General features: G+C 41.7%; 2 protein-coding genes across 3 annotated transcripts in view; one reads left to right on the top strand and one right to left on the bottom strand.

The window, feature by feature from the left end:
• Positions 1-2,130, top strand: part of sumf1 (sulfatase modifying factor 1) — a 187,381-nt gene extending 185,251 nt beyond the window's left edge. Inside the window, exon 9 of one of the 2 annotated variants that reach the window (XM_063067863.1) lies at positions 725-2,130. In XM_063067863.1, the coding sequence (XP_062923933.1) occupies positions 725-838 (114 nt within the window). In that variant the 3' untranslated portion in view covers positions 839-2,130. The other variant, XM_063067864.1, reaches the window with a different exon arrangement.
• A 12,036-nt stretch (positions 2,131-14,166) lies between these two features.
• Positions 14,167-45,619, bottom strand: LOC134356759 (histone-lysine N-methyltransferase SETMAR-like). Its single transcript, XM_063067865.1, has 2 exons — positions 45,399-45,619; positions 14,167-16,969 (listed from the first exon to the last, which is right to left on the bottom strand). Exons 1-2 carry the CDS (start codon positions 45,525-45,527, stop codon positions 16,184-16,186), a joined length of 915 nt encoding a protein of 304 aa, XP_062923935.1. The 5' UTR covers positions 45,528-45,619; the 3' UTR covers positions 14,167-16,183.
• Positions 45,620-72,089: the final 26,470 nt, after the last annotated feature.

The following is a 72,089-nucleotide window of genomic DNA, read 5'->3' as shown; positions in this document are numbered from 1 at the left end:
ATTGCAAACTGTTTCTCTCATAATGAATCATAAAATCCTGAACTCCCTCCTGTAAAAACTTCAGGATGTCACTTGGAATTTACATATGTGTGATTAGTGGGCATTATTAGTAAGGAGCTGAAGCAGGTAAAAGGACTAGAAATCCAGACTAGCTGTAATCAGCTTAACTGTAAAGCAACTTGGATTGTCTCCCCCCCCCCCCCCGTTCCTATATTCCTATTAAATAGTGGTTCCAAAATTCCATTTTTCATCTCTCTCTACAATCAGTTTCAACTTCACAATCACAATTTTCAGGGTTATGCATTCTATAAATTCTGCAATTTTAGCAAAGGTGCACAGAGGTACAGGTTCACATCTGCAAAGACAGCACGGTAAGTTGATAAGAGCTTTTAAAATTAAACTGGAAGCATAGAATACATAAAGAGAGAGGTTATGTAAAATCTTTACAAATCAGTGCAAAGACCACAGCTGGAGTTCTATGTCCAATTCTGGGCACAGATCCAAACTAATTGGTAAAAGAACCAGAGTTTTTATTTAAACAAGTGGTGCTGTTATGATCTGGTATGCACAGACTAAAAAGGTGAAGGATCCATTGGTGATTTTTTTGAGGAGCTAGCTAAACAGGAGCTTTATGCCTTGACAAGGTAGGAGTGAATCACAGACATCACTCACAGTGCACAAAATCCATCATTTATCCATCTCTAATGTTCTGATTCCTATTCAGTCCTATTGCTATAGATACCGCTGTGCTGCTCGAAGTCAGAACACACCTGACAGTTCTGCCTCCAATTTGGGTTTCCGCTGTGCTGCCGATGTTTTGCCAGATTACCTTAAATGAAGCAGATTCCTGGAGAATTGTCTGGGACCAGGGACCAAATCGAAGGAATAGTTCTCCCCAAAACGAGAATGCACATGATACATGTTGAATGGACTTGCCTTTAAAGAAGCCAGCAGCCAAAGTGTACTGGGTGACCCATAAACTGATTATACCCTAATCACTGATATTTCTGATTAGATGTTGTAAGCTTAAAGGTAGGATGCAGTAAAGCCAAGAAAGTCTGTTAGCAGTTTCACTGGCACTGCAATACTCTCAAGTAGCATTGTGCCTTTAGTAATATTCCAATAAAATTAATTCTCTTGCTCAGAAAATAGTCAAGCATAGATCACAATTTGGAATAGCACAGTAAATAAATTTTAAACATTTTTTGCCCAAATCTTTAAAATGATGATAGGGCAAAGACTCTTCATATGACCCTGATATCAAATGGTCCAGTGAAGATTTGCTTGTCTTACTGATGGTTTTACAACTGGTAAATCTAAGCCAAACAAGATTAGATCTGATATACTGCCCTTTGCATGCCTAAAGTATCTTCCTGGCCAAAGAGTATTTTTTAAATGTAGTTACTTATAATGCAGGGAAAATAAAAGCCAATTTCTTCACCGAAGAATCACAAAGATTGCAGTGCTTGGTTGAAGAATAACTACAAGCTGAACTTTGCTGCTTCTTATCAGATAAAGTGGTGAAGATTTTTTTTTACATCCTCCAGAGGACACATCAATATGGTCCAAAATATCTAAAAGCTGGCACTAGTAATCCCTGTTGAACCAGTTGGATTATATGCCCAAATCTGGGTGGTAAAACATTTTCTTATTAAGAGGTGAATGTTCTAGGACTTAGTCAGTGATGATGATTGTCAAGGTGCTGTGGAGCAGCATGGTTCACCAACCTCGGGTGACAGAGACAAGAATTATGTTCTCAGTAAGTGTTTAAGACATGGTTTTAAAATTTGACAAAATTGTAACCAATAAAGTGGAAGCAGTTCTTCATGGATAGTTATACAATGAAACAGTAATTATGGTGTATCAGGGATTAAGGTTCAATGATAAATCTAAATTACTATTAACATACAGTGCAGAATCTCCAATGGGCCATCACCTTGGCTGTTGTTCACATTTAATTTCTAGTTAATCTCAAAATTGAGATTATTATCATATGCACAAATACATGTACACAAGTACAATGAAAACCCTACCAAAAGTAAGTCGTAGAAGTTTGTTAAGAGTGTAAAATATCAGATTCATCTATGTACTTTTATCTATTGGGAACTGGATTTTATATCATTAAAGATGAACGCATTCATAATAACATCATGTATGTGTCTTTATTTAGAAGTCATGCTTAAATCTATTGATTCTCAAGACCAATGACAGAGAAACTAATTACAAGAGTATTCTTAGAATGCTTTAAGGGAAGTTAATATTAGAATTCAAAGAGAGGATTTACTGATCAAACTATTCCAACACCAATTTGTTTAAGTTTGGATTTGTGTCATATTTAATTTGAGGTGGAAGATCATACAGAATCTTCACCCGAAAATCATACAACTATTGTAACACAGAAAGTCACTCCTTATCCTTTTCTGTGCCACAGTAAGAAATAAACCACACACAGTAATTATTATAATTATGCTACAACCCTTTGCTATTAAGATGACTACTCAAAAAAATCTACCAAAACTTTATTCAGTGTACTGTACCTCTTCCTAGAGATGCTGCCTGGCCTGCTGCGTTCACCAGCGACTTTGATGTGTGTTACCAAAACTTTATGTTTCCTTCCTGGAACTTAAAAAATAATTTGATATGTTTTTATATATGGGTCCTTATACTAAAATTAATAAATTTATATGAAGCTCCAGCTGATTAGTACTATAGCAAATTCCCACATCAACATTTCTAATTTTCTCAAGTAACACACAAAGCACTGGAGGAACTCAGTGGTTCAGGCAACATCTTTGGAGGGAAATGGACAGCTGATATTTCAGGTCATGACTCTTCCATCTGGGCCAGATTCACTTCGCTCATTTCCTTCCATAGATATTGTCTGACCCACTGTGTTCCTCTCACGCTTCACGTGTTGTTCCATAGTTCAACATCTGCAGTCTTTTGTGTCTCTAATCGTTTTAGGTAGTCCCTTGGGATTGAGGAAGACTTGTTTACACTCTGGGTTTGTTGATTGTCACGGGACTGTTAAGTCTAATGCTTGGAGCGTAGCCTCTTCCGCAAATGGAGCAGAGGTGCCTGATGTAGTGGGACAGGTTGGTATTTGGGAGGAGCAGGTGCATTCTTTATACCATTTAAGCAAGATTTATTTGTGTTTGTGCCGATTGAACTCGAGATTCAGAAGTTATCCCTAAATCCACCTCCACTCTGCATGGCCATAGGCCAGGGATTCCCCGGGGTTCTCTGGGATGCTGCATTTTATCAAGGAGTCTTTGAACACATCCCTGATTTTTTTATTATTATACCTACCTGGTAATCTCTTTCTGTGACAGAGCTCCTGTAATGGGAATCTGTTATTGGCAATACTAATGACATGGCGAGCCTAACACAGCCAACCGAGTGTAACTGAAATCTGGAAGATTAGCTCCACTACCACAGGTAGTCTTGGAATTGGGATTCATTGCAAAACTGAACAAAAAACTGTTAAGCCAGTAACATAGCCTTGTTTACCATCAGTCTTCTCTGTGGTTAGCTCCATTACACATTTGTTGATTAGAATCAAGGCTTACATTCTATCATGAAGCAGATGAATTTCCATGGACAATACTCCACAATCCTTTCAAATTAATGGGGTCAAAAGCTTGAGTGATCTTGAAAAAACTGTCATGCATGGTGCTTTGTGCTGCCCCTTGCATCTCTATTAGAATTATCACATGGTGAAGATCATGTTCAGTGTACTTCTGGATGGGTGGAATCCACACTGCAGTACCGGGGAAACTCCATGTCCATTGGAAGAAGGCAACTGAAGAGGACCCTGGCAATGACCTTCCCTGTGGCAGACAGCAGGGAAACTGTTCATAGTTATCAAGGAAAGATTTTTCTCCTTTCCTGTACATGTCCATCATTACAGCATACCTGATGTCTCCTGCTGTATCCTCCTATTCAGAGGTGGACCTGTACCTGAAATCCTTCACCTCAGAGATCAGCAGCGGCAGGACACTATCTGCTCCTAAGGTCTTGTTCTGCTTTTACTTGGGATTGTTGGACTATACAGTACATTCTTCAGCAAGGCTTGTTAAAATCGACTACAGTGAGATGGAATGAAGGGCACTCACATTAAACACAGTATTGCAGTTGATGAAGTCTTCAGTGTGGTACTTCCAATAGGCCTCGACTGCCTCTCTGTCCTCAATAAATTCACCCCCTTTCCTGGTTCTCAGTGGCATGAGGTCTTTGGTTTCTGGACCATGGGTGGCTTCAACTTTGCTGAAGAAACAAGGTATATGATGGCCATCAACAAGTTGCTGAGTTTCTTGCACACTTTCTATTCACTTTTTTTTAGTTCATGGGTCTTTAATCTGACCTTAGCCTTCAGGGGCCTACAGAACTGTTTCTTTTTCTTTGAGGAACAGTGGAACTTAAGTCATTGAATGCCTAATATTTACAAATAATTCTCTCCTCAATCTCCTAGTCATTCTTTTCAAACCTCCCCCGTGGTTCTTGGTGTAGAAGCCAAGTCTATGTGCAAGTGTGTATTAGGGTAGACTACAGAACAACCCATAAGCTGAGAATCAACAGAATGTTCCCTAGGTGTTAAAGAGGACCTCCCTTTGCAAGGTCTTTGAGAGCTCTGTTACTGATTTTCTTGTAATCTTTTTGTTAACTCTGATATTTTGTTTAAAGAAGGTAACAGAGGTTAGGTAATGATTAATGCAGCAATCAAAGGTGCCTGTCACAACACAGAAGAATGCAGTATCTTTGCCCAGACAGTAGAATAGCAGATGCCAATGCTTGGACTCAGGTGTTAACATGATTTCTTGTGTCTCTCTGAGGAAATAAAGTATTAATTTTGATGAAGTCAAACTTTAGAATACTTATGATAACCAAATTTATTATATCTTAATAAATATATAAATAAATTACCCTCTCCCACTATTAGTAGCAATATAGTGCATCAGTCTGCCTCTGTTATAGACAGGCACCTACATTTAAACTAGATCCTCCAAAGATTCTTGTCCTTACTATTTCACTCAATTGAAAATGAAATTTACATGGTACTCATAGCAAAAACAAAACATTTAACAATGAATCAGAGGTGTAGCAATCAAAATCTGAGGCTGAGCTAAAGCATAAAACAATAGAACTGCTGACCAGAAGTCTGCTTAATGAGGAAACTTTTAAATATCTTAGACACTCTGTGGAGGGAATTTCAGAGCTTAATAATCAATGTTCAAAGTACAAAGGACAGAATGGATGACTTCAAAGCGGTGCCTGGATTATATCGGCACACATTTCTCTTCTGCTTTCCTGCAACTACAATTCTCCTAAAGAATGCAATCCGTTCTATAATGCAAATGCAGTACTTCTTATTTTCCATTGTAGCTTGAACTTGAACTGTTAAATACCTTTGCTAAAACAGGTGCCTGGTGGTGGAAAGTTGTTGTTGGGATGGTCATGGTTGGAGGTAGAGAGTGTTGTTGTGGACCAAGTAGATACAAAGCAACCACATCATGAGAGATAATTCCTACTGTGTGCATTCTTAATTTATGCTTTCATGCGAGTTGGACTGTAACACTCCTCCAACCCACAGAGTTAATGTTCAAACACAAGTATTATAGAGATAATAGAGTATGTCAAAGTTGGGTATTAGCGCAGAATTTAATGTCATCTGATAAATTATCAATGAAGGTGATGGTAGCTCATTAAAATCAACTTTCTGCCCAGGTGACAATGAATCTGAATAACATCTCTGTGTCTGTGGCTCTGCATAGATATAACAATGTATTTGTTTTCATGCCCTTGTCCCACTTTAAGGAAAAGCTGTTTTGCACAAGATGCCAACCTGTGCTGGAATCTATCCAGTTGGTTGTTCCTGGATTTGATACTGTGACTTTGTATCCCAGAGTAGACCCTGCAACCCTGAGAAAGAACAACTTGCACACAATGCCTTGGCAACCTTAAGACAGGCCAAGCTGTTTGGCTTATTTCAGTATTTTGAAAGTCTATGTCACTGCTGTGATGTTGCAACAGAAAATCAGTAAATGATAATATCCCATAAACAGCAAAAATCAATAGATAATTTGTTTAGATATTGCTGAAGGGACAAAACCCTCCAGAAGTCTTGGAAAACTCCCACTTCTCCACCGTCGTGTATCAGGATCTATTACATCCATAAAAAAAGAAAACATGCTAACTGATTTTCCAATATAAAAGGTAGTCCTCCTACTTGTAAGGCATAAAGATACATTACCTGATCTTACAGGATGTCGAGATACTTGGACAGAAAACCTGGACCAACCACAGGCTAATAGAACTAACTTAGACGGAAATCTCAGAAGGCATGGACTTGTTGGGCTGAAGAGCCTATTTCTGTGCTGTATTGCTCTATGACACTGTACAGTGATGCCTACATTAGACAGACATTTCTCTGAGGTGTGGGGTGGAGATTTAAATACACATCTCATGACTCACCGATCCCTGGCTAGCACATCATTTCCAAATAACTAATAAGCCAATACATCAGGTAATGCTTCTGCCTCACAGTTCCAACAGCTCAAGTTCAATCCTGATCTCTCATGCTGTCTGTGTGTAGTTTGCATGCTTTCCTTGTGATGACATGGGTTTCCCTGGGTGCTGCGGTTTGCTCCTGCACCCCAAAGCCAGGGTGGTTGGTTCATTTGCTACTATAACTTACCCCAAGTATAGATAGTAGGATGGGGTTGATGGGTATTGTGAGAGAGAATGGTCATACAGAAATAATTGCTGAAGTGGATTTGATGGAATTGCTCTGAGAGCCAGCGTAGACTGGGTAGGCTGCAAGGCCTCCTATGCCAGGAGAAATATGGAAAGCAAGTATCTTGAAATACTGCATAGTGGATGGAAGCAAAATGTGGAGCAGGGCAGCATTTATAGAACAGACCACTGAACACCCACTACTATTCATTCCAGTATGTTGATAGAATACAACTCCTGTCAAGTGCAGGAAGAAGAACTCCTACTATATTTACAAGCCAAAAATAGAGAAAAAAAAATCAACGTTTTACTTAATTTATTTGTGGTCAGGTTTTATTGTCCACTGCTGTCGGGAGAAGTACAACCTTCCTGAGTTGGTACATTCCAATGATCAATGTGTTACCACTCTGAAAGAAGCTCAAAGTTCAAAGCAAATTTATCATCAAAGCATCTTATTCAAAACCGTCCGTGTAAGAGTACCTTTACAAACGATCCCTGCAATATTGTCACAGTGTGCGCGCTGAGTGATCTGCTGGTCAGTGCAAACTCACTGGACAGGAATAGGTTTGATCCCTGATCGGTGATGTGTGAATGATCAAGCATCGAGTTGTTCATGGCACCCTGAGCTAAACCAAGCAGTATTGGATGGGGCAGGCTATTCTGTTTATCATGCATTGACATCTTCTGGAAAGCAATAATAAAAGAGGGCTGGCTGGCATAACCTACCTCATTCAATAGTTCATTATCAGATACCTGATCTTAACATGGAACGTAAATCTAAATCTAAATCTAAAAACAGTACATCACAGGAGTAGGCCCTTTGGCCCTCAGTGTTGTGCCAATCCAATTAGGTGAGCACTCAAACGGGCAACCTAATCATCTCTGCTTATACAGTGTCCACATCCTTCCATTTTCCTCACATTCATGTACCTATCTGAACATCTGTTAAAAGTCTCCAATGTATCTCCAAGCAGCCACACATTTCATTTGAAATTACCCCCTCTCAGCTTAAATGCATGCCCTCTGATATAAGAAATTCCTGCCCTTTGCTCCAGGAATGACCCTTTGGGTGAAGTGATGAATGGCTGCCAAAAAAGCTACTTCAAGGACAGACAGAGAATTAAAGACTAAAATCGCTGTATTGGGATTGGGGAGAAAACAGAATCCGAACACTGTATTTTCTTTGTTATCGGCACAAAATTTATCATCTTGATAAAAGGGGAGGATGGAGAAGCAGTCAGTTCTATAAATACAAGAATTACCTTGAGATCCACAAACGATCTAATCAGGAATAATGAGTTACTGGACTACTTTTATAAGCCAGGGAACACATTAAGTAACCCTTTGAATGATGTACTGCTCCAATTATTTTAAGAGATTTTAAGCCTTCTTTTTAAAACACATTCTTCCTTGCCACTACTGTTTAGATTTTCCACTGCCAAGACCCTACAAGGCTCCTATTGAGCAGAAAGTGCAGTTGAGAAATGGCTGATTATTTTATGAACAATAACCTAAAACCCACCCAGCCAACAGACAATCTTGATATGAGGATCACTGCAGCAGTTTTGTTTAGCTGGAATCTTCATATGGGTGAGACTTTTCCAAAATTATATCTTGCTTCTTCCTGGAGTATGTTAATAAACATTACTCTCAGTCTCAGACTGCTTTGGATTACAATTTAACAGGCAAACTCATTTCCTTTAGATAAAATTGGAGCCCACAGCTTTCCTGTTAATTCTTCAGCTCTAGGGTTGTTTTTATAATTTTTGTAGCCCAGGACAGTAGAATATGCCAAATCTTTGGTAATAAAACCTTAAAAGTCCCGGACCTGACTTCACATGTAAACTGTAAACTAAATCATATATTACTAGCATTGGGTGCCCATTTTCACAAGAGAGAAGGGATGCTCCATGTACGGAACTATAAAGTTATTACATTAAGCCATTCAACTTATCAGGTCCTCACTAGTTTCTTCTAAGCATTCGATTCAGCCCCATTCCCCTGCTCTTTCTCCATAGGCTTGTGATGCTCCCCCAAGTGCCTTTCCAATTCTCTTCTAAAAGCTTTATTGAATTAGTTTCTGTCATTCTCACAAGCAATGAGCTGCAGAACACAATTTATCTTTGCATAAACAATTTTTACCTCATACTTCTGTGGCTTTTGCCCATAACCTTGAAAGACTAACTCTTGGCTCAAACAATCCACTAAAGGGAACATCTCTATATTTACCCTACCAAGCAGCTGGGTAACTGTCAGGAGAAGGAAAAGGAGCAGGTAAACAGTGCAGAGTACCCCTGTGGCTGTTTTCTCTTACTGTTTTGGATATTGTTGGGGGTGGGGGGAGACCTACCAGGGGATAGCTGCAGCAACCAGGTCTGGCTCTGTGGCTCAGTAGGGAAGTAAACACAGGAGGGGAACAGCAGTGACAGGAGATTCAATAGTTAGGAGGACATATAGGGGTCTGTGGACATGAAAGAGACTTTCAGATGGCATGTTGCCTCTCAGGTACCAGGGTCAAGGACATCTCAGACTGGGTCCACAGTGTTCCTCGGGGGCGGTGGGGGGGGGTGGAATGAGCAACCAGAATTTAATAGGTAGGAAAAGGGATGATTCAAAGTACATTTGTTATCAAAGAAAGTATAAATTATACAACTTTAAAATTTACTTGGTCACAGGTAACCACAAAGATACTCGGAAGAACCCAATTAAAGAAAAAAAAATAAAAGACTAACACCCAATGGGCAAGAGAAAGAAAAAAAAAACACCATTCATGCACTAACTTTTTAACTACCAGGTCTTAGTTAGGATGAGGTCCTAAAGGGGGAATTATAGGGAGCTAGGTAGGAAGCCAAAAAGCAGAACCTCAAAGGTAGTAATCTCTGTGCACCAGTCAGGTTAAGTATAGGACGACTGACAGAAGAACGTTGCTGAAAACTGGTGCATGGGGCAGGGTTTCAGATTTATGGATCATTAGGATCCCTTCTGAGGAATATATGTATACAAAAGGGACAAGTTACAGCTAATCTCAATGGGGATCAATGTCCTTGCTGGCAGGTTTACTGGAGCTCTTGGGGAGTGTTTCAACTAGTTTGGCAGGGGATATGAACTATAGTTATAGGTCAGAGATGGGGCAGTTGGTGTAAAAGTGTATGCAGTGTATTGAAACTAAAAGGTAGGAAAGGCAGTGAATAGGGCATAATTGCAGTCAGTTGAATGGGTTGAAATGTATCTACTTTAATGCAAGTATCAGGAACAAGAATGATGAACTCAGAACATGAGTCAGTTTATGGAACTATGATGTTGAGGCCATTAGAGAGACCTGACTGTCACAAGGACAAAAATGCCTGCCGGATATTCTGCGATTTATATGTTTCAGAAGGGACAGAGAGGGAGGTAGAAGGTGGGGAAGTGGCACTGCTAATCAGGGATAGTATCACCGCCGCAGAAAGGAATGATGTCACGGAGGGATCATATATAGATTGTTGTGGGTGGAGGGCAGAAACAGGAAGGGTGTAATCACACTATTGGGATCACATTATTCTACACACTCCCTAACAGCAACAGAGACATTGAGGAGCAGATCGGGAGGCAGATTTTGAAAGGTGCAAAAATATCCCCAACTCCCAAAGGACTCTCACCAAATTCTTTCTCCCAAAACATACCCCTTCATACATTTCTGCATGAAATTTCATCTGCCTCCTGTTCGCCCAAAATGACAGCCCATTTATATCTTCATGCAGCCTGTTAATCATGCACCTTACTCTTCACATACTTTTAGGAGATCATTTACTTCTAATATCTAGTACTGTCTTATTTTTATTGATTTTATTACTTCAATCTGTAAAAAGTTTGTCTTTCTGCATCGGAGCCTATTGATTTACACTGTAACTGACTTTCCTTCCTTGGACTTGGGTTTTGCAAAGTGATTGATGCATTTACTAGGACAAAAGGTTGGCAATTTGTCACTAAAGGTTCAGCAGACCTTTTCAAGGAGATCTCCACATGAAAATAGATAGCGGCAACAAATCAAAGTTTTCAATGAAGTGACAGCCCTTTAGTTGTCCAAACTAAAAAAGCAAGACACAGAAGATCTCTTTTCAAAGATGCTGCCTGGCCTCCTAAATATTTCCAGTATTTTCTGCTTTTCGTATTTATAGTATATACATTTTTAAAACTTTCATTTACTGATTACAGAAGACAATAAATTAGGTTTATTAGCATATTGCAAAGGGAAGAAAGGCTCCTACTCAATAGGAAAGGTAAGTCGCATCTGGAGTTTCTCCGGTTAGCAGATGATTTCCCTCCACGCCTCTCTGACGTAGTGGGGAACCGCGTACGAGGCAAGTTACAGCAGTGGTTTGCCATTGCCTTCTGCTGGGTGAGTTTCCAAAGAGATCACCAACTCGTAACCCAGCACGGATGGAAAGCGTGCAGGGGAGCCAGCTGGATTTGAACTTGGGACCTTTCGTCCTACTCAAAACCAAATTGAATTTTAATGTTTCTTTTAACTCCTTCTAATTTTACAATGTACTTCTTCTAACTTTTGTGTTTGCCATAATGGTAGATAATTGATTAGAAATGATGATGTTTGTCACCTTAGAAACCAGAAAGCTGACTGCAGGACTTCAGTAGATGCAAATGGTTTAAGGGACTGAGGAACATGTGACAACCATGACCAAACTGTGTAGGAACTCGTGGGGCTGGTTGCTGTTGTTAAGCCTATCACCCCTACTAGAGCGTAGGCCATCGACAACAACTTACTAGAGTCCTCTACCCTGGGCAAGACTTTCAAGTTGTCCCCAGGTGTAGCCCATTTCTCTCCAGTGCTGTACTCTTTGAAGCATTGCTAATTCTGGGTTTTTACGGGATGGGGTTGCTAGCCCCATATCCACCGCTTTTTGCAGTCGGGCTTGGGACCCTTCATGCTGGAGTTCATGGCATTAGAGGATGTTACAATTAATGGCACATTGTTTTCTTTATCTACCATGTGGTAGAATTAATACAAGGTTAAAGAGTTGCAAGATAAACAAGAGCTAGGGGTGCTTAATTGCCACTAAGACATCACCAGTAACGTGCAAATTCAGAAACGTTGAATGCTACCACATCAATAGGGTAGTACAGGGTGCATGTTGTTGGTCAACTGGAGCCCGAGCCTTGTGATGGTCGTGGCTTTTAGCACTCTTCTACAGAAGGAGAGCAGAAGATTCCACAACCCTCGTTTTGCTCCAGTTGCATGAAGTTAGGCACAGGGCTCCTCAATTGTTCAGTTGCAGATGCCTACACTTGGTGTTCCCCTGCTTTTCAATCCCTTTCACTCAAGTCATGTCCTCTACAGGATTCCGAAATCATGCCTTTGTTCTGGCTACCCTCCTCCCAATCATTCCACTTCCCTTTAATTGCTCCCAACCTTTTAATTTTGACCTAGATGCAATGCTCATTTTGTTCTCCAGAAGTGCTATGAATATGTACAGGGGCCGTAACTAATTATTCAAGTAAGCCATTGGACTGAAAAAACGTATTTTTCTAAAGTGCCTTTCATGTCCGCAGCACTTCTCAAAACATGTTTACAGTGAACATAGCACTTCTGAAAACCAATCATTGTTGTAATGTAGGAAGTATGATAACCAATTGCATATAATAACATCACACGAATAGCAATGATCCATGACCCTTTCTTGTGATGCTGGTAAATGAATAAATGCATGCTGCTCAGACTCACAGGGGAAATCCCTTGCTCTTCTTTCAAATATCATGGGATACTTTATGTTCACCACAGACAGTAGACTGGTTCCTTGGTTTAATGTAATCCAAAATGGTTGCCACGGTAGTGTAGTGGTTAGTGCAATGCTATTACAGTTCAGGGTTCAATTCCAGCACCATCTGTACGTTCTCTCAGTGGAATTTGTGGGCTTTCCCCCGGTGCTCCAGTTTCCTCCCACATCTGCACATTTGTGGGAGGAAACCAGAAGCAAAAATAAAAGGGTGGGTTAAACAGTCCCATGATTAGGTTAGGGTTAATCGGGTTTGTCAGCGTGGTTCAAAGGGCCAGAATGGCCTACTCCGCGCCAAACCGCTAAATAAATAAAACTTACCGCTCCAAACTGTGCAGAGCTCCTGCACCACTGGACTGAAATGTCAACAAATATTACAGGATCAAGCTGACAAAATACATCTCAAACTGAATACACCGGAGAATCCCACCATGGATCCGCAGTTGGATTAGATGGCAAAATGCTTCTTGTCATAGAGCACTACAGCACAGAAACTGGCCGTTTGGCCCATCTAGTACATGCCAATTTTTCTATTTAGTCCCATCAACCTGCAGCTGGACCATAGCCCTCCATACCCCTTCTATCCATGTACCTATCCAAACTTCACTTAAATGTTGAAATCAAATCTGCACCCAGTTACACTGGCAGCTCGTTTCACAGTCGCACCACCCTCTGAGTAAAGTAGTTCACCCTCACATTCCCCTTAAACATTTCACCTTTCAACCTTAACACGACATCTAGTTCTAGTCTCACTGAACCTCAGTGGAAAAAGCATGCTTGCATTTACCCTATTTAAACCTCTCATATTTTTGTATACTTCTATTAAATCTCCCCTCATTCTCTTTGGCTCCAGCGTATAAAGGCCTAAACTATTCAACCTTTCACTCAAATTCAGGTCCTGAAGTCCCGGCATCATCCTTGTAAATTTTTTCTGCACTCTTAATGAAATCTTTCTGTTTAGTTTTAGAATTTTCCTACCAATTTCTGCTTATGAGATTGCCAGTTAGGTTTCTATGTTTTATCAAGCTGTGGCTTCTTCTCATGTGTGACTATACAGTCATTTCCACGATGAGAATGTAGGCACTCAAAAAGAGGTTAACAATGCAAATTTCCAGTGGAAACTTGGGATTTTGCTACAACTGAATGATCTACTTTACCTTTACTTGATAGACATACCTGTTTTTGACCTATTTCAGTCTTCTCTCTTGTGGTGCTGAAAGCGGTGCTCGGTGTTATTTTGGGAATATGGGACAGTGTACAACATATGCAGCTAATTAAACAGCCCAGTGCCCTACATTCTTTAAATGGCTCCTCATCACATCTTCCAGAAACAATAAAGAGCTTTAAAGTGCACCGATTTCTATCCTTATAAAAATATACAATAACATTACATGTTAGAAAAACTAATAATATACATATAATTGGCAATGTCCTTAATCCTTTTATCTAAGGACAGGTTACAAGTGAGTGGCTAAAATTGATCAAGAGCTGTAGGTGGTTGGCAACCTATTCAGAGCAGTATACATGTCATGGTCTTGAAGGAAGGGAAGGTCACGCAGAAGGCCGTGTCAATATTTATTGAGTGGCCCTGCTAAGGAACGAGCTCCCCAGAGCTATGGTAAAATGTGAGCATTATTCCTGTCACATGCAAATTAGTCTGACTTCCTTTTTTAAAAACTGCTTAGCCTACAGTAATGAGTCGTTTGAGACATGCTGTGATAAGTGTAGCACACTTGTGTAAAACAAATGTGTGTGGATCAATGATATCCAATGTTCTGCAACACGAAAGCTCTCCTTGCCTCAGGTCCCCGTTGACTACAGAGATAAATTGCTTTGGTTACTTAATATCTCATTATTGTATTATCAAATGATTAGCAAGATGGATGGGTCTTTGTTTTGACATCTACAATTCCAAGGTTCACCTATGGGTCCGCACCAAGATCTAGTTATGATTTTTCAGGGACAGAATCACATAAACATGATCAAAGCCAATTGACCAGCTGCAGACACAGTGATGACAACACTTCTTTAAGCACACGTATTAAATTCGTAGCAAATTCCTTACATACACTGAGGTGGTTTAGTAAAAATATATAAGTATTTGCTTAACAAACATTTAACATTCACTAACCAAAGAAAATGACAACAAAAACCAATCAAAAAACTCATACAGTGCCTTCTGACTTAATCACATCAAGCCTATTGTCATATGCAGAAGTACAGTGAAGTACAGGTGCAGTGAAAAGCTTGCTTGAAGTAGCATCACAGTCGTAAGTTCAGACAACACACAAAACAAAAATTATACATTAACTACACAGTGAAGACAGAAAAACTGCAAAAATAAGATATAATGAAAAAAAATAGAGACAAAATCCATAGCAGTGCAAAAGGTGATCCATAGTGTTCTGTTGTTGTGGTAGGTTACTGATGTGTAGCTTGGTTCAATAACCTGATTGGTGTGGGAAAGAACTTACTCCTGAACCTGGCGGTTGGGACTTCAGGCTTCTGTGCCATCTGCCTGACAATAGCAGACAAAGGAAGGCATGGCCCATGTGGTGTGGATCTATGTTTATCAGCAGTATAGTGCACAAGCATAAAAATCTGATAGTGTAGGGGAAAAAGCTGTTCTGAAATTGTTGAGTACGAGTCTGCAAGCTCCTGTACCTCCTCCCAGATGGTGGTAATGAGAAGAGGGCATGTCCCAGATGGTAAGGGTGCCATCCTCTTGAGGCAACGCCTCTTAAAGTTCTTGTGATGGAGATGGACAAGTCTATAATCCTCTGCAGCCTCTTGAATTTCTATGCTTTGTAGACACCATACCAGTGATGTAATCAGTTAGAATGTTCTCCACCCTAAATCTATGGAAATTTGTAAGAGATTTGGGTGACATATGAAATCTTTTCAAACTCCCAATGAAGTACAGCTGCTACTGTACCTTCTTCATGACTGCATCAATGTATTGGGCCAAAGAAAGACTCTCTGGAGATGTTGATAGCCAGGTACTTAAAGCTGTTCACCCTTTTCAGTGCCAGCCTCTCAATGAGGATTCAATGTGTTCTCTCAAGTTCCCCTTCCTGAAGTCAGCAATCAGTTTCTTGGGCTTGCTGGGATTTGACTGTGAGGTTGCTGAAGTGACACCACTCAACTAGACCACCTAAATCATATTTGTAAGCCTCCTTATCGGCATCTGAGATTTTACAAACAATAGTGGTGTCATTGGTTAATCTGTAGATGGTGCTTGAGCTGTGCTAGCCATAAAATCATTTCAAATGCACGAATGCGATGATTCACTATGAAAGCATTTATAAACTTAACACGGGTAAGAGAGAATTAGTTCTGCCACACAATTTATTCAGATCCTTAACATTAGGAAAAATATTAAGCAAATATTCTCGGATTTGGAAAAATTCCCTAATCAAAGGACCTCTAAACTGAAGGAAAATAGGGAAAATTACCACTAAAATATGCAATTTGAGATAACATTGTTTTTGTTCTTCCTATAAAGTAAATGCAGATAGCTGCATTATAAATAAGTCAAGGCTGTGTTTCCACAAGTGTGTACTATAGAGGAATGTAATTGGCTAACACATTCAACACTGTAACACCGACAAGCATTAACTGCAAAATCTAGCTAAAGGAACCATAAACTAGTTACCAGATAGGCAAAACTAAGTCAGAGTTCACTTATCCTTGAGATTGTAGAGTGAACCATCAAAGTGCAGGTAGCCAGTGCATGTCTGTGCACCACAATAACATGGCTTAAGGGCAAGAGTCAGGCCACCAAATGATTCCTTATCTGAGTCTTCTTTCAAAAGATTATTGAATCTTCCAGAATAATCATAAGACAGTTCCTCCTCAGCTACAATATCACGAGCTGTAAAAAGGGCCAACCTTGGAATCATGGAGTCAACACGAACAGGAACCATGTACAAGTTGGGATCGCAAGAATGGTTGAGGAAACGGCCAACGTTTCCAGTGTGTGTCGGGTCAACAAACGTCTGCAGTACTTCTCCACTACTCAGGTGTTCTCTCACCGCTATGATATAGCTCATATCATCCAAATTTTGGCACTGAATTCGCCTCCTGGCTTCAAGAAAGCTGATGATTTCACCCCCATACTCACATACAAATCTCCCTTTCTTGATTGGTTCCAGTGTCTGAAGACCCCAACCTTTCTTGGAGGTTCTGAACACCTGCAGTTTAAAGACAAGACCTCTTTGGACAAGCCTGTTCTTACAGGCCTCACTGCACTTGCACATAATGTTACACTCAAAAACTGGCCTGGAATATCTTGACTTGTCATTAAGGTCCACAAGGCACATGTTCTCATCGTAAGCTCCTTTGTAGCATTGTAGACAAGTGCACGTGTCCGACTTACAGGAAGAGGTTAAGCAGTCACATCCTGGAAGATTTATTTCAGAGGGATCAAGGTCTTCTCCTGGTCCAGCTACATTTCCAGGTGTGTACTGTAGAATAAACACAAAACAGCCTTAAAGTGATTCCTTCCACATAGCCTTCTGTTATCTGGTTTCTTCAAAGGGTCACTGTATCTGTTAACATACTTCTATCTCACTTCATGTCTCTACTAGTTATGTTAAATCAAGTCATAGTGCCAAAGAAAAATTTGAACAATGTTTAAATACTCCTACTCCTACCTAAAATGTTTATGCTTAAAAGGAAAGCTTAAATACAGGATTCAAATACCTAGTGTGTAGGATGGATAGCATGTACTTTCAATGGAGTGCAGGTCAGTTTATTGCTCCTTTTAGTATGAATCCATCTGCAGAAACTGCTGGGTATGTTAAAAGAAATAGACATTATAACAAAATGAAAATGGGATCCCCATTAATTCAAATAATATCAAGCACAACAAGCTGAGTAGCACGAGTATTATCCCTACATCCTATGATCTACAAATCAATGTTTACCTCTTTACTTACATAAATAGAAAATTACACCAGCATGACCAAAGAACCTTAAATTCCAATTAAGGAAGGCTTTAATACCTATTTCTAAACTGGTACTTCTTGTCTCTAGACAAGATTTTAACAAGCATGTCCTTAATTAAGTTATGTAAATCTGACTGTCAGATAAATGCCCTTGGTATATTACAGCTGGTCCCTATGCTATATCTACGAAATGAAGTACGAAAAGCAGGCCAGGCATATTAACACCAAAAATTGGTGTTCTTTTCTTGAAATAGGAAGTGAGTAGGGGGTTAAAGTACAATCAGGATGTAGTCCAAGTTGCCGATGTTCCTTAAGTATTTACATAATAGATACAGCTAATTCAACAAGTACCGTGCCACAACTCCTACATTACAAAATACTTTAAAAGTTCTTCAGTGACATTAAAGCACATTGGGACAGTGTGAAAGTGTTAAAGATATAATATACATGCAAATTCTTTATTTCATTTCCAAAGATTTCAATACCAACTTCACTCTGTACATTCATGGCTAATTCAGGTCTCGTTGTTCACATTCAGAGCCCCGACACCTTCACTGAAACTTACAAAGAGATGGGTCTTATGATAAGACAAAAGTCCTTTATCAGCCTGTAGTTGCCGCACACTGCTCTCTCATAATAAAGATTCACCATGTAACCTCAGAAAACATGGACACATTATATCTCAGGATCCACCTCTCAGCAAAAACAGGCACTTTTTTCAATGGCCCAGCACACCCTTTGGTCAACTGAAAGAATATGTGAAGATCAAGTCCTCCAACTTGGCACAAGTCTTCTGAGAAATAGTGATTCCTGCCTTCCCATATGCTTCAGAGATTTGGACCTTCTAACACAAACATCTCAAGGCACATGAAATATACTTCTAAGACTGTCTCCACAAAATCCTCCAAATGCAAAGGCAGGATAAACAGACCAATGTCAGTGCCCTCTCCTGGGTAATGTCCCCAGTATTAAGGCCCGAATTGCACTCAGCTGGCTACACTGGGCAGAAGACTCCTGACTCCTGAAATAGCCAGTCTATTTCTAATGCTCTCATTAGAAGAGATTACCAATTGGACAGAGGAACATGTTTACTGACCGGCTTTAAGCCGACTTTAACGAATATAAATTTATCCACTCACTCCTGGGAATCTTTGGTTCTTGACTGCTCAAGAGGACAGTCTTGATAACTTCAAGAACATGCATCAGAAGCATACAGAAAGCCTGCATATGTGGCAGAAGTACACTTTGCCTCACAAACCACCCACCCAGAACCCCTGTTTTCCATTGCCTGGTCCATCTGTGTAACAGCGTGTGGTTCTACAATGGTCACATATACAACACAGAACTATAAACAATCTTGATCTGATGGCACTACCAAGAGAACATAATTGGATACCAAATGAAAAGAATACTTTGTATTTATATTATGCCCCTAATACCTTCACAATGTCCGAATGCACTTCATTATCAATGAGAAATGCTGAAGCATAGTTGTAGTGTTGAAACTGTGGCAAGATGGAGCATGTTGATATTAAGGCAGAGGAGGTGTTGGGAGTTGTTAAAATACATTAGGATGGATAAGTCCCCGGGGCCTGTTGGAATATTCCCCAGGCTGCTCCACGAGGCGAAGGAAGAGATTGCTGAGCCTCTGGCTAAGATCTTTATGTCCTCGTTGTCTACGGGAATGGTACCGGAGGATTGGAGGGAGGCGAATGTTGTCCCCTTGTTCAAAAAAGGTAGTAGGGATAGTCCGGGTAATTATAGACCAGTGAGCCTTACGTCTGTGGTGGGAAAGCTGTTGGAAAAGATTCTTAGGGATAGGATCTATGGGCATTTAGAGAATCACGGTCTGATCAGGGACAGACAGCATGACTTTGTGAAGGGCAGATTGTGTCTAACAAGCCTGAGAGAGTTCTTTGAGGAGGCATATAGATGAGGGTAGTGCAGTGAATGTAATCTATATGGATTTTAGTAAGGCATTTGACAAGGTTCCACATGGTAGGCTTATTCAGAAAGTCAGAAGGCATGGGATCCAGGGAAGTTTGGCCAGGTGGATTCAGAATTGGCTTGCCTGTAGAAAGCAGAGGGTCGTGGTGGAGGGAGTACATTTGGATTGGAGGGTTGTGACTAGTGGTGTCCCACAAGGATCGGTTCTGGGACCTCTACTTTTCATGATGTTTATTAACGACCTGGATGTGGGGGTAGAAGGGTGGGTTGGCAAGTTTGCAGACGACACAAAGGTTAGTGGTGTAGATAGTGTAGAGGATTGCCGAAGATTGCAGAGAGTCATTGATAGGTTGCAGAAGTGGGCTGAGAAGTGGCAGATGGAGTTCAACCCGGAGAAGTGTGAGGTGGTACACTTTGGAAGGACAAACTCCAAGGCAGAGTACAAAGTAAGTGACAGGATACTTGGTAGTGTGGAGGAGCAGAGGGATCTCGGGGTACATGTCCACAGATCCCTGAAAGTTGCCTCAAAGGTAGATAGGGTAGTTAAGAAAGCTTAAGTTAGCTTCCATAAGTCAAGGGATAGAGTTTAAGAGTCGCGAGGTAATGATGCAGCTCTATAAAACTCCGGTTAGGCCACACTTGTGGAGTACTGTGTCCAGTTCTGGTCGCCTCACTATAGGAAGGATGTGGAAGCAATGGAAAGGGTACAGAGGAGATTTACCAGGATGCTGCCTGGTTTAGAGAGTATGGATTATGATCAGAGATTAAGGGAGCTAGGGCTTTACTCTTCGGAGAGAAGGAGGATGAGAGGAGACATGATAGAGGTATATAAGATATTAAGAGGAATAGATAGAATCGATAGCCAGCACCTCTTTCCCAGGGCACCACTGCTCAATACAAGGGGACATGACTTTAAGGTAAGAGGTGAGAAGTTCAAGGGGGATATTAGAGGAAGGTTTTTTACTCAGAGAGTGGTTGGTCTGTGGAATACACTGCCTGAGTCAGCAGTGGAGGCAGATACACTAGTGAAATTTAAAAGACTACTAGACAGGTATATGGAGGAATTTAAGGTGGGGGGTTATATGGGAGACAGGGTTTGAGGGTCAGCACAACAACGTGGGCCAAACTGTGCTGTACTATTCTACGCTCTATGTTCTAAGATCTCACAAGCAGCAAAATAACTGGCCGCAAAGTCTGCTTTCATGACATGCAGCCTGATTGAAAAGTTCAAAAGGGTGTCTGATGCAGCACACGGAAATGTTGCCAGAATTTGATTCAAAGGAGTTAGTTGCACTTTTTTTGCACCAATACATTTCCTTTTTGACTTTTCTAATCAAGCTGTGCATCGTTAAACACAAGAGATTCTGTTGGTGCTGGAAACACACAAAATACTGTAGGAACTCAGCAAGTCAGTTAGTGTCTATGGAAAGGAGTAAACAGTTGATATTTTGGGCCGAGACCCTTCATCAGGACTCGGCCTGAAACGTAGCCTGTTTATTCCCCTCCATAGATGCTGCCTGACCTGCTGAGTTCCTCTAGCATTTTGTGTGTAGTATGTTATTAAATGCATTTATCTGGTTACTTATTATACTACTGTTTCTGAGGTACTGTTCTAGACAAGTAGAGTGGCACCATTTCAGCAGTACAATCACTCTTCAGAAGTCCTTCATTCACAGTAAACTGGGGCTCTGTGAGGGTGTTAAAGGCACAATATAAATGTAAGATCTTTCTTTTGCATGATGTTGAATTACAGACCACTGCTGACTAGAGGTGTCAACACTTATTTCACATTGTACATTCAGAATTGGAGGGAGGTGTTCATTCTACATTCCATCTCTAGTCACTCATTGCACCACAAAATCCAGTAATAATCTTGGTCTTCCACTGGAAGCTCAGGCATGTTCAATACTCTTCTTGGACTGGACCTCACAATGTTGGGATCTCACAATGTAAACACACATTAAGAGGTTTGTACAATCACGAAGACAGTGAACATGGAATCAGACAGCTTTTGAAGTGGCTCTGTGTAATTGACCCCCATCACCTTTACTGAAAATCAATGCCGATCATCGACTTGTTATTTAAGGTTACAGTAGGATAGTGATCAACTGCAGTAAAGAACCAGGAATTCAACCTAAACAAGTGTGAAGTGTTGCAATTTAGTGAGCTAAACCAGGACCGGCCTTCCACAGTAAATGGGTCCTGGAGAATGTTGTAGAACAGAGATATCGAGGAGTACAAGTACATAGACTCCTGAAAGTGATGTCACGGGTAAAGCAGGGTGGTGGAAAAGGTGTTTGGTGCATTTGCCTTTATCAGTCAGTGTATCGAGCACAAGAGTTGGGACGTCATGTTACAACTGTACAACACATTGGTGAGACATAAGAGAGACTGAAGATGTTGGAGATCTGGAGCAACACACACAAAATGCTGGAGGAACTCACTGAGTCAGGCAGCATCTATGGAAGAAAATGAAGAGGTGACGTTTCGGGTCAAGACCCTTCACCATAGCTTGGAAGTATTATGTGCAGTTCTAGTTGCCACTCTCCAGGAAGGATGTCATTAAGCTGGAAGGGCTACAGGAAAGATCCACGAAGATGCTACTGGTACTGGAGGGCTAGAGTTAAAAGGTGGGCTGGATAGACTGGGACTTCTTTCCTTGGAGTGTAGAGAAGGTTGAGAAGTAGATATAGAGGAATAAGGGCCAAACTCAGGTAAGTGGATAGAATGGTAGGTAACCTGATCGGCATGGGCAAATTAGGCCAGAGAGCTAGATTCCATGAAATACAACTCTAAAAGAGAGATAAGATGCAAATTTGGCTTTCAAAAATTTGAAAATGTAAACCCTGTCTTTATGTTATCATTTTCTAAGGGAACAGTTAAGGTTTGTGGGGGTGAGAGAATAAAGGTCATCCTAGAAACTCAGAACAGAAGGTGGCTTCTCTGCCCATCTTAACCAGTGGTGTCTCATTGATGCCAAATTAATCCTGCTCCCCCAACATTTCCCAATAATGTTTTATTATGTATCCAGTGCAATTCAATATCCAGGTTCCTTTTAAATCTGCTTAGGCTGGCATTAATCATACTGCTCATTCCAATGTGCATCAAAAAGCACTGAATTCTGCCCTATGAGACATCCAGACATCATCCAGAAAGGAGAGTAACAGGGCCAGCAAGCTAACAGGGGAATACATGAAGCAAGGATGGTGCATTTGGGCCTGACTCAGAAACCATCATAGAGTAGGAAAATAGTGGGGCTGGGGAATTACCTACAAAGGATTAGGAAAATCAAATTGCCCTGCTAGAAAGGGGCAAATGGTAGAACTTTTCCTTGGGGCTCAAATGCGAAGGAAGTGGCTCAAGCAGACCAAATGGGACATTGGGACAAAACACTGTCCCGTTCTGCAACCCCCCCCCACTCTCTCTCCTATGGCCCATCAGCCCTGAGAGTTTGTCCCAGTCACTGTCTGGTATCTCAGCTGTGGAAGGACAAGAAGTGAGTATCTAAATGAACATTTAAGAACATTATAAGAGGGCTAAGTGTTTTGTTTTAAAATGTAAAGAGTTTAATGTATTTTCCTCATAGACACAAAATAACCCTTTTGCAAATTAATAACAAGTCAGAATTTCTCATCTGCATTTTCATCTTTTTTGTCTGCAGTTTGGCTACAATCACTGACATTTAGCCTAAAATTTAGGTGGGGTATTAGACATACAAACACAAGTCCTTCCTGTGTTTCTGAATTTTATTGCTGTGGGTTTCTATGACACTTGATGTATTTTGAAAGGAAACCAGAGGCAATCAGCTTTCCATTGATGCTCACCTTGGTTAGTACCTAATTTAATTTCTACTGTTGCGTGTCTAGATGCAGAAAGCTATTCTACGTAGTGGGTTGAGGCCAATGCTGCTTTGCAACCAATCTCTATTCAATCTTCTCTAATTTTCCTATCCATATTTCTTTTGTCTCTGCTTATTAGATTGTTGCCATATCATCTTATTCTATTTTAGGGACTGAAGTCTGTTCAAACAGTTAGTTCCCCTGCACTATGGTCTTACAGCCCACATCAGTAGCAGTGCTGCCTCACTCCAGCAGGATGTAGCAAACGGTTGATCTGATAGTTTAGATACCGTACTGGAAACCCAAAGTTCCCACCCATATTTATGTGGTTTGTGATTTTAGAAGTAATTATTGTCCCTTGAATAAACTACATGTTTAGAGCGTTTGGTAAAATGGTCTTCAAATTAGAGCTTAGCCTTCTGATTTAAGTCTAAAGAGACCTAACCAGGCATGTTGGATTCAGCTTCGATCAAGCAGTGCAAGCCTTGCTAGCACTTTATCCAGGCCAGGATCTGTTCTCTGTTCTTCAGTAAAGTTTGGTGTTTTAAACTCTAACTGAGGAAAAGTATACTTAATACTTTCGTATTTACAGTGATGGCATGATAAATATGGAAAAGATTCCAAGTACTTGTGCTCAGTTCAAGTTTTAATTCAATGCCCAAGCAGAGCTCAATTGCAGATTAATCCTAGTATCATAGCACAAGATAATCAGTCCATCAGAACCAGGTATCCTCGTTGAAAGGGCTGAACATTTAGACCCACTCCACCAGCTCTTCCCACTTAGCCTTACCAAATCCAGCTTTACAAGAGGCATGTACACACAACCTATGCAGACAGACTACACAAGTATGCAAAAAATAGCAGGTCTAGATTAACTGGCCTTTCAGGCCTACCAAGGCATTCAATATGAAGTCTACCACAACCATCAGCACCCTTTCTCTGTCAGATCCCATTACTTTCAATTTTCCGAACTTTCAAAATTTTAGCCTCCACGGCTCTATGGAATATAGAGTTCCAGAGATGTGCTGCCTCTGCAAGAAATTTCTATGCACCTGAGTTTTAAATGATCAACTCCTTTTCTTGAAATTATGCTCCTTTAGACTACAAGATATAGGAGCAGAATTAGGCCATTTGGCCCATCAAATCTGCAGATTTATTATCCCTCTTAACCCTATTCTCCTGCCTTCTCTCCATAACCTTTTATGCCCAGACTAATCAAGAGACTAATCACTAATGTACTCAGTAACTTCACCTCCATAACCATCTGTTGCAATAAATTGCACAGATTCGCCCTTCTCTGGCTAATGAAATTCCTTCTCACCTGTGTTCTAAATGGATGTCCTCTATTCCAAAGCTGTCCCCTTTGGTCCAAGACTCACCCACCATACAAAACATCCTTTTCACATCCACTCTTTCTGGGCCACTCAATTTTCGATAGGTTTCAATGAGATCTACACCTCCCCATTCTTTTAAATTCCAGTGATTACAGGCCCAGAGCCACCAAATGCTCCTCATACATTAACCAATTAATTCCATGAATCATTCTCCTAAACCTCCTCTGGTCCCTCTCTAATGCCAGCACATCCTTTCTTAGATAAGGGAGGGAAAACTGCACACAGTACTCCAAGTGTGGTCTGACCAATGCCTTATAAAGTCTCAGCATTACACCCTTGCTCTTATATTCTAGTCCTCTCAAAATGAATACTAACATTATATTTGCCTTCCTTACCACTGACTCAACCTGCAAGTTAACCTGTAGAAAATCCTGTACAAGGGCTCCCAAGTCCCTTTGCAACTCTGATTTTTGAATTTTCTCCCCACTTAGAAAATATTTTACACCTTTACTCCTTCAACACTATCTGCCTCTCCACTTACCTTCATACCATCCTCAAAATTGTCCCAAAGCCATCAATTCCATCATCCAAAGCATTGACATATAACATAAAAGGAAGCAATCCCAATAGCAACCCCTGCCGGAACATCACTCGTCACTGGCAGCCAAGCAGAAAGGATCCCCTTTATTCTCACTCTTTGCATCCTGCCAGTCAACCAATATTCTGTCTATGCTGGTATCTTACTGGTAACGGCCTCATGTGTGGCACCTTGTCAAAGACCTTCTGAAATTCCAAGTGAATAACACTGACTGACTATCCTATGTCTACCCTGCCTGTTATTTCCTCAAAGAATTTCAAAAGATTTGTCAGGCAAGATTTCCCTTAAGGAAATCATGTTGACTTTGGCCTATTTGATAATGTGTCCAAGTGCCCCAAAACCTCATTCTTAACAATGGACCCCAATATCTTCCCAATCACTGAAGTCAAGCTAACTGGCCTTTAATTTCCTTTCTTCTGCCTCCCTCCATTCTTAAAGAGCGAAATGATATTTGCAATTTTCCAGTCCTCTGGAACCATATCAGAATCTAATGATTCTTGAAAGAATATTACTAATTATAAACACAAGGAAGTCTGCAGATGCTGATCCAAACATCGACTATTTATTCATTTTCATTGAAGTTGACTGACCTGTTGAGTTCCTCCAGCACCTTGTGTGAATATTATTAATGCCTCCATAATCACTTCAGCTACTTCTTTCAAAACCCTAGGGTGTAGTCTATCTGGTCTAGATGATCTATCCACCTTCAGAACTTTCAGCTTCCCAAACACCTTCTCCAAAGTAATAACAACTACACTCACTTCTGCCCTCTTACACTCATGAATTTCTGGTGTACTACTGGCATCTTTCCACGGTGGAGACTGATGCAAATTATTTATTAAGTTCCTCCACTATTTCTTTCTTTGCCATTACTACTTCTCCTGCATCATTTTCCCGCAGTCCAATATCCACTTTCGCCTCTCTTTTACTCTTTATTTATCTGAAAAAAAACTTACTGCATCCTATTTTATTTTATTTGCTAGCTTTCCTTCATATTTTTCTCTCCTTATAGCTTTGTTAGACACCTCTTGTTGGTTTTTAAAAGCTTCCCAATCCTCCAACTTCCCACAGATTTTTGCTATATTATATGTCGTCTTTTCCTTTTATTCTGTCTTGGACTTCCCTTGTCTGTATGGTTGCCTCATCCTCACTTTAGAATAGTTCTTCACCTTTCGGATATATCCATCTGGCTTTCTGATTTGCCACCAGAAACTCCAGCCACTGCCATTCTGCTTGCTGGTGTCCCCTTCCAGTCAATTTTGGCTAGCTCCTCACTCCCTTTATGCCATAGTATTAATGATACATCTGACTTTACCTTCTCCCTCTCAGACTGCAGGGTGAATTCTATTAAAGTATGATCACTGCCTCCCAGAAGTTCTTTTACCTTAAGCTGCCTAATCAAATCTAGTTCATTACACAACACCCAATCCCAAATTGCCTTTCCCCTAGTGGACTCAATCAAAACTGCTCTAAGGCCATTTCATAGGCATTCTACAAATTCCCTCTCTTGAGATCCAGCACCAACCTGATTTTCCCAATCAACCAGCATATTGAAATCCCCCACAAATGTCATAACATTGCCCTTTTGACATGTATTTTCTATCTCCCATTGTAATTTATATCCCACATTTTAGATACTTTTCGGAGGCCGGTATACAATTCCCATTAGCATCTTTTACCTTTGCAGTTTCTTAACTCTACCCACCTATTCCCAAGGATTTGACTTCATGTTTTTACCAACAGAGCCACCCCAACCCCTCTCCTGACCAGCCTGTCCTATTGATACAATGTGTATCCTTGAATGTTAAGGTCCCAACTAAGATCTTTCAGCCACGACTCAGTGACGCCCACAATGTCACAATCTCTAGCTGTGCTACAAGATCATCTACTTTTTTCTGCATACTGCACACATTTAAGTGTAACACTTTCAGTCCTTTATTCATTACCCTTTTTGAGTTTGTCCCAATATTACACTTCAATTCATCTCTCTGACTGCAATTTTGACCAATCACCTGCCTGTCCTTCCTCACAGTCCCACAGCATACTGCAACTACCTGTATACCAAATGCCCCATCTTCAGCCTATCACTCTGATTCCTATCTCTCTGCCAAATTAGTTTAAATGGTCCTCAACAGCTCTGGCGAACCTGCCCGCAATGATACTGGTCCTCCTCGGCTTCAGGTACATCCCATCCTTATTGTATAGATCATACCTTCCCCAGAAAAGATCTCAATGCTCCAAGTATCTGCAACATTGCCCCCTGCACCAGATCCTCCGCCACTCATTCATCTGTACTATCGTCCTATTCCTGCCCTGACTAGCATGTGGCACTGCGAGTAATTGGGCAGCACAGTAGTGTAGTGGCTAGCACAATGCTTTACTCAGTGCCAGTGACCCGGGTTCAACTCCCGCTGCTATTTGTAAGGAGATTGCACGTCCTCCCCGTGATGTGGGTTTCCTCCAGGTGCTCCGGTTTCCTTCTCCAATCCAAAGATGTACTGTTTGGTAGGTTAATTAGTCATTGTAAATCGTCCCTTGATTAGGCTAGGATTAGAAATTGGGAGATTGCTGGGCAACGCAGCTTGAAGAGCCGGAAGGGCCTATTCTGTGCTGTATCTCAATAAATAAAATTAAATAAATAACCCAGAGATTACTAGCTTGGAGGTCCTGCCCTTCAGCCTCTTCTCCAAATCCCTACACTCACTGCACAGGAACTCTTCCCTTTTTCTACCCATGTTATTGGTGCCAATGTGCATCAAGACTTCTTGAGAATATTCTGCAGGAACTCTGAGATGTGCTTGACCTTAACACCTGGGAGGTAACACACCATCCTGGTGTGCCACAGGATCTAACTATCGAGTCTCCCATCACTGTCAACTCTGCCTGACTTTACCCTTTGCTGATGAGCCTTAGAGCCAGCCACAGTGCCATTTGTCTAGCTGCTGCTGCCGTGCTCTAATAGGTCATCCCTTCCCGAGCTATATCCAGGGGGTGCTGACAGGAATGGCCCCACGGAACCCTACACTTACTTCTTCTGGTGGTCACCTATCTACTGTCTAAAGCCTACACTTTTAAGTGTAACCACCTCAGAAAAAGTCTCATCTGTGAGGTTTTCAGCTTCCCAGATGTCCCTAAGTACATCCAGCTCCAGTTCTTTGACCTTGTCAACCAGGAGCTGAAGTTGGGTGCATTCACCACAGATGTAATCATCAGGTACACTGCCATCCCAGATCTTATAGAAGCAGCATTCCACTGCCTTAACTACAATCCCGCCTACACTTGTTATACCTTTAGCTCTAACTCCTTAAGCTTCAGTTCTACAATCAACTAAATTATTCCAAATGACTCAGCACCTTTGGACTATGCCTGTTCTTGCCGAAGCCCGTTGAGCCAAAGCCTGACCACTCTAACACTGTCCCGCTCCCACAATGGCTGCTCTGCTTAAACCTTGCTTCTTTTTATTGGTTCAAACAATGACTTATTCCTGAGGATACTCGCTGTTTTCAAAAAAATTATTTAAGACTCTCCCACTAGTGGAAACATTTCAACATTTACCTAGTCATGGTCTTAGGATCTTATATGCTCCAATAAGATCATCCCTCGTTCTCCTAAGCTGAAAGAAGGTTGTATTCGCTTTCCTTTCGGGTAGTGTAGTTCAGGAATTCATGTGTAGTTACCTCTTATTTCACGGTAGATATTGCCTAAAACGCGTGGTGAAATTATTCCCTCCTCCCTACCCCTTATCTATAATTCGCTCTTCATTTCCTGCACTTCTTTAATCAGCTTTAGTCTCCCTCATCTGATTTCTCACAGTTCATTGAGTTGCACTCTTTCCTCCAACTCAAAAGCTGTGGGTTCAAGTCCAATGCTAGATAACCAATCACACATCAGAGACTATGTAATGTTAGCGGTATTATTTTTTTCTGGTGAACTATTAATCTCTCATGGGGTTATAAAAGGTGCCAAATCAAGTAGGCTTGCTGGCGTTTTGTTAAACACTTAACTCCCAACCAACAACATAAAACCAGATTATCTGGCCTTTACCACAATGACGCTAGTGGGGCCATACATGTATAAATGGTAACAAGGGGCCTTACATTAAAACAGTGGCTCCTTTTCAAGTGTTTCAATGTCTGTGAAATATTTTGTAATGTTCTGTGAACATGAAAGACACAATACAAATGTAAGCATTTAAAATTCTCTGTTTTAGGAGTGAAGAAAATTCTGGGGAGACACCAATACAATAATGTCTGAAGCCTACAGTGACATGCAAAAGTTTGGGCACCCCTGGTCAAAATTTCTGTTACTGTGAATAGCTAAGTGAGTAAAAGATGAACTGATTTCCAAAAGGCATAAAGTTAAAGATGACACATTTCTTTAATATTTTAAGCAAGATTACTTTCTTTATTATCATCTTTTACAGTTTCAAAATAACAAGAAAAGGGCCCAAAGCAAAAGTTTGGGCACCCTGCATGGTCAGTACTTAGTAACACCCCCTTTGGCAAATATCACAGCTTGTAAACGCTTTCTGTAGCCAGCTAAGAGTCTTTCAATTCCTGTTTAGGGGATTTTCGCCCATTCTTCCTTGCAAAAGGCTTCTAGTTCTGTGAGATTCTTGGGCCGTCTTGCATGCACTGCTCTTTTGAGGTCTATCCACAGATTTTCGATGATTTTTAGGTCGGGGGACTGTGAGGACCATGGCAAAACCTTCAGCTTGTGCCTCTTCAGGTAGTCCATTGTGGATTTTGAGGTGTGTTTAGGATCATTATCCTGTTGTAGAAGTCATCCTTGTTTCATCTTCAGCTTTTTTACAGATGGTGTGATGTTTGCTTCCAGAATTTGCTGGTATTTAATTAAATTCATTCTTCCCTCTACCAGTGAAATGTTCCCTGTGCCACTGGCTGCAACACAAGCTCAAAGCATGATCGATCCACCTCAGTGCTTAATAGTTGTAGAGGTGTTCTTTTCATGAAATTCTGCATCCTTTTTTCTCCAAACATACCTTTGCTCATTGCGGCCAAAATGTTCTATTTTAACTTCATCAGTCCACAGGACTTGTTTCCAAAATGCATCAGGCTTGTTTAGATGTTCCTTTGCAAAATTTCTGACACTGAATTTTGTGGTGAGGACACAGGAAAGGTTTACCTCTGATGACTCTTCCGTGAAGGTCATATTTGTGCAGGTGTCGCTGCACAGTAGAACAGTGCACTACCACTCCAGAGTCTACTAAATCTTCCTGAAGGTCTTTTGCAGTCAAATAGCGATTTTGATTTGCCTTTCTAGCAATCCTACGAGCAGTTCTCTCAGAAAGTTTTCTTGGTCTTCCAGACCTCAACTTGACCTCCACCATTCCTGTTAACTGCCATTTCTTAATTACATTACGAACTGAGGAAACAGCTACCTGAAAACGTTTTGCTATCTTCTTATAGCCTTCTCCTGCTTTGCGGGCATAATTTATTTTAATTTTCAGAGTGCTAGGCAGCTGCTTAGACGAGTCCATGGCTGCTGATTGTTAGGACAAGGTTTGAGGAGTCAGGGTATCTATAAAGCTTTGAAATTTCCTAATGATGATTGTGAACAAGCCGTAGCCTTAACAAGCTAATTAAGATGTGAGACCTTGGTAAAAGTTATCTGAGAGCTCAAATCTCTTGGGGTGCCCGAACTTTTGCATGGTACTCCTTTCCTTTTTTCACTCTAAAATTGTACAAAACAAAAATAATACACTAATCTTACTTAAAATGTTGAAAAGAATGCTTCATCTTTAACTTTATGACTTTTGAAGATCAGTTCATCTTCTACTTACTTAACTATTCACAGTAACAGAAATTTTGACCGGGGGTGATGATAATATATTTCAAATACTGAAAAATTCAAAGCAGTTCCAGCGTGAGTGGAGTAAGACTCAGCCACAATCAAAAAGATCCAAAGTGACGATAATGAAAATGAATGAGGCAACTGAGATACATTTCGGGGAAAATTAGAGAATTATATGTTTACAGGGTGAGATGCAAAGAGGTAGGAGGGGGTTTGTGTGGAAATACCAAAATAGAAGCATTGTGTTATGCCACTTCTTCAGTAATATAACTTCTAATTTACAAGCTTTGGTCGGTACGTTCGATGGAGGAAATGAAACAGATCAAATCTGTGCAGTGTGAGCTATGTGAAAACAGAAGTTTCCATCTCTCTGCCCCTAAAAAACTGAACCATCAACCTTGGAAGAATGCTTCCTATCACAACGTTATAGCATGTGCCACAATAACTCGAGTCTGAGTGAGGTGACCAATTTACTGCTAAAGTTTCATCCAAGTCATTTGTTTCATATAGCTCCATAAACTTCTCATCCACTTATAACTGGAACAGAAAAACCTGGGTCAAGAAATTGCTTGAAACTATCTTTACGAAACAAATAGAAAGACACCTGGGTAGAAGTTGTTCCTTCAGGCAGACACAGCATGAATTCATGAAGGGAAGGTCCTGTTTAACAAACTTAATGGCGTTCTTTGAATATATAATGAGCACAATAGATAGGAGGAAAAAAGTGGATGTTGTATACTTGGATTTCCAGAAGAGGTTTGATAAGGTGCAGCATAAAAGACTTATCCATTAAGCATGCATGGAGTTAGGGGTAATTAGCATACATAGAGGATTTATTAACCAAGAGTTTCTCTGGTTGGCAGTCAGAGGTGAGCAGACTGCTACAGGGGTTGGTGCTGGGCCTACAACTGTTTGTGATATACATTAACGACCTGGAAGAGAGGATCAAGTGTAGTGTGTTCTACTTCTTATGTTATTAAATAATTGGCAGTTGATGCTGCCTGGAGTAGAGATGATTAGGCTAGCCAAACTCTTTACAGAAAAGACAATGGAATGTATCAGAAAAGTGATGGTTATTCTGACACTTCTGTTACAAGTTTAAAGGCAGGAATATGAAACCAACAAACTGTAGCAAAACTAAAAGTAAACAATTAGAATGTGAAACAGTCAACCAATGTTTCCCCAAACATTACATGTGACTTAAGGCACAGAAACAGATCATTCCACAATCACATGAGATTCTACAGATGCTGGAAATATTAAACAATGCTGGAGAAACTGAGCAGGTCAGACAGCATCTATGGAGGGGAATAAATAGTCAACATGTTGGGCTGAGACCCTTCATCATCCTGTGCTTATGCTGAACAAGAACTTTGTACTCCATATTATATCAACATATTCTTCTACTGCACTCTTCTTTCAATATTCAACCCTCTTCCTCTTAAAGGCATCTCTGCTCCTTCTCATAATATGGTTATCCTTCTTATATGGCAAGACCTCATCTCTGATTTTCAAATTGAATTTGATAGTTACTTAGTGATATTGGCTTGAATTCTTCAGTTTTTAATTTTGGTTGCATTGAGTAATGCTCTTCAAATATTACATTTGGCCAAACTGGGCGTTTCCATCGTTAGAAAAACCTTAAAACAAATACATCAACTGTTGGTTCATATTTAAAAGCAATGCCTCTCAATTGATCACACATAAATAATATCCTCATAATCAAAGACCCCTCACTAAACCAGAGTTACCCAGTTACATCACTCACCAGTTTATTTTATTACATTTCCACAATTACATGACATTTGTCACTTGTTTATGCACAATACCCACGTTTTTAAAGCAAAGTGTATTACTGCCATCATAAAATATACTGCCAACTGTGACACTGAAGTACAGACATAAAAAAAATATATTTTAAATAGGTCTTCAAGCATATTTTAGTCATTGTCAGTAAGACAATCATGCATTGCTTTTATTGATGACCGCCAAGTAGTAATGACCAGTAATTAATATTATACTGGACAGGCTGAGTGAGTGCATGCATTTCTGAATTTATGAGCTCTGCTGACTCTGGCTGAGGTGAACACACACCACCTTGTTTACCTTCTGCTAGTAGCTGCATTAAGCAATGATAATGGAGTTGTTATGTAACCACAGAAATTAATCTCTATCAATCAGACTACAAGAAAAATACCAATGGTGAAAAGCCCTAAGAAAAAAATGTCAAATGTGTCTCAGAGCATGATATACTCAGTACATGTCATCAACCAAAATAACTGCAGATCGTTTCACAAAATATTTTCACATATTTCCATCATCAGCTACTCACTCAATAATACTACCCCCACAAATCTGTCTTTAATTTACCCCCTCACCCAAAACTGTTCAACTAGTTCTAATGCTTGAGACAAACTTCGTGAGTTCAACTATATTGAGTGTCCAATAACAGTAACTGCAACCATGCCATAGCTGAAAAGTCAGGCCTCATTTCTCAGTCACCCTACCATTTAGCATAAGATCTTGAAACTCTCAGAAAACAGATCCCAACTCACGTCAGGTTCCAGTGGTCTTTTTAGAAATAATACAGCTAATTCAACCACATACTTTGTAATTAAGAAAGAAAGTGATTGTGTGGTCAGTTGAAGATTAAAATTACAAAGGTACAGATATACAGATGATGTTTCTGATTGTAGAAATGCAAAACCATGGGACATAAGCTCATAAATCTAGCAAAGAAAAGTTTCTTTACTTGGAGGATGGTTGAAATGTGGAATTCAGTGCCACAGATACATTTAAGGGGAAGATAGATTGACTACATAAAGGAGAACTGAATAAAGGTTACATTGATAGGCTGAGATGAGAGAAAGAGTGGGAGAATGTTCTTGTGCCACATCAACACAAGCCATAGGTAGGCACAAAGCAAAAAGAAATGGGGGAAGACACTGGCTCCTGGAGTTACACTGCCTTTCAACAAGGTCACAAATGATCTATCTCAAAATACAGACCACTGTTTACACACTATGAAATCCAATTTTGTGTTGTAAATTTATGTGTGGGAGCTATGAAACAAAGTTTGACAGCAGATAAGCAATTAAATTTGGGTAACCTGATAAAATGCAAATACTTGATCGGCTTAATCACTTTCATGTCAGTTCATCTCCAACTTGGGTTCTAAACAGTGTTTATATAATGTGGCCCTTTGCTACTATGAGAATGCTACATGTCAGAGTGGGATTACCAACTCTGCTCCAGAAATCAGACTATGTCACATTCAATCACATAAAATGTAATCAGATGACAATTATGTGACATATCGCATGGTGAAATGTCAAATAAAGATCACACTTCAGCAAAAATATGCTGGATTAAAATAACTTCTGACAAAAGTATTAACACAATCTTGTGACATAGTATAAGCAAATGATAAAACAAATAAAAAAGACCCAATCTAATTCATTGAATGCTATTCCAGAAAGCGATCTTCAGCGAGATACCTCTGAAAAAAATTTAAACTTGCCTAACACGAATACAAAGGATAGTGCCCTCAAAAATGAACTGTATAGTTCTGATAACAACACACATCAAAGTTGCTGGTGAACGCAGCAGGCCTGCTGCGTTCACCAGCAACTTTGATGTGTGTTGCTTGAATTTCCAGCATCTGCAGAATTCCTGTTGTATAGTTCTGATGTTTCTTTCAGTATTATACAATTGTAAGTCCTTTGTTCTTCTGGACTGACAAACATTTTGACATTTCCAGGTCAACTCACAGTAATGCAGAAATACCACCAGGCACTTTTTGAAGTAAGTCACTCTTCCTCCCTGGGGTACGCAGACTGCATTATTCCTTTTGTGCCGTTGCAGGAAATCTGGACTACATTGCCCTGATAGCAGACTTAACTGGACACTGATGGACCAACAAGGTCTTCACAGCATGCAATTGAATTGAAACTCCTTTAACTCCGTCTGTTAATTAACTTTCTGGCCTCCCTCCCTCACATTTCACCTACCACAAACTCCTCCCACCACTTCACAAAGTTGTTTACTCAAATCCCAGGGTCAGGCCCAAAATACCACCTAGTGATCCTTCCAACACTTCTATATCTAACTCCCCGAAACCCCTTCAATCCTCCTGATAGGTACATGGTTGGGAAAGGTTTAGACGATATGGGCCAAGTGCCGACAGATGGGACTAACTTAGATAGGAATCTTGGCTGCCTGGACAAGTTGGGCCAAAGGACCTGTTTCTATACAGTGTTACTTTTTTTTATTTTATTGAGATACAGTGCGGAATAGGCACTTTCAGCCTTTTGAACTACAACGCCCAATAATTCTTCAATTTAATCCCAGTCCAATCACAGGACAATTTACATTGACCAATTAACCTACCAATTAGTATGTCTTTGGGCTGTGGGAGGAAACCAGAGCACACAGAGGAAACCTACACAGTCACTGGGAGAACGTACAAATTCCTCACAGGCAGCAGCAAGAATTGAACTCAGGTCACACGTACTGTAAAGCATTGTGCTAACCACTACACGACTGTAACACCCCATGGCATGCCTCTATTGCCTTCCAGCTGCTAGCACACCCTCCTCCACCAATTCCATTGGTTTATTCAAAGTCAAATTAGGGAATGGTGAATTTAATTACAGAATATAATCTATTCTTTAATCATGATAAGAGTACAAATCTGATGACATCAATTACAAAATATTCAACCACATTACAATTAGGTGACATTACTCTTACCATTTTTCTCTGGACTTTCAGCCACAAGCAGTACATTTTCTAAATGCCTGTCCACTTTTTACTCTGCCTTGGGCATCAAGTATAAATGAATTTTGCAGCAGAAACCTAGTTTACAATCGCAGTCCCGATGAAGGGTCTCAGACCAAAACATTGACTGTTTATTCCTCTCCATAGATGCCACCTGACCTGCTGAATACCTCCGTCATTTTGCGTGTTACCCCAGTGTGCAATATGGTCTTGCAACCACCAGCCTACAATAATCATTTGGTACACAAGAATATCTAGGACACTGTGCATTAGTGGTTGACCTGAACACTCTCATTGTGTTTTTCTGGTTTTCCTTTCCCTCCATTAATTTGTTCTCTCTCTGTGCTCTTCCCTGATTCATTTATACTCTCTCCTTCCTTCCATTGCACTACATGAGAGAAAGAATAGAAACTGATTTATATTGTCATACTGTGCAGGCCCTCCAGAGCCCAGCCTATCAGGTTTGATTGTAAGTCCTTAGGGTGAAGGTATAACAGCTGGATGAACTATTCAGAAGGCAAATCTCTCAAGCATCAGAACTACCCACTCCAACAAACTCCTGACGAAAGCAGGAGGACTGGAGGGAAAAAAATAGTGATGATGTTTTTCAATTTTTGTTACACCAGTAATCTATCTGGTCTAATATTCCATCATCAGGTCAATTTTAAAGATCACATTTTGAAAGAGAAACCCCAAGCACTACCAAACTTCCTCCTCCTGTATTCCTCACACAACTCAAGTCAACAACCTAAATGTGCTTAGCCTCTCTGCTGCTTGAATTTATATAGCATCTTTCACAACTCAAAATATCCCAAGAAGTGTTCTACAGCCAATGAAATAAAAAAGAACAGAAAATGTGAGAAATGCTAAGTGGGTCAAGCAACTTCTGTAGAAAGAAGTTTTACAAAAGGTCATCAACCTGAAGGTTTAACACAGTTATTCTCTCCACAGTTGCTGCCTGACCTGCTGAGAATTTCCACTATTTTCTGTTTTTATTTCCCATTTGTAGCTCTACAGCTTTTACTCTTAAAGGTGATACACTAACGCAATGTGGGAAATGTGGCAGCCAATTTGACAAGCTCTTATAAATAGCAATATCATAATGATCAAATAATCAATTTTAGAAATATTCAATAAGGGATTAGTACTGTCCAGGGAACTCCTTTATTCTTCATCAAAAGAGCAGTCATCTTCTTCAGAGCAATTGAAGCCATCTAAAAGACTACAATAGTAAAACATTTATGCAGTTACACAATATGTGATCTAACACCTGCAGTGGGGCTTGAATTCAGATCCATTGATTCAGAGAACAGAATGCCACCAACTGAACTAAAGCAGATTCTTGAATGTAACAGTGACTCCAAATGATCATAACAATATAGAGAAACTCAGCAAGCCAGGCAGTACGCATGAAGAGAAAGAAATGGTCGATGTTTCGAATCCAGATTCTGCATCACAGTAACCTATCCCCTTGTTATATTTTGGGAGATGTGATATAAATACAAATACAAATTCATCCTATTCTTGAAGGCAAACTTTTTTTTAGTACACACTACCAAGTGCAAGTACGTACAGTACAATGAATTACACTGCAATGAGCTCTACATGAGTGAATTTTACCTTTCTCTGGCAATTCAGATGCATTCTATATACTATTAATTTCTCATCACTGCCACAGACTTTTCATTAAACTTTCAGACTCTCTAAATCCACTCCCTCCACCACCACCTCTTTGGGTTAAAGCCCTCCATCTTTGTCTCATCACAGGTCTTAGTCATCAAACCCTAGACACTTCACCATTGCCTTTTGGGACAAGGAATGGTGATTAATGGGATGTCTCACAAAGCCACTCAACAACAGCCCCATTGTTGATCTCAACTGAGAATCATGTATTTTATGAAAAATTGTGACATATCAGAGCACTGGATGGATGGAGAATATTCTTGCATTCTTTAACTATTCAGCATTATTTTTTCCTGGTTAGAGAGGGCACTTCATATAGAAATAGTTTATTATGTATTTACTGTTTTCCTTAATAACATGTTAAGACATAAATACAATTCTAGAAAGTATTTAGTTTGATACTGAAATTATGGTATGTGGCATTTGGTACATGGTACATGGAATGAAAGATGGTGACAAATTGGCACGTAGGAGGGAGACTGAAGATCTGATTGAATGGTGCCACAATATCATCTCACTCAATGTCAACAAAGCCAAAGAGCTGATTATTAACTGCAGGAGGAAGAAACTGCAGGTTCATGAGCCAGTTCTTATTAAGGGATCAGAGATGGAGAGGGTCAGTAACTTTAAATTCCTCAGTGTTATCACTTCAAATAATCTGTCCTGGGACCAGCACGCAAGTGCCATTACAAAGAAGCCATGGCAGCAACTCTTTCTTAGCAGTTTGTGCTGATTCAGCATATCATATAAAACTTCGAAAAGCTTCTATAGATGCACAATGGAGAATATATATATGGTCTGGTATGGAAACACCAATGCCCAAAAACAGAAAAATCTACAAAAAGTAGTGGTTACAGCTCTCCCCACCACTGAGCACATCTACAAGGAGAACTGCCACAAGAAAGCAGCATCCATCATCACGGACCCCCACCATGCAGGCCATATTCTCTTCTTGCTGCTGCCAACAGGCAGAAGGTACAGGAGCCTTTGGTCCACACCAACAAGTTCAGGAACAGTTATTACCTTTCAACCATCAGATTCCTGATCCAGGGAGATAACTTCACTCACTTTAACACTGAGCTGATTCCACAACCTATGGAGTCACTTTCAAGGACTCTACAATTCATGTTCTCAGTATTAATTAATTTATTAATTATTATTGTTTCCAGAATTTGTCTTCTTTGACATATTGGTTGTTTGTCACTATTTGTTTGTGTGCAGTTTTTCATTGATTCTACTGTATTTCTTTATTGTAAATGCCTGCAAGGAAACTAATCTCAGAGTCGTAGTTGGTGACATATACATACTTCAATAATAAATTTACTTTGAACTTTGATTTACCACCCTTTAGTTAAATAAATTCCTCCTCATCTCTATTCTAAAGGGACTCCTTTTCTTCTGAGGCTGTGTACTCTAGTCCTTGATTCCCACACTATTGAAAACATTCTCTCCGTGTCCACTCTATGTCTTAAGAGATAAAAACAATTCCAGTAATGTTTACTTTGGTACTGAAACTATGGTACATGGCACTTAGCCCCATCTTGAGTCTGAGGCTGGCAATGACATATCACTCAGTCTTCAACTTAAGCTAAACTATCTGTCACTATACTACTGATTGGGAAAGAAAACTAATATCTGCCACTCATTATCTTTCTGTTTTAGGCCAATGGAATCAAGTGTAGTACTGGGCTGTAGTGTACTATTGCCTCGAAGCTACAGGTCCAATATTCAGTCCGTTTCCTCCTTACCACACTACCTGAAGCTTGGCTGCTAAGGAATTTAATGCTTCAGTTTGACAGTCCAAATCCTACATCTGGTTTTGCACCAAGACAACATTTGAAGAACTGTTTATCTCTGTTCCTAACTCACTCTCCCCACTGTTGAAATTTTTATTCATGAATTTTCACTTCAATGTTCTGAATTTTCCTTGTTCACCACTTGAACTACAACCCAACAAAGCTCCACAGCCCAGAATCTGACCAATAAAGAGACCTACCCACCTACCTAATTGACTGTTATCAATCTTCAGACTGTCTGCCCTAATAAATCAAGTTCAGGATCTTCATCCTTCTACATCACTGCCCTCCACTTTCAAGGTCAAATCAAAGTAAACTTATTATCAAGGTACATATATGCCACTATATACTACCTTGAAATTCATTTTGATAGGCATTTATACAAAACAATTCTAAAAAAACAGAATTTACGAAAAGCTCTATATAATCAAATATCAACAACCAATGTGCAAAAGACAAACTGTGCAAATAAACAAAACTGAGAGCATGACTTGTAGAGTCCTTGAAAGCGCTCCAGAGTTCTCAGCACACTTGACTAAAGTCCGTTTTGTTGTGTGTATGAAATGAACATATAAATTAGGAGCAGGATTTAACCTTAAAGCTGCATGCCTGTGTAATATCTCTGCCCATGCCCATTCGGAATCTGAATCTGCATTAAAAGTAGTCAAAGACTCTGCTTTGAAGAAGTAAATTCCAGAGACTCACGAGCCATCTTTCCGTTCAACAACTTGTAGCTGAACATTTGATGACCTTGTTGGCACAATGCAGTTCGCCCTTCTTTCTTTAAATCCCATTCACAGAACCCCACCTTCAACTGTTTTTCCAAATCCTCCTCTCACATCCAGCTTGAAAACAATTATCTCCAGTGATTAAGCTGTTTCAAACTAGGCATTACCAAGCATGGTTGTGCGACAATTCTTACTGCTTCAAATCCTTCATCACCTGCTACCCATTTCTAAGATAAGGACTGGTTTAAATACAGCTAACAAAGAAAAGCTTCTCTTTAGCAGTTGGCACACTTCTTAAAACCTTAGGCACAACATTAGATTTCTGTTAATGAGTTATGTTTGTTTACTTTTTTGACATTTAGCAGAGTCAAATAACATTCAACTGATCAAAGCCTGTTACACACTCAGTTAGAGGAATCAAAGGCACTGAATGATGTAAACGTACATTGCACATACAGGAGTTTCACCAAATCATTTCTATTAGCCAAGACTTTGTTACCTTCAAAAACACTACACAGTAATGAATAACATAAAGACAAGAAAATTTGCAGATGCTGGAAATCCAAGCAACATACACAAAATGCTGGAGGAACTCAGCAGGCCAGGCGGCATCTATGGAAAAGAGTAAACAGTCGACGTTTTGGGCCAGCTCTTTTCCATAGAGATAGGGAGGACTTGTTTCCTCTAGGTTAGGGGTTCCCAACCTTTTTTATGACATGAAGCTTTACCGTTTACTGAGAGGTCCATGGACCCCAGGTTCGGAACAGCTGTGGCAGCTTTAAGATAGCTGGCAAATCAATTTTTATTTGCTGTCTTAGTGGCTACAATATCAAGATTACCATCTGAAGGATACCCCAGTAGCATAACAGCGCAGCACTATTACAGCTCGGGGCAATGGAGTTCGCAGTGTAATTCCAGGTGCTCCAGTTTCCTCCCACAGTCCAAAGACATAGTGGTTCATAGGTTAACTAGTCAATGTAAATTGTCCTGTGACGAGGCTAGGGTTAAATTGATGGGTTGCTGGGCGCTATAGCTTGGTGGGCCAGAAGGGCCTGTTCCATGCTGTATCTCTAAACTTCACTGTATTTATTTAGTTTATTTAGAGACGCAGCACAGAACAGGTCCTTATAGATTTCGAGCCACATCGCCCAGCAACCCTCGATTTAATCCTACCCCAATCACAGGACAATTTACAATGACTAATTAACCTATTAACCTGTACATTGGACTGTGGGAGGACACAGGAACACCCAGAAGAAACCCAGGTATTCCACAGGGAGCAGCCCTTAGAGATGATGTCAGGATTGAACTCCAAACTCCGACACCCCCCCCCAAGCTGTAATAGTGCCCCGCTAACTGCTATGCTACTGTAGCACCCAAATAAATAAAATACAAAGTAGAAAATAAAGGCATGAGCAATTTAGAAATAATGAATTACTAAACAGATGAATAGGGACAGTGTTCAGGCCCTGAATAGGCTGCCCCCTATCATGGTCAAGGAACTTTTCTTTGTCTTTCTGTAGCTCCACTCACCCACATTTAACTTTACCTGGAAACCTCCAGTGTCTACTTCCTTTACTAGCTGCTATATACAAAAACCACAGCACAGTTCAACTAACGTGACACACCAGTACTTCAGTCCAAATCACCAGCAATCTACCGCTATGCTCAACACGCCCAGTATCAGTCAAAGAGCACTACAGCACAGAAACAGGCCCTTCAGCCCATATAGTCTATTCTGAACTGTTATTCTGCCTCGTCTCACTGAACTGCACCTGGATGACATTCCTCCATACCCCTTCCAACCAGTACTTATCCAAACTTCTCCTGAATGTTAGAATCGAGAACCCACATACACCACTTCCACTGTCAGCTTGCTCCACTCTTACACCACCCTCTGAGTGAAGAAGTTCATCACCCTCAGGTTCCCCTTAAATATTTCACCTTTCACCCTTAACCTATAACCTCTAGCTCTAGTTTTGTCCAACCTCAGTGGAAATAGCTTCTTTACATTTCCCCTACCTATACCACTCATAATTTTGCACACCTCTATCAAATCTTCCCCCATTCTCCCACACTCCAGGAAATAAAGTCCTAATGTATTCAATCTTTCGCTATAACTCAGGTCCTCAAGTCATGGCAACATCCTTGCAAATTTTGTCTGTACTTTTTCAATCTTACATTTTTCTTGAACAGTACTCCATATTGGCCTCACTAACATCCGAATATCCTTCAACATAACATCCAAGCTCCTATAGTCAATACTTTCATTAATGAAAGTCAATGTGCCAAAAGGTCTCTTTACGATTCTACCTACCTGCCAGGCCATGTTCAAATTACAGATCTGTAGTCCCAGATCCCTTTGTTCTACCGCACACTGTTCACTGCTATTCGCTGTGTAAGACCTACCCTAGTTGGTCCTCCCAAAGTACAACACCTCATACTTGGCTGCATTATATTCCATCTGCCATTTTTCCAGATGGTCCAGATCCCACTGCAAGCTCGATAGCCTTCCTCACTACCCACTTCGCCTCCAATCTTGGTGTAATCAACAAGCTTGCTTGCTGATCCAGTTTACATTATCATCCAGATCAATAATACAGATGGCAAACAACAGACCCAGCACCAATCCCTGTAGCACTCACAGGCCTCCAGTCAAAAACGTGTCTGCTACCACTCACTTCTCCCGCTAAGCCAACACTGAATCCAAGTACTACTTCATCCTGAATGCCAAGCAGCTTAACCTTATAGACCAACCTCCCATGCAGGACTTTTTCAAAGGCTTTGCTAAAGTCCATGTAGGCAACTTCCACTGCCTTTCCTTTATCATCTTTCCTGGTAACCTTCTTGATAAACTCTGTAAGACTGGTTAGACGCAACCTACCAAAAATAAAGCCATGTTGACAATCTCTAATCAAGCTTGTCTATCAAATACTTATATTTCCTGTTCTGTAAAACACCATTCAAAATAATTTATCCACTACTGGCATCAGACTCATCAGCCATCATATTCTTAGTGCCTTTCTTGAACAATGGAATAACACTAGCTATCTTCTAGGGCTCCAACACCCCACCAGTGGCTTAGAATACTTTAAATATCTCTGCCAGGGCCCCTGCTATTTCTGTACTGGCCTGCCACAAAGTCTGTGGGCACCTCGTCAAGCCCTGGGGACTTAAGCACCCTAATTCACCTCAAGATAGCCAGCACCTCCCTTTCTGTAATCTAGATATGGCCCATAACCACACTATGCTTTTACGTCACTTCTAATTCCTGTGTCCATCTCCCATGTAAATATAGATGCAAAAGGTTTCTTTAAGATATTCTCCATCTCTTTGGCTCCATGCATACAAGACAATGCTGATCTTCAAGAGGACCAAATTTATCCCTTGCTATCCTTTTGCTCTTAATAAACCTATAGCAACCCTTGGGATTCAACTTTATCTTGTCTGCCAAAGTAATTCTAACTGTCCTCCAACAGCCAAGATTCCCTAAACCTATTATCTTTGCCTTTTGCCGTAAAGGTCTGCTTGATTCATAGTCACCCAGAAACAATGAACACATTCACATGCAGAATTAGTAGGTCAAACATTCATTGATAGATTGGCAATCTCACGAATCGACGAATCCTGTTATGTCACATGACTAGACCAATAAACAGTCACCCAATGGATAGGACAATAACATATCCCAGTCTACGCCTACCAGTTCCCTGGAAATTGGACCTTCTCCAACTTAGAATCCCAGTCTGAAGACCAGTTAAAGCTAATGGGATTATGATTACTGGAGTGTTCTCCTACATACCTATGAGTTACCTGCCCTGTCTCGTTCCTTAAGAGGAGATCCAGAATTGCACCCTCTCTCGTTGGAACCTCTACATGCTGATTAAGGAAACTTTCCTGCACACATCTAACAAACTCCATTCTATTCAATCCTTTAACAGTATGGGAGTTTCGGTCAATATCTGGAAAGTTAAAATTGCCTGCTATCATAACCCTATATTTCTTGCAACTGTTTTCTATCTCTCTACAACTCAATTGTCCAAATCCATTTTTCTTAAAACACTATAGAATATTTATTCTCACTGGTCCATCTGGAAGCTTACTTCAGGTGTTAATCAGTGCTGAATTTGCTTTTTTTTAATTTTGAACATGTGGCACTTGTCTTATCACCACACTTAATTCAAGTAATGTAGCAGATTTGCTATCTTCATTCACTATATACATGACCATACATGTATGATCATTTCTCAGAAGGTAGCTTTCTAAAGCGAATAGAACAAAACGGGTGAAATCCTCTTTAGGCAGTTAGGCATATCTATCAATATTACTGACATGCACAACACGCTGGAGGAACTCAGCAGGTCGGGCAGCATCCATGGAAACGAATAGTCAATGTCCTGACAAAGGGCCTCGGCCCAAAACGTTGACTGTTCATTTCCACAGATGCTGCCCCACCAGCTGAGCTCCTCCAGCATGTTATGCGTGTTGCTTTGACCCCAGCATCTGCTGAGTATTTTGTGTTTACAATAATACCGAGTCTTGTTTTGTTCTCATACCCTCACAAGAGATGGCACAAAATGCAGATGAGATGACCAATGGAGGGATCAAGTTACCACGTCATGATTACCCATTCAACCTGAGTAAAGGGTTTTTTTCCTATCACCCTGTCTTTATGTATTGCTTCAACTGTTGGCTTGAATTGGTGAGGTGTGACCCTGACAAGACCCAGTCTAAGTTGATCAGACATAAAAACAAGCTGGAAACACTCAGCCGGTCTGGTAACACCAAAGGAACGACAACCTGTGCTCCTGCTCAAGCTCTTGGGTCTTCTGCCCATCTCTTAAATTTGAACTTCCTCAAAAGATAATCAACAGGACAGTTTTTTCTTTCAACTGCAGTCCAAAGCTGTGGAATTCGATACCTAAAACTATAAGGGATGCAGACTCAGGGGACACTTTTAAACAACAGGTCAAAACCCATTTATTTCATCTTGCTTTTAACAAATATCATTTTGTCTTTTGTTTTATGTTGGCACTTTATCCCATTCTAAAGCACTTTGAACTACAACGTTTGTATGAAAAGTGCTCAATAAATAAGTTATTATTATATTTTTATTATATTTCAGACCTTTCGCCGACAGACGTTACCAGCTATTTTTAAAGGGTTACAGCATCTGCATTTCCCACTTTTAGGTGGATAACTACCGTTTATGGTTGATTTTGGCCCTGTCGTTCAGGTTTCAAGTACGTTGCGCTAAAAAAAAAATGCAAACTTTCATTGTCATCTGTTTAAAAGTAGCATAAATGCAGTGGAGAACTATATATTGCGTTAAGCCCAGCATTTTATGCGTTAAACGAGTGTGTGTGTGTGTGTGTGTGTGTCAGTGCATGTGCAGAAGGCCTGGGGAGTGTAATAAACGCTGCTCTACCTGCAGGGGAGGCAAGCCCTCATCATCCACTCCATTAATGACTGGCACTGGCAGGTTCTCCAGACCGCAGCACACGTCAAATGCCACAACGCGGCCTAAGCCAGCTGCAAGCGCACTGGAGGCGGCCATTGCCCTCAGCACTATGAACTACGCACAGTGAAAGTCCAGTTTCTCTCTCCACTACTTCCCCGGCCAGAGCTCACAGCATGCCGGCTCGCCATCCGCCGAGCGTCTTCCCCCGCCTCTCTGCACTCCGCAAGCTCATTGGCTGCAGAGAGTGTCAGTCAAGGAATCATCCTATCCTTTACTCGAATCGCCGATCAATCAGCGAAGGGGCGGAGATCGGCCGGACAGGGAGAGAAAGCGGACACTCCCACTCTCGGACGGAGGTCTTGAATGTTCCAGTTGCTGCCCAGTCAGAAGTGGAGAATGTGGGTAGAGGGAAGGTTGTGGGTTTTTTTTTTGATGGTAATAAATATAAACTTGGTATTTTTGATTGATATTTACAGAACTTTATTTATTTAGATTAACACACAAAATGCCACAGGAACTCAGCGGACCAGGCAGCATCTATGGATGGAGGAACAGCAGAGGCCTCTGGCTCGTCCAGACGTGCGTTGACCCGCTTGTGGTCATGTTGTGACTAAAGTGGCAAGGTAGCAGAATCCTCCAAATCTTAATGGGCTTCTTTAAGGCAATCGACTGAAAGGCATTCAGGTCTACTCCTCTTATCTCACTGTTTTAAGACATGGAATTTATGTTGGTGTGCATGGTGGCTGACGAAGAAACGGGGCGGAATTAGGTTAAGAGGAACTCAGGAGTGCTGTACGCCATGATGGGAGGTAGGAGCAGGTCCTCTTATTGGAGCTGTTCTGAGCTAGAGCAGGACCAACAAGAGATGATCATGCCAATCCTCACATCAGGGAAGTCCTCAGCGCAGCCTTTAAGGAGTGGTGAAACTGCTCGCATAGGCCATTGGACTGCAGTTGATACACTGTGGTGTGATGTAGCCCAATGCAAAGGTTCTGGGCCATTGCAACCCAGAGGTCTGATATGAATTGGGGAATGCAGTCAGAGGAAATATCACATAACCATATAACAATTACAGAATGGAAACAGGCCATCTCGGCCCTTCTAGTCCGTGCTGAACTCTTACTCTTACCACCGACCTGCACTCAGCCCATAACCCTCCATTCCTTTCCTGTCCATATAGCTTGTCAGCCACAGTTGCCTGCCCCTGATATTTGAGAACAACTTCTGTGGGACATATCTATCCTGCACCTTGTGAACTATTCCCAGAAACTTCAGCTACCTCTGCTTTGCCGTCATACCCGTTAGTATCCTCCTGCAATCCACCTGGGCAAGCTTCTCTCTCTTGCCTCTGTAATTCCTTTTATTCCATCACGATACTGATACATATGACTTATGCTTCTCCCCCTCAAATTGCAGTATCAATCAGATTGGATACCAAACTGAGCAATTCAGTTGCTGATGAATGCCCGAGCTACGTAAACAGCAGTCATCAATGCAAGAGGGGTGACTCTGGGTACAGTCCACCATGGTAAGGAAACGCATGAAACAGGGGGTGGGGGGGTAGAGGACCAACAAGGTCCACATTGACATGGTCAAACTGTCACCAAGCGACCTCAAAAGGTGCCAATGATGCCTGAACATGATGGTTAATTTTTGCCCACTGGCACTCCACACAGGATACAATCCATTCACGCATATCCTTTCTGAGGCCATGCTGCATAAACTTTAGTGCAACCAGTTTCTATGAGGCCTTCCGGCCCGGATGCAAGAGACCACATATGGAGTCAAAAACAGTCCGTCTCCAGTTTGCGGGCACAATGGGGCGACCAGTTGAGACGTTGCACAGGAGAGAAACTCCAGCTTCCCCAAACTTAATGTCAGCCAACCGCAGGCCTGTGACTGCTGCTCAGTAAGCCTGGACCTCCGGGTCAGTAGCTTGGTCGGCTGCCATGCCGGCATAGTCAACCCCACAATGTGTATGGCCTCAAGGGCTGGCCATGAGAGGCAATCAGCCACGGCATTATTTTTCCCTTTGATATGTTGTACATCAGTTGTGAACTCGGGTATGTAGTCCAGTAGGCATTGCTGTTGTGCAGACCAAGGGTCTGATATTTTGGCCATTGCCAGCAGGAGGGGTTTATGGTCAATGAAAGCTGTGAAATGGCAACCCTCGAGAAGAAAACAAAAATGGTGGACAGACAGACAGAGACCGAGAAGCTCACAGTCAAACGTGCTGAACTTTCTTTCGGGGGGGATGGTGCTACCAGCTGAAGAAGGTGAGCGGCTGCCACACGCCTCTGACCAACTGCTCGTGCACAGTAGCCTGAAGCATCAGAAGTAATGGCTATATGTGCATTGGGGAGCGTTTGCACCAGTAGGGTTGCAGTAGAAAAAGCACGTTTCATGTCATCAAATGCCCTGGTCACGTCTGCTGACCAGTCAAGCACATGATTAGGGGCATTGCCTTTAATGGCACTATACGTGGGAGCAATAAGTTCAGCAGCTCATGGAATGAAGCAGTAATAGAAATTCACCATGCCTAAAATCTCCTGTAGTTTAGTAATGCGGGCCTGTGGGAAATCCATAATAGTAGCTACTTCTGATGGGAGGGGTTTTGCACCTTCTGCGGAGATGCGATGGCTGAGAAAGTCAATGGTTACAACCCAAATAGGCATTTAGCAGGGTTAATAATCAACCCGCGTCAGCTTAAGCACTCAAAAAGTGTACAGAGATGAGACACATGTTCGGATTTGGATGCACTGGCAACAAGTATGTCATCCGGGTAAACGAAAAGAAAATCTAAGTCTTTTAATAAAGAGTATCAGCCATTGGAAAATCTGACAAGCGTTTTTCAGCCCAAATGGCATGTGCAGAAGCTCACAGAGGCCAAAAGGGGTAATCAGAGCTGTTTTGGGAATGTCCTTCAGGCACACAGGCACCTGATGATAACCCCTAAATAGATTGACTTTGGAAAAAATTAACTTTCAGCTAAGTGTGCCGAAAAGTCTTGGATGTGTGCGATAGGGTAATGATCAGGGGGTGGTGGCCTCGTTAAGGCATTGGTAATCCTCACATGGGCAGCAACCGCCATTAGACTTAGGAACCATATGGAGGGGTGAAGCCCAGGGGTTATTCAGCTGGTGTACCATGCCAGTCTTTTCATGGTGGCAAACTTAAGATTTCACGGTTGTCAGTTTATCTGGGTCCAACTTGCGTGTGCGGGCCTGGCAGGATAGTTGTGGAAATGAGTTCAGCTCCATGTTTTGCGACTGTAGTGGAGGATGTGAGCTTGGTGAGGTTTGGGAATTCACCCAGCAGTCAAGTAAACTCCCATGCAGTGGTGCATGCGCTTGACAGAGTTGTGGGGAACTTTTGGGGGAGCAGGGTAATGACCCAGAGTCCTTGACATCCACAAGCCAACATTTCTTAAGATCAAATACAGTTATAGAGATAAGGAATATGTAAGCCCATGTAGGAAGGGATTGAATAAGAAAAGGAGATATTGAATTTCAGTTATTCCTAGACTGGTGATAGTAAGCAATGGGAAGATAGATTGATGTCAGGATAGAGGCATTAAGAGGGAGCAGGCTGAGCCAACACCCATCTGATTTGTATGGAATACAAGAAACTTCTTTGCTATAATCACATTTCTGCAGGGATTGTGATTTGATCTTCATGTAACTTCCATCACAGCATAATTTAAGATTTTTGCATTCTGCCAACAAAATTCACTAAATTAATTTCAGGGATACCAAGTTTTCCAAACGAGAAGTAGATTGGGATTTAATCTCTAGTGTTTTGAAGAATGAGAGAGAAATTCATCAAATTTATAAAATTCTTCAAAGTCTTAACAGGCCAGATGCAATGGAAAGTTTCTCTAGAAAGATGAATCTAAGACTAAAGGACATGTTTTGAGATTGAAAATTATGAAATGAGGAGAGCTTTCTTTACTCAGACTAGTGAACTTTTGGAAACCTCTTCTGTGGGGAGCTGTGCTGGTTCACATCAATTAATTCAGGACTAAGATCACTAGATCTTTAGGCATTGAGGGAATTAAAGGACAGGGGGATAATGTTGGAGAATTGCACTGAGGTAGAAAGTCAGGCATGACTTTAATGTTGGTGGAGCTGGCTCACAATTCTGACAGCTTATTCCAGTTCCTATTTCCTGTGTTCCTACCAGAGGAGCTCAATGTTCTCAAGTCTTCCAAGTGAAAGTTAAAGAGTAGAGGACTGGCAACAATTGGAGAATTATCCATTTGTTTTTGCCAGGTACAGAAATGTGACTGTGCAAAAAAAAATCAGTGCTAGGGCTGATATTTTTAAGTTACTTCAATTACAGTGTATTAACAACTGACCAACTATATTTTACATCACCATAAGTATGCATTAATTGTTTCAAACACAAGATTTTTAAGAGCAGAATGTTAAATGCTAGATGCAGTCAATTATAAATCATATTAATGAATTTTGGTAAATTTGGAAAAGTTTGGTCATGCTTCTGTGATCTATATGTAGAAATAAACGATTATAGTTTGATGATAGCAGAACAAGCAGGGAGCCAGAATGACAAAATAGATAAAGGAGTACAGGGCCAACAGGAACAATTAAGATACAGGCCCACACAATACATTCAGGAAGGTATAAAACCACAGAATAGATAGATGTGTAAGATAAACAGGATTATGGGTGGAATTTGGCTATCTCAGATGCCATTAAGTAGCTCTGTCAGACGTGAATCATTCATACAATATCTAATTTAAGAAATTTGACTGCTAAATTGTTAATTCCCATATTTATTTAATGTCACACCACTCTCCCAACCAACTCCTTGTTTTATTCTACCCATAAGACAATAAAACTTACAGCTGTATTGGTGGACTGACAACAATTCAAGTTACTCTAATAGCAATAGTGCCGTATTTACACATTGAGAACAATTTTCCAAAGTTGAATTCAATGGATGGAAATTTTCCTATTTTTTATTTAGTGGTAAATTTATCCCTATGAGGTCTTTTTTTGATAAGGTTCAAATATTGCAGATTCCTTGCTTTTAGGCAAGGAACTAGAATGTACCAGTGAAATAAAAAGAAAGCCTGTTATGTACATTTGTCTGGTGCTGTAGAAATTTTATCCATCACAGTAATATGTTTTTGCTGATGTTCCAGCCATGGGTTTGTTAATCAACATGCATGTTAGTTCCTGTGGAGGTGAAGAGGTGACTTCATGACCACATGAAAAGCATTGCTACTTTGTGAAACAAGCTGCACCATCTTCTTCAGGCTTCCGCAGAGCCACATTAGGAGCGCTAGCAAAGACTTCATGGTGAGAATCTACAGTAACTCAGTGTTCTACTGTACTGACCTTTTAACTCCCAACACCAACTGCCTGTTGACTTCATGCCGGCGAAGCAGAAGGGAATTTTACACGAATGTGATAGCCGGTGCTCGGAAAGAATAAACACTGGAGATTCTTGATGAAGGGTCTCAGCCCGAAATGTCGACTGCACATCTTCCTATAGGTGCTGCCTGGCCTGCTGCGTTCACCAGCATTTTTTTGTGGGTGTTGCTTGAAATCCCAGCATCTGCAGATTTCCTCGTGTTTGAGGTTCTGCAGATGCTGGAAATCCAGAGCAACACACTCGAATGTCGACCGTTTAGTCATTTCAATTGATGCTGCCTGACTTGCTGAGTTCTTCCAGTATTTGTGCGTGTTACTCAAAAACAATATTAGCTTTAAATTTATGACAGTACAATGCTCCTCTGACCAATCTGCAGTATATTTGCATTCCTTTATTCCCTATTTAGTCAACCATGCCAACATCTTTTGAAAATTCTTAATGTTGTTTAGTCTAAGCTGTAGGGAACGAGCTGTTGAATTGTAGAACAGTTGACTTTCCAAATAAAAATAAAAATAACTTTTTTAAAGTACTTTGTCTCCATCTGTGGTTAAAAAGCATTCAGTGCCAATGAACTGTTAGAATAAAATTCTTGCTTGCAACAGTTACTGTTTAGACTTTTTGGGTTGAGGAAGATATCTGGTGATTCAATAAGTCTGTTAAGATCCAGCACAGAACACCTTCATTTATATTTTACAGGCGGCACAGTTTTATAGCCTCTGCCTTGCTGCTCCAGAGATCTGAGTTCAAACCAAACCTCTAGTGCTGTCTGTGTACAATTTGCATGTTCTCCGTGACTAAACGAGCTTTCGCCAGATTCTCTGGTTTCTGACTGCATCCCTGAAACTTGTTGTTTGGCGGGCTAATTGACTAATGCAAAAGTACCCATTTTATTCACCCATATTCCAATAAAGTCTCCCCAGATTCTGCAAAATCCAAGTGGAATTGATGGGAATATGGGAGAACAAATGAGATGAAGGTAGGATTGCTGGAAAAAGGTGCATGATCGTCAGTGTGGACTTGATCGGCTGAGGAACCTATTTTGACCTGCTATGACTCTATCAATTGAGTGTAATGTTTATTGGGAATAATCTCAGCAACAGATTCCATCAGCATCATTCTCATGTTCCTACAGGATCAGATAGGGAAGAGAGCTAAGAAGAACCAAGCGGATTTCCATACATAAAAGTGTGAGGTAATGCACTTTGGACGATTAAACCTATGTACTGTAGGTGTTATCCTATGAATGGCAGGGCACTAGGGAGTGTAATGGGACAGGTGTACCCAGGAGTACACGTGCATAGTTTATTGAAAGCGGTATTATAGGTATGTTGACAGGATAGTGAAAAAAGAATTGAACACACCAGCATTCATCAGCCACAGCACTGAGTAGAGGAATAGGGACATTACGTTGGAATGTAATGAGTTGTTGATGAAGCCACACTTGTAGTACTGTGTACAGTTTTCATTACCATATTAGAGTCAAGACGTGGTTAAAACTGGGAAGAGTCCAGAAAAATTTACAAGATTGGTGCCAGGACTAGAAAGCCTGAGTTTATAGCAGAGGTTGGTGAGTCTAGGCTTCTGTTCCTTACGATCGAGGAGATTGAGGGGTGACCTTATAGAAATGTTTAAAATAATCAGAGGCTAGATAAGATGGATGGCAACAATCTTTTCACTGGAGTATGGGAATCCAAAACTAAGGAGCATATGTTTAGGGTGAGAGAGGAAAGATTTAACAGGTACCTGAGGAGCAACATTTACATACAGAGGATAGTGATCATATGAAAGGAGCTCCCAGAGGAAATGTTTGAGCCAGGTAAAATAGTTATCACTTAAGCAGCACTTGGCTAGAAACAAAGGATGGCCCTGTAGGAATATGGGCTAAGCACAGGAAATTGGTATTAGCTGAAAGAACAACATTATCAGCATGGACTGTTTGGGCAAAGAATCCTTCAGTAACTGGATGCTCCAGACATCTCTGAATCACAATATGCTATGTTACTCTGTGATTCAGAAATGCCTGGAGTCCCCATTTAGTGAAGATGAATCTCCTGATTATCTCTCCAAGCATCCTAGGAGGAAAATTATAAAGGCAATAAAAATAAATGTTTTAATTGATTTTCATTGAAATCTTTCATTTATTATAATAATATGGGAGGTGGAGGGAAAACTATTTAACTGAACAGAAATGAAAGCTGGCAACTCTTTCACCAGAATGGAAAATAGTTGCTGTTTGAGGTAAGCTATTCCAGGATGTGTGGTTGGTATCAAGAGCTGCCCACAAAGTTTTGACTGGCTGTAAAATTCAGATTCCCTTTAATCTGGTTTCTGATCCAAGTGACATCCTCCGTAAATGGTTAACCGTGTTTGTGTACAGGTCATCAAACATTCAGACTCTTCAGTCAGTCAGATAAATAATCCTTGCTGAGCTACAGACAGAAATGAAAAGCCAGAAATATAAATGTAAGTTTAAATCATGAACAGAAATCAAAATGAAAATTAGGATTATGGAAACAAATGAAAGAGGCAGATAAATAAAGTAATAATAAATCTCCAGTGCTACGTTTTTTCTTTGAGAATAGAACACATTAAAATTGTTTACTACCACAACATAGGAGACTATCCAGCCCACAAGGTCTACTAGCTCCCAGCAGAGTATCCCATGCGTCCCATTCTCCCTCTTTTCTTATTTCCATGTGGCCCTGCAACTTGTTCTCTCCTTCACCCCTCCCATCAGTTCCCCTTTGATTCTTTTGCTACTTACCGATGTACATCCAGGGTGCCCAGGGAGGGGTGGCAGCTCTGATGATAGGGCTTGTCATGTCGATTCTAGGGGAACTCACTCACCTTTGGTCCCCGCCAGACACTCAGCTCTCACTTGTGGCCCCAAGTAGCGGTTTGCACAGGACAGCAACCACTCTACAGTAAACCGCTTTGACGGGTGTGCTGAATTACCCAAGGGTGGCCCGAAGGCCTCGTACCCTAGTGTGATAGGAACATATCTGCAGTCCATGAAGGTGATTCTGCAACACTTTATAAAGAGTGAAGGGCTTGACAAGGCACAAACAAAGTCATAGTCATCCACTGCAACCAAGTTTAGGCAACTACTCATACCACTAGCCCTGGTTGAGAGAGTGGAATTGTCCCAGCACAATCCATTTTCCATAAAAAAAACTCTTCCGCACGGGTTTTTTGTGTAGTTCACATAGTGAACTATTGCACAAATCCAGCTGCCATCATTGGATATAAACCATCTATTAATCAATCACTTGAGGAATGACTTATCGTGGACAATTAACCCACCAACATGTCCTTATGAAGTAGAAGGAGATCAGAGTGCCTAGCTGAGACCAATGCAGTCATGTGGAAAATGCACAAACTTCCCACAGCATCCGAAGTCAAGGTTGAACCCGGGTCCCAGGAGCTATGGAACAGAAGCATTGACTCCTGCTCCACCTAAACTTTTAGGGCCAGAGACGTGGTTAGATTCAGATTCAGATTTATTTATCACCTGTCCATTGAAACACACAGTGAAAAAGTGTCGCCACATCTTCCAGCACCAACACAGCATGCCCACAATACTTGGCAGAACAACACAGAGCACCACAAGCAACAACAGCAAAGCAAGCCCCATTCCTCTCTCCCAATACACATACACAGACCTCTAACCCCAAGACAGGCCACCTCCAGCCTCCAGGTTCCAAACTCCAGGGGACTCGCAGATTCAGAGACCTCGGGCTTTCGACTTCCCTAGCAGGCTCAGAGAAATACACATACTTGTGGTTCCTAATAGAATCCTTGCTAATTCATGATATAGCAAAGCATTATATTCTACATAAGGTTTAAGAGGTGGTCAAAATCTGTGGGAGCAGGAGGCACAAGGGCTGCCCATTTGGTGTGCCTAGAGTTCAGGGTCCTATCATCAACTAGTCTGGGGTCAATACCTAAAATCCAATCCTGAAGTCCAATCGGAAGTCTGGAGGTCGAAGCCCAATGGCCAGAACACAGAGACTGCAGGCAGGAGGTTTGTCCTTGAGTTGGAGGACTGTCCATATGTGTGGGTGGGCGGGAGGGAGGAAAGGGACTTGTTTTGCTGCTTGATGTGTTCTGTGTTGTTCTGCCATGCATTGTGGGCATGCTATGTTGGTGCTGGAATGTGTGGTGAACTTGCAGGCTGCCCCCAACTCATTCTTGGGCGTGTTGGTTGCTAACACAGATGATGCATTTTACTGTATGTTTCCACATACAGTACATGTCATAAATAAATCTGAATCTAAGAGACACTTGCTCGACCTGGCTTCGGTGCGTTCCAGGTGTTCTCTGGCACCCCACCAAATGTCTGCTGCTCACCAAGACGTTAATGGATGATGATCAGGCAGGCAGTGCCATGAATAACAGCCATCGTCTTCACAAACCCACTTCATAACTGGAACCCTGACCAATCTCCCCCTTCTTCAACCTTGGGCTGCAAGTACAGAGTCTGATGATCACACTGGCATAAAAAGTTATCAAGCCTAGAATGACCCTGGTACTTAAATTCTTAATTTATGAGTGCAGGCTGTAATAATACAGCATGTATCCCTTGAGCTTAAATATTCATATCACAGATCCTCTCTTGTTCTTTGCTCGTCCTGCTTCTCTACAATCATGACAACTTCTGGATTTTTCCTAGATCTGATGAAGAATAAGTATCTGAAACACTGTCCTTTTCTCTCACTAGAGAAACTTCAAATTAGTTTAAGTGGTTTCTATTTTCATGGCAGTTCTGTACGTGTGATTATCATGGTGCGTGTGAATATCTCTCCCCAACCATACCATGGATGCAGCACAGTTTTCTTAGGTAGACCAATACATCAGGTCCTGTCACACTGACTTTAAAACAAAACAGTGCTGTCACAGTAAAACTCCATAATCTCCAATCCATGTTCATAACTCCTGATGCGTTGTCATCTGGGTCACTAGGGTGCCAATTCCTGGAGTTCCTTTAACACACTGGGGCCTTGGGTCCTGTGCACCATCCAACACATTGGAGCCTTGGTTCTCACACTCTCTTTAACACACCAGAAGTCTCTCATTCCTGTAGTTCCTTTAACTTACTGGGGCCCTGACTCCAGCTTTTAATTCACTGGGGCCTTCGTTCCTGCAATCCCTTTAATCCTGTAGTTCCTTTAATTCATTGGGGCCTTGGTACCCACACTCCCTATAACTCAATACAGCTCTCATTTCTGCAGTTCCTTTAACACACTATGAGCCTAACTCTTCCCTTTAACATCCTGTGGCCCAAACTCCTCCTTTTAACACACTGGAGTTCTGATATTTCCCATAACACACTGGAGTTCTGATTCCTACTGTAACACACTGGAGTACTGATTCCTACCCTAACACACTGGAGTTCTGATTCCTACTGTGACACACTGGAGTTCTGATTCCTACCTTAACACACTGGAGTACTGATATTTCCCATAACACACTGGAGTACTGATTCCTACCTTAACACACTGGAGTACTGATTCCTACCTTAACACACTGGAGTACTGATTCCTACTGTAACACACTGGAGTACTGATGTCTACCTTAACACACTGGAGTACTGATTCCTACTGTAACACACTGGAGTACTGATTCCTACTGTAACACACTGGAGTACTGATTCCTACCCTAACACACTGGAGTTCTGATTCCTACTGTGACACACTGGAGTTCTGATTCCTACTGTAATACACAGCGGTTCTGATTCCTACCTTAACACACTGGAGTACTGATATTTCCCATAACACACTGGAGTACTGATTCCTACCTTAACACACTGGAGTACTGATTCCTACCTTAACACACTGGAGTACTGATTCCTACTGTAACACACTGGAGTACTGATGTCTACCTTAACACACTGGAGTACTGATATTTCCCATAATACACTGGAGTACTGATTCCTACCTTAACACACTGGAGTACTGATTCCCGCTGTAACACACTGGAGTACTGATTCCCACTGTAACACACTGGAGTACTGATGCCTACCTTAACACACTGGAATTCTGATATTTCCCATAACACACTGGAGTACTGATTCCTACCTTAACACACTGGAGTACTGATTCCTACCCTAACACACTGGAATACTGATTCCTACCCTAACACACTGGAGCACTGATTCCTACTGTAACACACTGGAGTACTGATGCCTACCTTAACACACTGGAGTACTGATATTTCCCATAACACACTGGAGTACTGATTCCTACCTTAACACACTGGAGTACTGATTCCTACCTTAACACACTGGAGTACTGATTCCTACTGTAACACACTGGAGTACTGATTCCTACCTTAACACACCGGAGTACTGATTCCTACCTTAACACACTGGAGTACTGATTCCTACTGTAACACACTGGAGTACTGATTCCTACCTTAACACACTGGAGTACTGATTCCTACTGTAACACACTGGAGTACTGATGTCTACCTTAACACACTGGAGTACTGATATTTCCCATAATACACTGGAGTACTGATTCCTACCTTAACACACTGGAGTACTGATTCCTACCTTAACACACTGGAGTACTGATTCCTACCTTAACACACCGGAGTACTGATTCCTACCTTAACACACTGGAGTACTGATTCCTACTGTAACACACTGGAGTACTGATTCCTACCTTAACACACTGGAGTACTGATTCCTACTGTAACACACTGGAGTACTGATTCCTACTGTAACACACTGGAGTACTGATTCCTACCTTAACACACTGAAGTACTGATTCCTTCCTTCAACACACTGGGGCCTTGTTTCCTGCACTTCTTTAGAACATAGAACAGTACAGCACAGTACAGGCCCTTTGGCCCACAATGTTGTGCCGACCCTCAAATCCTGCCTCCCATATAAGCCCCCAGTTTAAATTCCTCCATATACCTGTCTAGTAGTCTCTTAAACTTCACTGGTGTATCTGCTTCCACCACTGACTCAGGCAGTGCATTCCACGCACCAACCACTCTCTGAGTTAAAAACCTTCCTGTAATATCCCCCTTGAACTTCCCACCCCTTACCTTAAAGCCATGTCCTTCTGTATTGAGCAGTGGTGCCCTGGGGAAGAGGCGCTGGCTATCCACTCTGACTATTCCTCTTATTATCTTGTACACCTCTATCATGTCTCCTCTCATCCTCCTTCTCTCCAAAGAGTAAAGCCCTAGCTCCCTTAGTCTCTGATCATAATGCATACTCTCTAAACCAGGCAACCCTTTCCAATGCTTCCACATCCTTCCTATAGTGAGGTGACCAGAACTGGACACAGTACTCCAAGTGTAGCCTAACCAGAGTTTTATAGAGCTGCATCATTATATCGCGACTCTTAAACTCTATCCCTCGACTTATGAAAGCTAACACCCCATAAGCTTTCTTAACTACCCTATCCACCTGTGAGGAAACTTTCAGGGATCTGTGGACGTGTACCCCCAGATCCCTCTGCTCCTCCACACTACCAAGTATCCTGCCATTTACTTTGTACTCTGCCTTGGAGTTTGTCCTTCCAAAGTGTACCACCTCACACTTCTCCGGGTTGAACTCCATCTGCCACTTCTCAGCCCACTTCTGCATCCTATCAATGTCTCACTGCAATCTTTGACAATCCTGTACACTATCTACAACAGCACCAACTTTTGTGTCACCTGCAAACTTGCCAACCCACCCTTCTACCCCAACATCCAGGTTGTTAATAAAAATCACGAAAAGTAGAGGTCCCAGAACAGATACTTGTGGGACACCACTAGTCACAATCCTCCAATCTGAATGTACCCCCTCCACCACAACCCTCTGCCTTCTGCAGGCAAGCCAATTCTGAATCCACCTGGCCAAACTTCCCTGGATCCCATGCCTTCTGACTTTCTGAATAAACCTACCGTGTGGAACTTTGTCAAATGCTTTACTAAAATCCATGTAGATCACATCCACTGCACTACCCTCATCTATATGCCTGGTCACCTCCTCAAAGAACTCTATCAGGCTTGTCAAACACAACTTGCCCTTCACAAAGCCATGCTGACTGTCCCTGATCAGACCATGATTCTCTAAATGCCTAGAGATCCTATCTCTAAAAATCTTATTCCAACAGCTTTCCCACCACAGACGTAAGGCTTACTGGTCTATAATTACCCGGACTATCCCTACTACTACCTTTTTTGAACAAAGGGACAACATTCCCCTCCCTCCAACCCTCCGGTACCATTCCCGTGGACAGTGAGGACATAAAGATCCTAGCCAGAGGCTCAGCAATCTCTTCCCTCACCTCGTGAAGCAGCCTGGGGAATATTCCGTCAGGCCCCCGGGACTTATCCGTCCTGATGTATTTTAACAACTCCAACACCTCCTCTCCCTTAATATCAACATGCTCCAGAACATCAATCTCACTCATATTGTCCTCACCATCATCAAGTTCCCTCTCATTGGTGAATACTGAAGAGAAGTATTCATTGAGGACCTCGCTCACTTCCACAGCCTCCAGGCACATCTTCCCACCTTTGAACCCCGTCAGAATTTCCCTTGCTCTCCATAAACTCACCAGGGGTCCTATTTCCCATGGTTCTTTTTCACTGGATTTAACTCTAGCCTTATAACGGGACAATTTACAATGAACAATTAATCTACTAACCATACATCTTTGGCCTGTGGGAAGAAACTGCAGCAGCAAGAGAAAACCCACATGGTCATGGGGAGGAAGTATTAACTCCTTACTGATGATGTCGGAATTGAACTTCGATTTCCAATGCCCTGAGCTGTAATAGCATCACGCTAACTGCAACACCACTGTGGTGCCTTCTAGAACCTCCCCCCCGCCGCCATCCTTGAGATGGGGGCACACCCTTAGTGCCGTTAGGCAGGGAATTTCCAGGATTTTGACCCAGTGACGGTGAAGGAATAGTGGAATATTTCCAAGACAGGATGGTGTAGGTCTTGGAGGGCAACATCCAGAGGATGCTTTCTGATATCCTTGATTTCCAGCCGGTAGGAGTGGGTTTGGAAGGCGCTGTCTGAGGAGACTAGGTGAGTTGCTTTGTTGCGTCCAGTACATGGTACAAGCTGCTGCTGTGTCGGTGGTGAAGTGTGTGAACAGTTGTGGATTGGGTCCTACCAAGTGGGCTGCTGTTTCCTGTACAGTTGAGTTTCTTGAGTGTTGTTCAAGTTCAGATTCAAGTTTATTGCCATCTGACTGTACAAATATACAACCAAACAAAACAAAGTTCCTCTGGACTACAGTGCACCCACAAAACATGTATCATACACAGCATATAAACCAAAATATTACCATAAATAAGTTAATACAATATAATTCAAACTGCAATTAGTGGTCAGCACAGGTAAACAGTAAATAGCTCGTTGTCCTGGTGATGAGACCTCGGTGGTGGCAGGGTATTCATTAGTCTGGTAGTTGAGTAAAGAAGCTGTTACCCAGTTTGGCAGTTCAAGTCCTGATGCTCCTGGACCTCCTTCTGGGTGGTAGTGAGTCAAAGAGATTGTGGGGTAGGTGTTAGGGATCCTCAACAATGCTTTGGGCCCCTTATCTGTAACACTCCTGGTAAATAAATAAACTCTTCTTGGGCTTCAGTAGTTTTGTGCCATCAAAGTCAATCCTATGGCCGTTGTGAATGCAATGCTCTGCTACCGCCGATTTCTCCAGGTAACCAAAACAGATGCACCTCTTGTGCTCCTTGATGCAGGTTTCCACTGGGCATCCCATATGGCTGATATAAGCTGTTCCAAATTCACAGGGGATCCTGTAAATGCCTGTCGACCTAAGTTCCGGGTCATCTTCGATCCGCATAAATTTTGATTTGAGCTTCCTTCCAGGTCTGTAATGGTATTAATCCAGTATTTCTTCAGGATTCTGGTGAACCTTCTGATTACCTTGTAAAACAGGCAGTAGTGACATGTTCCTTCTCTTTGTTAGGTTTCCTGGTTTTTCCATCGGCCCTTTGAATGGCCCAACTGATATCCTTCACCTTCTAGCCATTCTGCAGGAATGCCGTGCGTGATCATCTCATATCCTCAGGGAGACTTTCCATGTCTGAAATTGTTTTTGCATAGTTAATCAAAATAGAAAGAACCACTCTACGTTGGGAGGCATGATGGTGGCTGTTATTGAGTGGGTTTCCGATTAATGCCATGTCCGAGGCTACTGTCTGGTCTCCATCGTATTAGAATGTCCAGGAACGGGAGACAACCATTCTTCTCCATCTCCATTGTAAACTGAATGTTTGGATGCATACTGTTCAGATAGTCATGGAACTGTTGGAATGCCTGGAGTTCATGAGGTCACAATACAAAGGTGTCATCGACGCACTTGAAGAAGCATTTGGGGCATGAGGGCGATGAACTCAGAGCCGTCTCCTCAAAGTCCTCCATGTAGAAGTTAGCAGTAGCTGGCGCCAAGGGCAACCCCATGGCCACTCTGTCCATTTGTTCATAGTAGTTCCCCTTATAGAGGAAGTGCGTCAATATAAGGGTGTGTTCAAAAATATCAATGGAACCCTTATCACATCTTGATTGCAAGAGGACCAAGCTGTCCTTAATGGGAACTCTTGTGAAACCACATCAAGGAGCACAAGAGATGTGTCTATTTGGGTTACTCAGAGAAATCGGTGGTAGCAGTACACTGCATTAGCAATGGCCATAGGATTGACTTTGACAGCACAAAACTACTGTGTCATGCCAATGGCTTTTGGGATCACCTGGTAAAGGAAGCTATTGAAATAAAACTAGATGAAAAGAATTTTAAAAAAGACTAAGGTCTCGCTCTAAGTAAGAACTGGAATTCAATTGAAAACAAGGTGGGAGAGTGGAAACCTGATAGGATGAGGACTAGCCAGTCAGGAGGGATGGACAATGGGGGTATAAATGCCACCAAACTAGACATGCTCAGGCATCATCCCTGAAGAAGATGGTAGAATTTGTCATCAAAGCCTGTACCCTGGAAACCCAAGAAGAGTTTATTCATCATATACTTTGGGAAAGCACTAGATCCTTTTTCACTCCTGGTAAATCTCACAAATGGGGGAAGAGGGGGAGACCCCCACAATCCTCTTGGCTGATTTTACTATCGTCTGTAGGGTCTTGCAGTCAATGTCTCGCAGTTTCCATACCACACAATGATGCAGCCAGACAGAAACTCTAAATAGTGATCCCGTAGAAACTTGTTGAAGTGGGTGCGGGAGGCTTTGCAGTCTCAATTGAAGCTGTACTCCAGGCAAGTGGGCTATCACACTCCTAACGCGAATCATGTAGACGGGGGCCAGGAGGCGAGTTCCTCAGCACAGGATCACAGCCTTGGCTCAGCTTTTGCTCAACTTTACAGCACATTTTACTCAGGTTTTGCTCAACATCTCTACAATCCTTCGCTGAGATCCACCTACAAGTTTGCAAAGACCCCACCTGCACCAGCTATTCTCCCTTCTCACCCCACCTCCCACCGGGCAGAAGATAAATAAAGCTGAAACACTTACCAAGGACAGCTCAGGGACAGCTTTTATCCCTTTGTTATAGAATGGTCCCCTAGAATGATAACATGGACTCTTGACCCCATAATTTATCCTGTTCTAGCCTTGCCTTGTGTTATCTACATGCGTTACACTTTCTTTGTAACTGTAACACTTTAATCTCCACTTTATACCATCTCAGTGCACTGCTGTAATGAAATTATTGGTATTAACAGTATGCAAGACAAGTTTTTCACTGTACTTTGGAACAAGTGACAATAATAAGCTAGTTTACCAAGTTATATATTCTAGTTATTACCACACTGCTGTTTAAAGGAACTCACTGTATGAAAATTAATCATTCTGATTCCTTCATAATAGCATTTGAAAATATTTACTTGATATAATATACTTCATTATTATAAAAAGTGTTTTTTTCATGCAGGCCATTTTCATTATGTTTCAGGGAATTGGGTGTCGAAGCTAGCCAGCAGGAATCATTGCAGCCAGCAGATGGCACCAAAGACCTGGGAATGTTCTGAAATCCAGCCAAGGTCGCTCATTCTCCGTATGGTTTGTACAAGAGTAACACACACAACATGCTGGAGGAACACAGCAGGCAGGGCAGCATCTATTAAGAGGAATAAAGCGTCAACACTTCAGGCTGAGACTCTTCTGGTCCTGCTGAATGGTCTCAGTCCAAAACATGGACCCTTTTCCTCTCCATAGATGCTGCCTGACCAGCTGAGTTCCTCCAGCATTTTGCATGTGTTACTCTGGATTTCCAGTATCTACAGAATGTTTGTACAAGGGTGGAAACAACTCAGAGGCTGAGATGGGTTTGACAATTTTCAGTCATTAAACTGCAGAATGGCAAAACAGTCATGGTTTTAGACCTATGGAAACAGGCTGAGAGAGAGATGAGAAGGGGGAGAATTGAGGATTGTGTTCAAACATTGATCTGATTTTCTTATTCCAATAACTTTCCTGATTTCCAAGGGAACATATAACCAGCTCCAGTACTACTCAAATTGCAGCATAACATTGTAGACGTTGTCTGATATGGAATCAACTGTCTGGTATTAAGCATCCAAGCTTCCATTAGTGAAGTTTGCTGAACATGGAGTTAAACACTCAGTGGCCACTTTATTAGGTACACCTGTACACCTGCTCGTTAATACAAGTAGATAATCATCCAATCATATGGCAGCAACTCAATACATAAAAGCAGGCAGACATGGTCAAGAGGTTCAGTTGTTTTTCAGACCAAACATCAGAATGGGGATGAAATGTGATCTAAGTGACATTGACCATGGAATGATTATTGGTGCCAGATGGGGTGGTTTGAGTATCTCAGAAAGTGCTGATCTCCTGGGATTTTCGCACACAGCAGTTTACAGAGAAGGGCGTGGAAAACAAAAAAAAAGAATCCAGAGAATGGCAGTTCTGTGGGCAAAAATGCTTTTTTAATGAGAGAGGTCAGAGGAGAATGACAGACTTGTTCAAGGTGACAGGAAGGTAACAATAACTGAAATAACCACACGTTACCACAGTGATATGTAGAAGAGCTCCTCTGAAAACATGTCAATCATTGAAGTGGATAGCCTATGGAAGCAGTAGGTCATGAATATAGTCAGCAGACAGTTTATTGGATACAGGGGGCACCTAATAAAATGGCTACTAACTGGGTTGTTGATATTTATTACGTATTCCTGATTCACCTTGTAAAGCTGGTGATAAACTGCTTCTTGAACTGCAGCTGAAGGTAGTACCAGAATGCTTTTGAGAGAGTTGTTCCAGGACATGTTCACAGCAATAATGAATTTCACAGGTATATTTCCAAGTCTTCATGCTGTGTGAATTGAGGGGAACGGGTAGATGATAGTGTTCCCATGCATTTGTAACCCTTATCCTTCTCAGTGGTAGAGGTCATGTCTTTGCAATGTGCTGCCGGAGTGGCCTGGGTGAGCATCTGCAGGCCTTTACCTGGCATTATTATCCCACAACCATCGGGCTCCTGAACCAGCTTGGGTAACTTCACTCACCACAACTCTGAACTGATTCCATAACCTACTGACTCACTTTCTAGGGCTGAGAACACATCTTCTTAGTATTATAAACTTATTTCCATAATTTGTCTTCTTTTGTCAGTCTTTGTTTATGTATATGTTTTCATAAATTCTATTGTATTTCTTTACTTTCCTGCAAATGCCTGCAAGAAAATCAATCTCAGGTTAGTATATGGTGACATATTTGGACTTTGATAACAAACTTCCTTTGACGTTTTGGAGATGATCCTGTAGTGGGATTGCATGAGACTTGCCCTTGCTGAAGTACTCAGCATGAGTGGCTCTGCAAATGCTGGAAATCCAAAGCAGCACGCACAAATTGCTGGAGGAACCCAGCCGGTCAGGCAGCACCTATGGATAGCAGTAGGTAGTCGACATTTCGGGCTTAGACCCTTCATTAGGACTCACAGTTAATCATTGTATGGGCTTTTGTGGTGTGGATGTTACTTGTCATGGACATCAAATTCCCAATTCTAACATGTACGTTTGTTTTTCTGGGCTCCTGCACTCCATGACTTGATGCAGCTGTGTGTGACTGACTTACTGGACATTAAGCTGGTTTAGATCAAATGCTGATAGTTCACGCACCAGTAATGACGATTTATTCGCACTACCTAATCTCAAGCTGCATCACACAGGCTCCTGTGAAGGACGATGCAATAAAGTATCTTGTTCTCAGTTTTTGGCTGAATGGATCTGTGTAATTGGATTCACTTTAGTTGCTCATCAATTGGAGGCCTGAGTTCATCAAACTAATCAGTAACTTAAATTCCTGAACTTATTAACCAAAAACTTCTTACCACCCAGTGACAGTATTAACTGGCATGTGAATTTTACACGAAATCGACATAACTTTGCAGACATCCCACCCTGCAAAAACTCATTTCAGGGAGGTAGCACCACCACCCCCGCCCCCTGCAACCCCATATCATCCCCCCCCCCCACCGGTCGACCTCCAAGTGTGGACAGGACATTTGATTATGAAAGAACATAACCATTTATTTGATCACATATTGAAACTATTTACACACACACACACACACATACATATATATATATTACTTGTTGAGTATTTTGTTGCCAGACTCAACGCTAATAGCTAAATGCTAATGCAAATAGCTTTTCTATTTCTTTTGTAAACTTTCCTTGTCCTGTGGTGTGGCTTGCTTGGCAGATTTGAGCATTTTGCCGGATGTCTCAACCTCATAGCAGTCTGTGTCAATGAATTTGTTAATTTTGCAAGACATCAGATTCACAAGATTCACTATTATATTATATTATATTATCATGGAGTCATTTTTTATTCTATTACAACTTTAAGCAAGTCTACGGGGAGTTTGGCCTCGTCACGTAGGGCATCAATAGAGTAGTTTCTTAGCAGCTAGCCAGCTAGTTTAAATAACGTTAGCTAAGCTAATGAATAAATGACACCTGTTAAACTCACCTCAACATGTCTTTTACAGTCATTAACTCACCATGGGCAATAGAAAGGTCACTGTTGCAAACAGTGCAGTGAGCAACACTGTCATTATTTTTGACCCCTATTAGGCAGGGGTACACTTTAGTGTAGTCTGGGGTGACGTACGTTTTATATTTTCTTTTTTTGGAACACTCTGCTATGGCGCAGCAGAACACTAAACTGAACTGATGGACAATGAAAGAGAGAGAGAGGTTGACTGTAAAGCCCGCCCACAGAGAAAACTGATAGGTCTACTTAGCACAAAGAGAGACCAATCAGGATGCTCTCTCTGTCACTCTCTCCCTCTCCCTCCCTCTCCCCTTCCCTCTCCCCACCCCCCCCCCCCCGCTCGCTGACTCTCAAATAAATCAATTTCCAGGATATTGTATATAATTTGCGGGCGTCAAGAAGCTGCTATCAATATGCAGGAGACTCCTGGAACTTCCGGGAGAGATAGGATGTCTGACTTTGTGACAGATATTCATCAGTTCCCATTATGTGGGAATCTCATCATATCAATTTGATTGAAAGAGTGCAGAGAAAGCTTACAAGAATGTTTCTGGGACTTGCAGACCTGAATCAGAGGGCAAGGCTGAACAGGTTTGGACTTCATGCCCTGGAGCGTAGAAGAATGAGGGGAGATTTTATAGAGGTGTACAGAACTATGGGGGGTATAGATAGGGTAAATGATGCTGGGTGAGATGGAACTAGAGGTCATAGGTTAAGGGTGAAAGGTGAAATATTTCAGGGGAACCTGAGGGGACTTCTTCATTCAGAGGGTGGAACAAGCTGTCAGTAATGGTGGTGGGTGTGGGTTTGATTTCAGAATTTAAGAGATGTTTGGATAGGTACATGGATGGGAGGGGGATGGAGGACTTTGGTCCAGGTATGGGTTGATGGGATTATAGTTCAGTGGGACTAGGTGAGCCAAAGTGCCTGTTCATGTGCTGTACTACTTTATGACTCTATGTGTTTAGCGTGTGGAAATCAATACATTATTAGGTCAAAATGTGTGTATACTTGAGGTCTGGACCAGCAGAAGCCGAGGTATTATATTCATATCAAGACACAGCAGGCCGGGCAGCCTCTGCGGAAAGGCAAGCAGAGTTTCAGATTGAAGACCCTTCAGCAGAATGGAGAAAGAGAGACACACATTTGCCACACTATGGAAGAGATGTGATTAAGCTGGAGAGGATGCAAAGGAGATTCACAAGGATGCTGCCTGTGCTGGAGGGCTTGAGTTATCAAGAGAGATTGGATAGGCTGGGTCTGTATTCCCTGGAGGGAAGAAGGTTGAGAGGTGACATGATAAAGGTACTGATAGAGTAGATAGCTAGGTTAGGGCGAGTGAGTTGCGGGCATGCTATGTTGACGCTGGAGGCGAGGCATCACTCATTTGATTTGACGCAAATGATGCACCTCACTGTACGTTTCGATGTACATGTTACAAATAAAGTTCATCTTTAGTTGATCATCTGAGTAAAATACATTTAAACGTTAAGCACAATTCAGTTGAGGACTCGAATTTTTAAGCTAAGTAATAAAGAAAATCTCAGAATATAGGTGGCCATGAAGAGAGCAGAGCCTGATGTATAACCCTTAACCCAATCCACCTCACTGCCTAATTCTCCAAAAGCACGCCATATTGCCCAGATGAGAGAAAGGTTATTCATATACAAAGCTGTGCGAAACTGGGGCTAAGCTCATGTTAGAGCTCTGTGCAAATGATGAGATCATGGAGGGGATTTTATAAACAGTGATTGTGTGAAGAGGCAGATCAGCCATGATCAACCTGGATGACGGAACCGGTCAACAGGTTTACCCCCGTTTCAATGGTCCTCATCCTTCCATCCAGTGCCTGTGCAGAATAACACAGGAGAGAGGCTGCCTTAAGGATTATGCCTATTCCCCTCCCTCACTTTTTCCAGCATGTTATTAGTATGACATATCCATTTCCAATGCAGTGTTCTAAATGTCCCATGATCACACTTGGTTATTCATCCTGAAGACCCGTTGAAAGGAATGGATGCGGTTATAAGTTAACGATGCAGAAAATCTTGAGGAGCTCAGCACTCTGTCCGGAAATAGGCCCACTCCCTAACTACCAGATGAATTTGCAATGTCTCAGGAGAGTGTGCAGGCAACGAGCTGTGCTGAATGCCTACTAATCTGCTGCTGAGAAAGACTCCCACTGCTCTTTCCATTGGCTGCTGCAGCTGCTGTGATTTAGATTCCCAAAGTATCAGCCAGAGGAGAAAACCCCTGTTCTTCTTTGAGCTAATATCTCGTGATATTGCGATGTCCTGAGAATCAGTACCTATGGCAACGCTATGTTTGTTAGTGAGACAAAGCAACCTTATTGGAGAATTTGTGCTCAAATCTCTGGAGTAGAGTTTAAAGCTATGGCTTGAGTCTGGAGTCAACAGCTAATGCAAGATTCAAGATTCAATTTTGTTAATTATGTGTACACCGAAACATACAGTGAAGTGTGTCATTTATGTTAACAACCAATACACCTGAGAGTGAGCTGTTTGCAGCTGCAAGTGTCACCGCACACTCCAGCGCCAACATAGCATTCCCAAAATGCTCGGCGGAACACAACAAGCAGCAAAAAATGACAACAGCCAAATCAAGCCCCGTCCCTTCATCCCACCCATGCACATACACCTTCCTTTAGCTCCCGCACAGGCCTCCACCTTCCAGCCCTCAGCAGACACGTACTTGGATCTGCAGACACTGGGATTCAACATCGGCAGTCAACTCACAGGGATGCCCAGATTTGGCTCTGGCTGAACGGCTGCGATTTCTGGACTTCTGGACTTCCTGAATCGACACCCTGGCCTCGATCCTCAGCATCAATCCCAGGGCACGCTGATCACCGAACACTAGGCCTTGAACTCCAGACTTGCGGATGATGGGAGCCCAAACTCTAGGGCTCGAACTGCTGTCTCACCAATTCACAAACCCAGGGGGTCATTGGAACACATTCCTCCTGCCCTCCTTCTAATATCACAGAACGTATCAATAATTGCAGAGAACTGCATTTAACTTACAGTGCTGCTACACGACTCATGTGGTCCATTCTGGTCAATGTACTCCATCAAATCACCTCCTTCTACTACTTTCTTGTATACATGAAACAGGAACTGAAGAAATTCACTCAGCTCCTCAATCTTGTTCCTACGCTTAATTATATCACAACTGTAACCTGAAACATGCATTCCTTTTTACACATAGTAAACTTTCACCCCTTTACTTATCCAGAATTTATCTACTTTTACCTCAAAAAATTCAAAGACATCTGTTGTTGCCTCCATCTATCACCACCTAGCGACTATTGCCATCTCCAACCTCCCCTCTGTCACCTGACCCTATCTGTCAATCAAACCCTCTTCACCTGGATTCTCCTATCGCTTGTCACCTCTTGCTTACCCCCCCCCCCCCGCCACCTCATTATTTATTTTTATTTAGAGGTTCAGCATGGTAACAGGCCATTCCGGCCCAATGAGCTGGCGCCATCCAATTACACCCACGTGATTCTTGGAATTTGGGAGGGGACCAGAGCTCGCAGAGGAGACCTACAGGGTAAATGGGAGAACATACAAACTCCTCACTGAGAGCAGTGGAATTGAACCTGGATCACTGGTGTTATAATAGCATTATGCTAACCACTATGTTTCTGCACCGTGCCATCTCTATGCTCTCTTCTACTCTTTCAGTCCAGATGAAGGGTCTCAACCTAAAATATTGATTGTCTATTTACCTCCACAGGCTGCCTGATCTGCTGAGTTTCTCCAACATCTTGTTCTTTGCCTCAGTTGTCTGGAGTGTTAGCTCAGGCTTCTGAGTTCATCTCTGCCATTACTGTACTGTTGTGCTGCCTGTCTACAGTTCCTCCATGGAGACAGCAGGACATTGGTTGAAATGACTGATTTTTTTTTCTGCAAAAAGGGGGTGTGAGGAACAAGTTTCTTTTACACAGAGGGGGGATGAGCCTGAAATATCCTGTCAGGGTGTGGAGGATGAAACAGATACAATAGTGGCTTTCAGGAGGCTATTTGACAGTCACATGAATATGCACGGAGTGGAGGAATATGGGCACCATGTAGGCAGGCAGGGTTAGTTTAATTTGACATTGTGTTTGACACAGATATCTCGGGCCAAAGAACCTGTTCCTGTGTGGTACTGTTTCATAGTTATGCCAACCTTATAACTTACTCTGAGATCATTCTACTCCTTTCACCCTACATCGCCCTCCATTTTTCTGTCATCCCTGTGCCTATCTAAAAGTATCATAAAACACCCCCTAATAGACAATAGACAATAGACAATAGGTGCAGGAGTAGGCTATTTGGCCCTTCGAGCCAGCACCACCATTCACTGTGATCATGGCTGATCATCCACAGTCAGTATCCAGTTCCTGCCTTCTCCCCATAACCTTTGATTCCGCTATCTTTAAGAGCGCTATCCATCTCTTTCTTGAAAACATCCAGAGACTTGGCCTCCACAGCCTTCTGGGGCAGAGCATTCCGTATATCCACCACTCTCTGGATGAAAAAGTTTTTCCTCAGCTCCGTTCTAAATGGCCTACCCCTTATTCTTAAACTGTGGCCTCTGGTTCTGGACTCACCCATCAGCGGGAACATGCTTCCTGCCTCCAGTATGTCCAATCCCTTAATAATCTTATATGTTTCAATAAGATCCCCTCTCAGCCTTCTAAATTCCAGAGTATACAAGCCCAGTCGTTCCAATCTTTCAACACATGACAGTCTCGCCATGCCGGGAATTAACCTCGTGAACCTACGCTGCACTCCCTCAATAGCAAGAATGTCCCTCCTCAAATTTGGAGACCAAAACTGCACACAGTACTCCAGGTGTGGTCTCACCAGGGCCCTGTACAGCTGCAGAAGGACCTCTTTGCTCTTATACTCAATTCCCCTTGTTATGAAGGCCAGCATGCCATTAGCTTTCTTCACTGCCTGCTGTACTTGCATGCTTGCTTTCAGTGATTGATGTACAAGAACACCTAGATCTCGTTGTGCTTCCCCTTTTCCTAACTTGACTCCATTTTGATAATAATTTGCCTTCCCGTTCTTACCACCAAAGCAGATAACCTCACATTTATCCACATTAAACTGTATCTGCTCACTCACCCAGCCTGTCCAAGTCACCCTGCTTTCTCATAACATCATCCTCACATTTCACACTGCCACCCAGCTTTGTGTCATCGGCAAATTTGCTAATGTTACTTTTAATTCCCTCATCTAAATCATTAATATATATTGTAAACAGCTGCGGTACCAGCACTGAACCCTGCAGTACCCCACTGGTCACCGCCTGCCATTCCAAAAGGGACCCGTTAATCGCTACTCTTTGTTTTCTGTCAGTCAGCCAATTTTCAATCCATGTCAGTACTCTGCCCCCAATACCATATGCCCTAATTTTGCCCACTAATCTCCTATGTGGGACTTTATCAAAGGCTTTCTGAAAGTCCAGGTACACTACATCCACTGGCTTTCCCTTGTCCATTTTCATAGTTACATCCTCAAAAAATTCCAGAAGATTAGTCAAGCAGGATTTCCCCTTCGTAAATCCATGCTGACTCGGACCAGTCCTGTTACTGCTATCCAGATGTGTCATAATTTCATCTTTTATAATTGACTCCAGCATCTTTCCCACCACCGACGTTAGGCTAACCGGTCTATAATTCCCTGTTTTCTCTCTTCCTCCCTTCTCGAAGAGAGGGACAACATTAGCCACCCTCCAATCCACAGGAACCGATCCTGAATCTATAGAACATTGGAAAATGATTACCAATGCATCCACGATTTCTAAAGCCACCTCCTTAAGTACCCTGGGATGCAGACCATCAGGTCCCGGGGACTTATCAGCCTTCAGACCCAACAGCCTATCCAACACCATTTCCTGCCTAATATAAATATCCTTCAATTCATCCATTACCCTAGGTCCTTTGGCCACTATTACATCTGGGAGATTGTTTGTGTCTTTCCTAGTGAAGACAGATCCAAAGTACCTGTTCAACTCGTCTGCCATTTCCTTGATCCCCGTAATAAATTCACCTGCTTCTGTCTTCAAGGGCCCAATTTTGGTCTTAACTATTTGTTTCCTTTTCACATACCTAAAGAAGCTTTTACTATCCTCCTTTATATTCTTGGCTAGTTTACCTTCGTACCTCATTTTTTCTCTGCGTATCACCTTTTTAGTTCCCCTCTGTTGCTCTTTAAAAGTTTCCCA

This window comes from Mobula hypostoma, chromosome 15 (assembly GCF_963921235.1).
Source record: "Mobula hypostoma chromosome 15, sMobHyp1.1, whole genome shotgun sequence".
In the NCBI taxonomy this organism is placed as follows: domain Eukaryota; kingdom Metazoa; phylum Chordata; class Chondrichthyes; order Myliobatiformes; family Myliobatidae; genus Mobula; species Mobula hypostoma.
Note: the sequence above shows the minus strand (reverse complement) of the source record. Positions and strands in the feature narration are given on the sequence as shown.

Coding starts and splice junctions, on each gene's coding strand:
- LOC134356759 (XM_063067865.1), bottom strand. CDS start 45,527: ATGGCCGCCTCCAGTGCGCTTGCAGCTGGCTTAGGCCGCGTTGTGGCA. Junction 16,970..45,398: donor AGGGCTTGCCTCCCCTGCAG/GTAGAGCAGCGT, acceptor TTTATTCTACAG/TACACACCTGGAAATGTAGC.